Source organism: Schistocerca gregaria, chromosome 3 (genome assembly GCF_023897955.1).
Source record: "Schistocerca gregaria isolate iqSchGreg1 chromosome 3, iqSchGreg1.2, whole genome shotgun sequence".
NCBI classification, from domain to species: Eukaryota; Metazoa; Arthropoda; class Insecta; order Orthoptera; family Acrididae; genus Schistocerca; species Schistocerca gregaria.
This window is the reverse complement of record NC_064922.1, coordinates 593,847,445-593,919,533: the sequence shown is the minus strand read 5'-3', so window position 1 is coordinate 593,919,533 and position 72,089 is coordinate 593,847,445.

Below are 72,089 nucleotides of genomic sequence, written 5' to 3'. Positions count from 1 at the left end.
ACGTTCTTATCTGGGGTCAAACCTGTAAGACTTACAGATACAGCTGCAGTTTGAATGTAAAATATCGTATGACTACGAACAAGGTATGCAGATTAAGCTGTATAGATCTGAAAGTATATGTGGAACAATTAATAGCACTTTAAAAGTATGACTGAAATTTTATAAGACAGTATTATTGCAGTACATTTATATGGACATGATTTGCTGGTACAACATAAAACACAAGAAAAACAAATAAAAGTAATAGAAATGAGATTTCTTAGAATGGTGAACGGATGTAATAGGTAGATAAAACATCAAATGAAGGTATTCGAAAGAAGTCGAAAATTTGGTGCACGAAACAAAAACTGGATAAAAACAAACGGGAAAGGAGTGAACATCTATAAACGATAGCTCTAGAGGGAATATCACGTCACGTAAGAACTGTAAGCCAAAAGGGAAACAGAGATCCTGCCAGACCAAGGTCGTATTGACCAAATACGGTAAGAGCAGAAGAACGAAAAGAAAATTGTTGACCATAACCGATGCTGAACAAATTTCTTTTGGCCATAAACCAATCAAACAGGCGATATTTTTTCCGCCATAAATACACACACATAGGGGGTACGTGTGGATATAGGTGTGCTATAATGCATTAACTGATTAATTTACATTTTCTGAGACTGTAACGCGCTTGCAAGTCGCTACGTCCATTACTAATTTCCTACAACTCAGTTTCATAAGAAACTCACACCACATTTGCTCTTCGTAAAGATTGATCACAGTATTTTCATTTATAACCCAATTAGTAGTAAGAAAAAAAATGATCGCCTCCAATTTTTTTCAGAGAAATGTGGCGCATTAAGCATTTAATTACACATACTGCTAATCGAATACTGTTCCTACCAACTCGTTTATTGTTCGTTTGGTTTTCTAACTGTCTCATGATAGCGTGCCAGGGGCATTGTTACATAAAGGAAGTCACCGCTAATCTTACACTTGTTTTTTGTTAAATTTGTTGGAGTTTTCATGTCTCGTGTACTGGCTATTGATCTGACGAACAGAAAGGAAAAAAAAAAGACCTATACCCTCTGAGAACCTGTTCATGAGGAGTAATCTAAAATGAATTAGCAACTATCCAGCTGCCAGTGAAGTGTGCGTAATTTAAGTGAGATTAATTATACCTTGCGCTCTGTCACGTATCCCAGCGTCTTTCTCTTATTGCACCAGAGAATCAGATGGAAAATAGTCCCAGACAGCAAAGTACTCTCAATCTTTCGCAACTGCTGCATAGTAAATTTTAGAAAAAGTTCTATCTAAAGATGCCATGGTTTTCTCGGGTTTATAGTTATGTTTGGTTATCTTTGCAGGCGTTGTTTGTTGTTTATTCATTTCTGGTTTTACATTATCTATACCCACAAACTACTTCCGAGTGTGTGGTAATGGAATACTAGCTGCATTATTGTACGTCTCCTTCTGGTAACATTCACGGGTAAACCGTACGGCAAACAACTGGGTGCAAGCTTTCGCGTCCGCGCGAGTCTGGCTACTTTTGGTCCTGCGATAATTGTGTGTCAGACACTCAAAAAGTTGTGTGGCCTCAGGAAGTAGTGTGGCAAAAACGTTTTGTTTTATGCAGGCAGCCGTTCCAGAGAGGCTCATAGCTCCTCTCTTAAGTTAATTGGGCAGCCTTTGCCACACTTCTAGCGTCGCAAAATAACTTTGCCGAGAAATATGTAGTTCTCATTTCACCTAATATTTGAAATTTTTTGGGCCTCACGACTTGAAAATCTTTGATAAGGAAACGTAAAGAACGAAGCCATTACATTGGGAAAAGACTGAGAATAAAAAAATGGTTCAAATGTCTCTGAGCATTATGGGACTTAACTTCTGAGGTCATCAGTCCCCTAGAAGTTAGAACTACTTAAACCTAAAAACCTAAGGACATTACACACATCCATGCCCGAGGCAGGATTCGTTCCTGCGAGCTTAGCGGTCGCGCACTTCCATACTGTAGCGCCTAGAACTGCTCGGCCACCCCGACCGGCCTGAGAATAAAGTAAACAAACATACATCAAAATGTTCAAATGTGTGTGAAATTAAACTAACTTACACACACACCCATGTCCGAGGGAGGACTCGGACCGCCGGCGGGAGTGGCCGCCCGATTCGTGCGTGACACGGCGCCTCTAACCGCGCGGCCACTCCGCGCGGCAGACGTGCATCAGTAACATCAACAGACAGTGAGGAATTTATGGGTGCGCCTTGATGTAAACACTTTTTCGTCATAAAGCGTTTGCGTTAAGTCGGACCTGTATATCTCGTATTGTTTTTCTACATAAACAGATCCACAGGAGTTCAAGTGCACAATGATTAACGTCAATGGAAGTCAACTGGCTGTGATAAAAGTGGAATGTTGAGTAAAGCATAAGGCAAGATTTTAATTTATTACCACTTTCTGTTTAAGTGATATGTTGAGCAATTAAGATGGTTACAACAATTTTAAAGCAATAATGTAAGTCTGTGCAGAATGAGTACAGATGATTAGATTCGCATACCATATAGTCTTTTGGGCGAATGGAAAGGTCTCTTCGAGAAGCTGTTGAACATTGTAATCGTGCAAATTTCTACTGAATTTGAGTTTATGGTTAACAAAGCAAAGACGAACATAATGGAGAGCGTTAGGAAGGCGAATAATAATTAGGTAAACATTAAAAATTTGGAAAATATTGCACAAGAATCGACGGAGTTCTGCATTACTGCAAGAAAGTTTATACACCACGGAGATAGCACTGAGGGTATTAGAAGCGATACACTAAAATCACTCTTTGAAACAGAGAAAGCAGCAGGGATAAAACAGAGGAAGCAAAATGTTATTTACTATATGTACAGAAATCAGTCTGCAATTATAAGAGCCAAAGGACATGAAAGGGAGGCAGCAGTAGAGAAGGAAGTAAACAGGGTTGTAGCGTATCCCCGATATTATTTAATATATCAGTCGAGCAAGAGGTAAAAGAAAACGAGGAAAGATTTCGAAAGGGAATTAAAGCTCATGGAGCAGAAATAAAAGCCATAAGGTTTGCCGATGACACTGTAATTCTGTCACCCAGTGAAGGAGTTGGAAGAGCAACTGAATGGAAAGGATAGAGTCCTGTAAAAAGGATGCTGCAGCAAACAGATTTGGAAATGAAACACTAAAAGTGGAAGATGATATTTGCTGTTTGCGCAGCAAAATTACTGACAATGCCCTAAGTAGATAGCATATAAAATGGATATTGGCTGTAGCACGAAAAGCATTTCTGAAAAAGAATTCGTTAACGTCCGATATCAGTTTAAATGTCTGGAAGCCTTTTCTGAATGTTTCTGGAGTGTAGCCTTGTATGGAAGCGAAACTATAATGATAAGCATTTCAGACAAGTATAGAATAGCTTTTGAAATGTCATGCTACAGAAGACTACCGACGATTAGCTAAGTAGGTGGAGTAACTACTGAGGAGCTGCTGAATCGGATTGGGGAAAGCGAAACCTATGTCACACTTCATAAAAGGAAGAGATCGGTTGGTAGGACAAATCCTGGCCCTTGAAGGTATCGTCAATTTGACAATGAATTATGGGGAGTAAAAATTGTAGTGACGTAGCAAAGGATGAATACAGCTGGAAGATTCCAAAATATGTGGTAGCAGTAGTTATTCAGACATACAGTGGCTTAAACAGGATAGACTAGCGCGCAGAGCTGCATGAAACCGGTATTTTAAATGAAGACCGCAATATATTAGAATATCACGATAATGTCCTCAGACTCATTATGTGAAATATCATCTACGCTGAAGAGCCAAAGAAACGGGTACACCTGCCTAATATCGCGCAGGGCTTCCGCGAGCACCCAGAAGTGCCGCAGCACGACATGTCATGGACTCTATTAATGCCTGAAGTACTGCTGGAAAGAACTTGTAAGACGTGTATATTTCTATCGTCTATTGTCAAACCACGATTTATGAAAGATGTTTATATTTTATTAATAGTATTTCGTAGGAATAATTAATATTTGTCATTTTGGAAATAATTGTGTTAGCAGGAAATTTCTGCACCAAAGTATTGTTGGATATAATAAAATAATAAATGTATAATAATAAATGTACATTGATATAATTTTAAAAAGGGCGGGAGAGACCGCGTATGGATACATTTTAAGAAAAGAGCGGGAAAGACCGCGCATTGATACATTTTGTAATGGTAGCAGGGATTGTCTGCGCCAGAAAGCATTGTTGGCGGGAGAGAACGCACTTAGCGTTCGTAGGAAGTCAGTATTAAGCGAGATGTGAAGTGAGTCGGTAGCAGGTCTGAAGCGAAAGATTGAGAGGAGCGGTGTGCCTGCCAGCCACCAGCTATGATTTACAAGAGATTATAAGCGGATGTACAGAGATATCAGCTAACTATTATCATAAGAGGAACTAATATTATTCAAATTTTTTTTTTAATTTTTTTTTTTGAGAGACTCAAGACTACTGAAGGTATGTTTACGCAATGCTAGTTGTAAGATTATTGTAAAAGGTAAGTCCCATTTGAACGTTCGTAAAATTATTTCATTACCAACAGTAGATATCTGAAGAATCGTTTTCAGAATATAATTAATTTTTGTCAGCAATATTGCATTTCTGAAGGTATGTTTACGCAATGCTAGTTGTAAGATTATTGTAAAAAGTAAGTTCCATTTGAACGTTCGTAAAATCATTTCATTACCAACAGTAAATATCTGAAGAATCGTTTTCAGAATATAATTAATTTTTGCCAGCAATATTGCATTACTGATTATAATCTATCCCAAAAACCATCAAAGTAAAACTTTGCAAAATTTTATTGTTGTCAAGAAAAAGTTTGACTATGAATTACGTAACATCAGTCAAATTAGTTAAAGAATAACATCAGCTTTGCTAATAAAGAAGAACGTCAGCTTTTGGTAATAAATACAGCCACTATTTGTGACAGCCCACCGGAGGCTAATAGAGTATAGTAAAACAGAGTAGGTATATTCATGTCGCAGTTCGATGTAGCAGTCAGATGGCGATCCAGTAATAGTAAAAAAAAGGAGGAAAGTTTTGGGTTATTGCAGGTAACGACTGAGGGCCACGACGACGACACATTCTATGTTTCGTAGAAATAATCAGCAAATCACTTTTAACAAGCAGCATTTAAATTTGTTTGCGGAGATTGCACTTATTACTATTGAGAAAGAGAATGAATTTCAAAGGGAAGATTTCATTTGTTATTATTAAGCAAGAGACAGAAATCCTAAGGGAAGGCTTCATAGATTATTGTAGAAGGGAAGGTTGCGTAACAAAAGAGATATAGAAGAGACGGGAAGGTTTCAAATTGACACCATGGATCCTGTAGGGGTGTCCATAAATCCGTAAGAGTAAGGGGGGATGGGGATTTCTTCTGAATAGCACATTGCATGACGTCCCAGATATGCTCAATAATGTTCACGTCTGAGGAGTTTAGTAGCCAGAGGAAGTGTTTAAACTCAGAAGAGTGTTCCTGGAGCCACTCTGTAGCAATTTTGGACGTGTAGGATGTCGAATTGTCCTGCTGGAATTGCCCAAATCCGTCGGGATGCGCAATGGACATGAATGGGTGCAGGTGATCAGACAGCATGATTACATACGTGTCACCTGTGAGAGTCGTATTTAGACGTATCAGGGGTTCCACATCACTCCAAGTACACACCGCCACACCATTGCAGAGCCTAAACCAGCTTGAACAGTCCCCTGCTAACATGCAAGATCCACAGATTCATCAGCTCGATACAATTTGAAACGAGACTCGTGCGACCAGACAACATGTTTCCAGTCATCAACAGTCCAATGTTGGTGTTGACGGGCACAGGGGAGGCAAAAGCCTTGTGCCGTGCAGTCATCAAGGGTACACGAGTGGGTCTTCAGCTCGGAAAGCCCATATCGATGATGTTTCGTTGAATGGTTCACACGCTGACACTTATTGACGGCCCAGCATTGAAATATTCAGCAGTTTGCGGAAGAGTTGCACTTCTGTCACGTTGAACGTTTCTCTTCAGTCGTCGTTGGTCCCGTTCTTGCAGGACCTTTTTCCGGCCGTGGTGATGTCGGAGATTTTTTGTTTTAACGCCGGCCGCAGCGAACGAGCGGTTCTAGGCGCTTCAGTCTGGAACCGCGCGACCGCTATGGTCGCACGTTCGAATCCTGCCTCGGGCATGGATGTGTGTGATGTCCTTAAGTTAGTTAGGTTTAAGTGGTTCTAAGTTCTAGTCGAATGATGACTTCAGCTGTTAAGTCCCATAGTGCTCAGAGCTATCTGAACCATTTTTGATGTTTTATCGGATTCCTAATATTCACGGTACACTCGAGAAATGGTCGAAAGGGAAAATCCCTATTTCATTGCCATCTCGGAGGTTCTGTGTCTCTTCGTTCGTGCGCCGACTATAACAACATGTTCAGAATCACTTAAATCTTGTTAACCTGCCATTGTAGCAGCAGTAGTCGATCTAACAACTGCTCCAGACACTTGTATTCTTATACAGCCCTTGCCGATCGCAATGCCGTATTCTGTCCATTTATATATTACTGTATTTCAATATGCATGCCTATATCAGTTTCTTTGGCGCTTCAGTGTATAAGCCATTACCGGGTACTGGCATTTGATAGTTCAGGTTAAAGTTCTTTCGAAAACAAAGCAGATTGAATGGATGTGGCGCGAGAGTTCCCAACTTACATTGTGAGTCCATTTTGTTCATCTAACAGTTCCTCTTACACTTTGTTCTGTAGACTGTATAAAAGTATAAACATACATTTTAACATTTACATATTATTTTCCAGGTGCAAATAGTGTCTCAACGTGGAAACTGTGAAGAAATGGAAGCAAGTCAGCAAGTTTTTTTGTCATTTACGTAAATGGTCCAATTTACATTGTTAGTTCAAATTTTATTTATTATTCTACCTTGCCACCTGGTAACACATTTCTAGTGTACCAGATTATGATACTTGCATCACTGACGAAGAGTATTATTTCCTCTATAACAACTTGAGAAGTTGCAGAATATGCATGGGCCTACTGTTGACCCCTGTAACGCAGTGTTAGTGTTTTATCCCTGTCATAAAAGTATTAATGCGTAAAGTGACGGAAAGGCTGTGATCTGTCCTCGTTTTTTCGCCTCAGTCAATTGCAGTTCCAGGATACGGATGTTATGGTCAGTTTCGATGTAGTCTTCCTTTTCCCGAGTGTTGAACTTTGTAATTCCTCGGAACTCATGGCGGAAAACTTTGGCGAATGTTTCACAGAACTTCTTAGGCACATTGTGACATCGGCTTATTTCCTGTTGGGCGGAAAATGTTATGAGCAAACCGATAGAGTGGTGGCGGGTAGTCCTTTATCACCTGTGGCGAGCCTGTACATAGAACACTTTGAAGTAAAGGCACTAGAATCCACGAAGTTGAAATGCATGTGCTTCTATTTGTACTTGGACGACACGTTCGCGGTGAGGCCTCACGGCCCAGAAGAGTTTTAAGAGTTCCTGGAACATTTACTCTGTCTATCGTAATATAAAATACACGAGGGGACTTGCAAAGGAGGTCAAGTGCCTTTCCTCGGTGTGTAAGTTAAGAGAAGACTTGAGTGGCAGTATGTATAGAAAACCTACACACACTGTCTCTACTCCTAAAGCCATCACCGCCCTTCACAAAGAAATTCGGTGTTAACGACTGTGGTTGATGAAGACCGAATAGTTTCAAACATGGAAAGCTTCGCCGGATAATTACAACGCTAGTGTTTCGAGGGTACTCAAAACATCAAATTGAAGGGCGATGCAATCAAAATCAATAACACCTGAGAAAAAAGTTGAAGCTGAGACGGAGTAAGAGAAGCCAAAAATCGCTGATCTACCTTATGCTAGCGCAATATCCAGAAACAATGGTAGAATACTACAGAAACATGGTATCGAGTGTATTTCGCTTCTTACAACTAAAGGAAGAAACATGCTTTGTAATGTTAAAGACGATCTTGTTCTCCGAAAGCCAGATGTGCATCGAAATCCGTGCCAATGTTGCATGTCTTACGTTTGGCAATCCATCAGATCAGTCCAGGAGGGATGCAAGGAACAACCAAGAAAATCAGCTGTCACCAAGTACTGTCTCGAACATAATCATGAAATTAATTACGATGAGACCAGTATCGTGGTGCAACCTCCAAGTTTCTGGAACAGCGTAATTAAGGAGTCTGTCGCAATAAATATGTCAGAGAATCTAATAACCAGGGATAGTGGTTTCAATTTAAATAATGCATGAGGTCCGACACGCAATTTATTGAAATCTCGCCGAGCATCACATCCATTGGAGTTGGAATTTGTTCTTCACGGAATGCCAAGGCGTGGTCTGTAAAACAAAAGAGCATAAAAGGGACTGGAACTCTGCTATAAATAGCGGCGGGAGACCAACAATAGCTCAGTCCGGTTGGAGTCCAGGCAGCGAGTACACACAACAGAAAAATCTGCAGCACCTAAGGGCGATGGCTGAGTCGTTCGTCGAAATACAGTGCAGAAAGTGGAAACAACTACTGGGCTGGAAGCTCACTATTAATGGGAAGGCTAAGTGCTTGTCTGCTCACCTTTAGTTGAATATAAAATAAATCCATTACTAATAGTGCGTAAACTTTTGAAAATATTCGCTACAGGAATGGAAAATAAGGTGAGTGGGCTTCTGGCCTGAGTGCTAGCGCACTATCCTCTAGACTACCGCTGCCACCCAAAAGAATGTAACAACAACAACAGTTATAATAATAAATGGAATTAATAGTATTAGCAGTATTCCTTGTTACAGATTTTGGACATTTAGCTTTAACTTTTATACGTTGTATATTTTTTCTAAATGTATCTCAATGAGAAGGGTTGGATAGTTTCGAGGTAATTTATGAAATTACCCTTTACAGATAAAAATATGGATTCTTATACGTCTATAAAAAAGTGTACAGATGAGTTTTGTTGCTGACAAACAGTGATGAGTCGTCAGCATCCACAGTGGACTTTGTACGATCCAGGGACGTAACGAATCACAATTACTTTGCTGGCCACTGTCTGAGACAAGTGTATCAATGGATATCACTCGCTAACACGCAAACAGCGGCAACACAAACAGAGCTTCCGGCGGGCCCAACTCACACCCGGACTTTAGAAGCAAGCCGTCGGAAACGTACCGGCTCGGTGCTGGCCGACCAGAGGTGGCCACTCGTCAACAGCAGATGTTTGGGCCTCAGCTCGTGGAAAACTCCGGGCAGCAGCGGGCGCCAATTACCGTGGACGCAGGCTGCCTACACTTGCGGGTCACCCACGGCACGATATGATAGTGCCGCCTCGACTCACTGCGGGTAAGGCCTGCTACCTCATGCAAGGAACCTGCTGCTAGCAGAGCCCGCCACATGTCTGTATATCAGTTACGTTGTGCTAACAATAAATTACAGAACTACCTTTACTGGCGTCTTTCTCTATATTTCACCAAAATCATGAAAGACGAGAAGGAAGCATATTTCCTTCACCTAGCAGTTTGTGAACGTTTTAGTATCGCGTTGATCTGCTTCCCTATAGACCTGTACGCCATATGTGAAATTTTAGAAATTCCTGTCTCTGTGCTTGTCTCAAATTTAGTACTAATTTTCATGAAAGTTAGCTTTCTAACATTCTAGAGTATATTTCTGTTTGTATCTTCTTCGATTGTTACTTTGACAGTAGATTTCGTTGATTGTGTTTGCTGCTGAATCACCTTTAGTTCCAAATTTTGGTTGCTTATTCTTCTTCTCCCTGATACTTTTCTTGGTTTTTTTCCTTTTAGTTTTTCATTTTTGATAATTTAAGCTATATTTACTCATTTTACTATAAAGCAATTAATTCATTCTGTTTAAATTTTCTGCTCGACCACATAAGAAGCGCCAGTTCCGAATCTTTATACTGTTATCTGCTACCATACCAAAATAATCAAACATCTACAAGAATAATCTGCAAATCACACCTAAGTGCCTCGTAGAGGGTTCATGGAACCACTTTCACGATAATTTTCTATTGTTCCAGTCTCGAACAGCGCGTGGAAAAAACGAACACCTATATCTTTCCGTTGGAGCTTTGATTTCCCTAATTTCATTATGATGATCGTTTCTATGTAAATCGGCGTCAACAAAATATTTTCGCAACGAAAAAAAAGGAATATAGTTCTTTCACGCTTACTGATGATACTCAGATATATGGTAACCACAGTATAGGTGCTCGTACAGCCTCTGCAGAAGTGAAAATAAATTTGTATAGTCAACTGCTTCTTGACTTCATCCACTTGAGTTCATCTACTTCATCCACTGCTTCTAAAACATCATGTTTCATTGCCACTACTTTCTTGCTGACTTGCAGTTTAATTGTTCCTGGTTTTGAAATCCACTTTTAAATTTGCTCTTTCAAGTTTTCCCATTCCTTGTTGAAGTTTATATGAATTAGAATCAAACAGTACAATCCAACCAGTAGAAAAAAGGATATATATATATATATATATATATATATATATATATATATATATATATATATATATATATACTCCTGGAAATTGAAATAAGAACACCGTGAATTCATTGTCCCAGGAAGGGGAAACTTTATTGACACATTCCTGGGGTCAGATACATCACATGATCACACTGACAGGACCACAGGCACATAGACACAGGCAACAGAGCATGCACAACGTCGGCACTAGTACAGTGTATATCCACCTTTCGCAGCAATGCAGCCTGCTATTCTCCCATGGAGACGATCGTAGAGATGCTGGATGTAGTCCTGTGGAACGGCTTGCCATGCCATTTCCACCTGGCGCCTCAGTTGGACCAGCGTTCGTGCTGGACGTGCAGACCGCGTGAGACGTCGCTTCATCCAGTCCCAAACATGCTCAATGGGGGACAGATCCGGAGATCTTGCTGGCCAGGGTAGTTGACTTACACCTTCTAGAGCACGTTGGGTGGCACGGGATACATGCGGACGTGCATTGTCCTGTTGGAACAGCAAGTTCCCTTGCCGGTCTAGGAATGGTAGAACGATGGGTTCGATGACGGTTTGGATGTACCGTGCACTATTCAGTGTCCCCTCGACGATCAACAGAGGTGTACGGCCAGTGTAGGAGATCGCTCCCCACACCATGATGCCGGGTGTTGGCCCTGTGTGCCTCGGTCGTATGTAGTCCTGATTGTGGCGCTCACCTGCACGGCGCCAAACACGCATACGACCATCATTGGCACCAAGGCAGAAGCGACTCTCATCGCTGAAGACGACACGTCTCCATTCGTCCCTCCATTCACGCCTATCGCGACACCACTGGAGGCGGGCTGCACGATGTTGGGGCGTGAGCGGAAGACGGCCTAACGGTGTGCGGGACCGTAGCCCAGCTTCATGGAGACGGTTGCGAATGGTCCTCGCCGATACCCCAGGAGCAACAGTGTCCCTAATTTGCTGGGAAGTGGCGGTGCGGTCCCCTACGGCACTGCGTAGGATCCTACGGTCTTGGCGTGCATCCGTGCATCGGTGCGGTCCGGTCCCAGGTCGACGGGCACGTGCACCTTCCGCCGACCACTGGCGACAACATCGATGTACTGTGGAGACCTCACGCCCCACGTGTTGAGCAATTCGGCGGTACGTCCACCCGGCCTCCCGCATGCCCACTATACGCCCTCGCTCAAAGTCCGTCAACTGCACATACGGTTCACGTCCACGCTGTCTCGGCATGCTACCAGTGTTAAAGTCTGCGATGGAGCTCCGTATGCCACGGCAAACTGGCTGACACTGACGGCGGCGGTGCACAAATGCTGCGCAGCTAGCGCCATTCGACGGGCAACACCGCGGTTCCTGTTGTGTCCGCTGTGCCGTGCGTGTGATCATTGCTTGTACAGCCCTCTCACAGTGCCCGGAGCAAGTAAGGTAGGTCTGACACACCGGTGTCAATGTGTTCTTTTTTCCATTTCCAGGAGTGTATATATATTAATGCGCTTGCCAGTTTTAGTATCTGAAAACTGCTTCTAGCATTTATGAGAATAGTTCTGTGGGCATGGAACCTCGTTCCCCGGCTCCTTTTTCTGCCCTGAATTTCTCATTGTTCTTATGAAATGTAACGAAGCTGTAGCATTGCCTTATAGACTCTTCAGTATACCGACATAAGTTTAACTCCTTGTTTCTTGAGATATAGTGGTACAGATTTTGCTGAAACTGAATCAAAGGCTTTCTCAAAATGTATGAATCCCAGATCAGTTAGTATCTCACGTTCGTTCACGTCTTTGTTCGGATACGGAATCCGATCACACCTACACATTTTTAGTTGCAAGATATTGCACACAGCCGAGAAATGATTGGACTGTATATGTGAGGTGGGTCGTGCACTTAACTGAAAAGTAATTAACAAAGGGGGACACTAATTATTTCCGATCGTTCGTGTCCGAATGGTTCGCCGCCAACCTGGCCTACGTTTGGCTGCCGCGCCGCATTAGCCGAGCGGTCTGGGGCGCTGCAGTCATGGACTGTGCGGCTGGTCCCGGTGTTTGTCCTTAGGATAATCTAGGTTAAGTAGTGTGTAAGCTTAGGGATTGATGACCTTAGCACTCAAGTCCCATAAGATTTCACACACGTGCCTGTAACATATAGAGAAAACAGTATGAGTGATTAAAAGACAAGGTAATGGCTTTAATTAATAACTGACCGACAGGAGAGATAGATTTAAATAACCTTTGTCATACATAAATAGATATATCTACAACACTTACATCCGCTTAGCTAAAACTTCATCAACAATAAGGTGATAGTACAAGTGGAAGTAAAAGAACAGCGCTCTTTCCCTCTTTTTGTCGGTGGCTTTCATTAATCACTTTTACCCCAAACTATGGTTCACCTGAGAACAGGGAACTGCGAATATCATTTACAAACCTTACGCCGGTGCAGCAGTATTTTACTCATCCACCCTGATTTGTGCCGCAGCAGAAGACGGCGCGCTGTGGGCAAGGAGCGGTGTGCTGCCGCAGCTGTAGTGCCCTGACGCTTCGACGAAAATTTGCTAACTACCCAGTCTGGCGCTCCAGACAGGTTGTTTGCGGGCCCTCAACTGGCCTCCTTTTAACCACCACGCGGCTATCACTGGCTTTGAGACAGAAGCAGCTTTCATCAGAAGATACCATAGACCTCCACTCTGCCCTCCAATGCGCTCTCACTTGACACCACTGAAGAAGGAAGTGGCTGTGGTTTGAAGTCAGTGGAATACACACTACGGGACATGTGGTACGGTGCTGTCCTTGACGTAACGGATTTGTAACAGTTCGTTGTGTCAGCATGGTCGAAGCTGCTGCTGAAATTGCTGCCGCAGATGCAGTGCGATGCGCCAGAGCCCCGCGCTGAGTACGATGGTCGTCTTCTTCGGTAGTGTCACGTGGCCGCCTGGAGCCCGGTCTTCTTGCGACCACCGTTACCAGCAATCATGGACAATGTCTGCATTCCTGCAGTGTTGCATAAGGACCTTCCGGCTTCTCGTAGCCCTGTTACCCGACCTCGTTAAATCTCAATGAGATGAGGTGTTGATAATGGCGCCTTTGTACCCTTAAAGGCATTCTTGACTAGCATCAAGTCAGCACGTCCAGTCTCAAAGGCACCTAACGCTCACGACCGTTACAGCGTGTATTTAAAGCAAAGCTGATCTGCGTCCTCATAGTCTTGCTACTAGCGCCACTCTTATGCGACTGGCGCGAAATCTGAATAGACTTCATTTTCAGACGTAGAAACACGCCTCCCAACTTTCGTTGATGTCGTAAGCTCCTTCCTACTGCTGTGATTTTTTTCATCAGTATACTATTAAATAAAAGTATATAAGTAATTTTGTCCCTGCTACACAGACGAATGGATTTACTCGGTATTGATGTATAAGTATATCATGTTGCTCAGTTGTTGGGTGGAAGTCCTCCAATTGAGAGCCACGTTTGCGACTTGTTTTCCCTATTCAGTCCTTTTTATCCAACCAGGAAAGACAGCTAAAATTTTCTGGTGGCCTAACTCGTATGCTGTTCTACTACCACTCGGTTTCTAAACATCATTTATCATCTTTTCTCTTCTTTCTGTTTCTTCGTCGTTTTGTTTTAGCATGTGTATGCAAATGCCGCATGACATCTCTCGACTTCCATCCACGAGATCTTTCACACATTTTATTTATTTATTTATTTATTGTTTATATAGAGTGGTCAGTCCACAGGACCACAGCGGCAGGTGGTAATGATGTGAGCGTTAAAGGCGTCTTGCTGTGTTTAAGTTTCTCAGGCGATCACTGTGATCTTGAAGCCTAACGCCCATCATTGTTAGGACCCATTGAGATTTGCGCTACACTTACAGAATACCTCAAGCAAATGCAGCATATTAAGCTTAACAGAACCAAAGCGAAATTGAGATTGGTTAGGAGTGTCAGGAAGTATGCCGTTACTTTCCTGCAAGCTAAGTGCCTCTTTAACAGCGAGTACGTTCCATAACTTCAGTAGATACTTTAATGCTTCAGCTCTTTTCCCACTTCTCTTAAGCGGCCTCTGGACAGTCAGTATTACTGTTTAATTTTTTCGGTTGTGCAATAATACTAAAAGTTGTAAGCTACCATACCTTCTGCTTCATATTCGCAGTATATGCCAATATGTATCCTGAAATATGCACCCTTTTGTACGTATGGCCTAGACCCAAGGAATGATATTACAAGGCTGTCTGACTACAATTTTAAAAGGATAATTAGTAGTGGGCATCACCGTACATTTGAATGATTTGGTTTCAAGAATCTTTGACTTAATGTGTTAAGCTAACGTTTCCTATTTTAGAAATCCGAAATCCCTAGCCACATGGCAATCATGCCATTTAGATGCATCTCCAGATGTTGACTTATCTTCTCTACCTGGAAAACATACAAAGAAATACGAAGAAACGTATATACTGCTTATAATAGAGGCTCACTAAGACTTGTATTCCTGCTGAAGACAGAAACTCTGTAGTTACTTGTGGTAGCTCGATACAGACTTCAAAGTGGACACACTATCGCGAAAATAGTATAATCTATAAACAGTGACACGGGATTAAGAAGAAAATTTCATAAACTTCGAGTCAAGTGATTACTATTTAATCTATAGCGCAATCATTTATACAATAAAACATATATGCATGAATTATGTGGTATAACAGAGCACCACAAAGGAAAGAATGGAACATTAAGTATGAACATAGATAAATGCACATTAAAGATTGTGTCTGAGCAAGATGCACCAGCTTTTGGACGACTGTGCATATCGCATACTAAATAAGGACTCCACAGTCAAAGTTCAGCGAAAAACTCTGGAGCTCCTCAAGAACAGCACGATCTCCGATGTGGTTGCTAAGAGACTACGTACACAGGCGCCGGTACCTCATAGCCTATATGGATTGCCCAAAATTTACAAGGAAATGTGGAAATGTGCCACTGCGGCCTATTGTGAGTAATATTCTGGCACCAACGTATAATCTCGCGAAACATCTGGCAGCACAACTGAGCCCTTTAGTAGGAAAGTGTGAACATCACATCCGCAACTCACAAGACTTTATTCGTCGGCTCAAGAACTTACGACTCGCACCATCAGATATACTCGTAAGTTTTGAGATAGTGTCAGTAGTCACACATTTTACTCGAGTACCATTGCAGGAATCATTGTTGCTCATTAGCGAGAAGCTGGATGGGGAACTTTTAGACTCATTCCAACATGTGCTCACCTCGACGTACTTTTTATTCAATGGACAATACTTTGGAAGACTTCGAGGAGAGAGCACGCCAGTCGTCGGATTTGAAACCTACGTGTTTTTGGCAATATGTTCACGACACCTTTGTTATATGACCTCACGGCACTACATCGCTGAATGTATTTCTTGAGCATCTTAACTCGCTTCATCCCAACATCAAGTTTACTATGGAGATGGATAAAAAAGGCGAACTTCCATTCCTGGACGTGTTGGTACGGAGAAAAGAAGATGGCACATTAGGTCACGCAGTGTACAGTAAACCAACACACACGGACCTATACTTACAGGCCACCAACTGTCACCATCCTTCGCAACGAAGTGGCGTACTTAGGACGTTGGTTCACAGAGCACGAGCCATATCAGACTCAGACAGCTTATCCAATGAGCTACTCCATCTTCGTACCACTTTCCAACAAAATGGATATTCCGAACGGGAGATTCGCCGTGCCTTACACCAGAAGCGGGTTACCCAACGTGAGGAACTGGAAGAAGGCGAAGAACAAAGGGGAATGGTCATCTTGCAACACATCGGCGCTGTCTCTTCAAAAATAGGAAGATTTTTTGAAGAGGCATAAAGTTAAATGAGTCTTTCGTCCGCCGGCAAAGCTCAGAGCTCTCTTGGCTCATCTAAGGACAGCCTTGGCCTAAGAAGACACGGTGTTTACGAGATTCCTTGTAGCTGCGGCATGTCGTACATCGAACAAACTTGTCGCACTGTAGAAGAGAGATGTACTGAACACCTACGCTACACTCGTCTGGAGCAACCAGAGAAGTCTGCAGTGGCAGAGGATTGTCTCAGTACAGGCCATTCTATGAATTATCAACACACCAACATTCTCGCGTCGACGAGTTCGTACTGGGACAGTGTTATTAAGGAAGCAGTGGAAATACGTAGCTCGACGAATCTTGTAAACAGAGACGCGGGCTTTCAGCTCAGCACAGCTTGGGATCCAGCAGTGGCCATATTGAAGTCGCATCGAGCAGGGAGGAGTACTATTGGTCATACGACGGATGAAGATTCGCCAGCAACACAAATGTTCTGTTGACAACTGGAGGACGGTCACGCGCTTACGCGGACGCGCATTTTTGCCTGCGGCTTCCGACAGAGGTCGCTGGGGCGGCCGATGGCAGCGCAGAGCAACAGCGGCAGCCTCTGCGCGTGCGCCAAAGTCTTTGGTTCTTCGTCTTGCAGGGGGCGTTACTGTCCTTCTAGCTATCGGTTGATATCGTCGCTATTGGCCATCGAATTTGGCGCCTCCATGCATGCGCAATTTCTGCCTAAGACTGGCATAAAAAGGGGGCTCTAGTCATGTCTTAGCACTGTGTTCGTCGCACCTGAAGATGTCGGTCAGTTACGCTGATGAAATGTTGTGGAGTTTTTCCTATGACATCCGACGTCTCGCCCGAGAACCATATATACAACATGTCCGTCGGGAAAGCCTCAAGCAACACACTGTAAGTAGGCTGTATAGGTTTTTATGTTGGTAACGCTGCATAGCGCCCTGTATGAAAATCACTGACTGTGCTGTGTGCAGTCTGTGGCTGGTTTGCATTGTTGGAATATTTTTTCTATTGTAGTGGTGGGCAGTTGGATGTGATCAGTGCATAGCGTTGAGCAGTTGGAGGTGAACCGCCAGCAGTGGTGGATGTGGGGAGAGATATGGCAGAATTTTGAGAGGGGAGGATCTGGACGTGTGTCCATCAGAAAGTGTAAATTTGTAATAGTGGATGTCATGAACTGATATATATATATATATATATATATATATATATATATATATATATATATATATATATATATAATGACTATTGAACATTATTAAGGTAAATACACCTTTTGTTCTCTATCAAAATCTTTCATTTGCTAACTATGCCTATCAGTAGTTAGTGCCTTCAGTAGTCAGAATATTTTATTTAGCTGGCAGTATTGGCTCTCGCTGTGTTGCAGTAGTTCGAGTAACGAAGATTTTTGTGAGGTAAGTGATTCATGAAAGGTATAGGTTATTGTTAGTCAGGGGCATTCTTTTGTAGGGATTATTGAAAGTCAGATTGCGTTGCGCTAAATATATTGTGTCAGTTTAGTGTTGATCAGAGTAAGTAAAGAGAGAAATGTCTGAGTACGTTCAGTTTTGCTCGGCTGTTTCAAAATCAAATAACGTAGAGGTTTTCCAGCACAGTCATTTATAAAGTTTTTTCAACGGGGACGTTCAATATCTTAGCTCATGTGTAACTTTAGTCCGGTCATTGGTGATTATGTAATAATGGATGTAATTTGCTACAAAAATGGTCATTAATGTAAGTGTACATTAAGCTATGGATCGATACCTAAGAAGTTGAAATTATCCTTGTCTTACCATCATTTTTATCTTTGTATTATCATCTTTGGGAATCAGTAATCTACTTGAAAATGGGATTATAACCCGAAATCTAGGTTGTGAAATAACGTTAATAATAAATTGTGAAACAAGTCTAAAAGCAGTGTTCTTTAGTTAATTTACAGTGTTTCGCCAAGAACACACAGTTGATTCAATTAAAATGGTAACAGAGAGAAGGCCGAAATACTGAATTCGTTCTTCCGAAGCCGTTTCACGAACGTCGAAATGGCAGATATTGAGGTAACCGATCACGGAACTGAAAAGCCGCTACAATCGCTTAGTAGTGAAAAGGCGTCAGGACAAGATGAGATATCTGTAAGATTCTATAAAGATTATGGGAAGGAACGTGCTCCCTTCTAGCAGTAATTTATCATAGATGGCTTGAGCAACGAAAGAAGGCTAAAAACAGTGTTTGTTTAGTCAGTTTCTGCCTTTTATCTTCCGTTTCGGCGCCGATGTGTTCGCCGAGAGAATGAACAGATGATTTTGACCCACTACTAATTTTATGTAAGTCGAAAATCTCTTAGGGTTTTTACTCAGGTCGGTTGACAACGTCTTACTTTCAAAATCATTAAAGCTTTTCTCATTGCTCTTCTTTCGTTCATTTCGCTTCGTTCAGCATTTGTTTGTCAGCTAGGTTTTTACTTCTCTTGAATCAGAGATGAAGTGCTCTTTGTTTGCGTAGCGCTTTTCTAACACGGCTATTAAACCTTGGTGGATGTTCCCATCCATTGAAACCTTACTCGGAAAGTACTTGTCTAGAGCATTTTGAACAATGCCTTTGAATTTTTTCTATTTGTTCTCCACATCTTCGACCTCATCATCGAATATTTGATGCTGAGTGCTGAGATATTTTGAAATTTGTATCCTGTCACCATTTCTGAGGAAATATATCTTCTTATCCTTCTTAACATTCCTTGTAGGACCCGGCGTCATAGTTGTTGTCCCAGCCTTATGATCACTGATACCTTTTTCTATGTTAACTGTTAAGTTCAGGTCTGTTTGTTGCCAGGAGGTCTAAGGTGTTACCCTCACGAGCTGGTTCTCTAACTGTCTACTCAAGGTAATCCAGAACAATGCCACATCAATCCGTGTCTCTGGTACAAGTTTTGATGTCATAACACTCCAAATCTATTCCTGGCTGGTTGAAGTCATCCCCTATTACAACGGCAAGATCAGGAAAATTTTTGATGATATTCTGCAAGTTCTGTCTGAAGCGCTGTACAATTACAGATCCTGACACAGTTAGTCTATAAAAGCGTCCGATTACCATTTTTGACAGTTATTTGATAATCAGTTTCACCCAGATTAATTCACTTTCGGAACCCGTGAGAACCTCGATAGATTTGATCGAATTTTTCACTTCAGTTAACACGCCGCCACCATTGGCGACTAACCTATCCTTACGATAAACATTCCAATCTGAGACCTTTTCTGTTTATGATCTGCGAGGACCAAGATTCTCTGAGGTCGGTGTGGCTGATTTAACAGGCATATTGTCCTTGCTCCCGAGGGACGGGTCTTGTAACCTAAAAAAGCCCCATGTGCACGCCTCAATTTTTCAAAAGCACTGTTTCAAAGAATCATACAATGTTTGTGAATTTACAATATTTAAGTTTTGAATAATCAGTATTGCATGTCTCACTCTACCTTGAACTGCTTCGGACTAGTATGCAGACAAGAGTAAGTGACGAAACTCTATATATGACCCACAATTTCAACCCAACAGACTCATACAAATCTCAGTTCACCTTCCAAGTAACCCCAGAAAAATTCAATCTCACAACCAGTAGGTCAAGGAAGGGAAAGTGAGAAGTCAGATTGCTCTAACTAAGCACGAAGATGAATACTATTAGATGTAGTATGAAAATTTGAAATTTACATACCGACAAGAAATGTTTATAATGCAGGCATTCACTCTGAGTTGACAGCTTAATGATTAATTTGAGGGGTCTGTCTCCTCTCATAATGAGGTTCTGGTTCTGGTTCTGGTTCATCTTCATGACCTTAACCAAATTCGTGGCAAGATATTTGCATTTTACAATGTTTGCAACAAGCACGATGACGCTTATTGAGACATATATCGATATCATTTGATAGGACTAGGGACGTTTATAAGCAGAATGGGATTGATATCTTGGTACTAATGACAGAATTTCATTCACATATTGGATGATCAGATTTAATGTAGCTTGGCTGCGTAAAACTCAGTGGTAAGAATAAACACTCGTTTCACCGGCGCTGGACGGACAGCCTTGCGGCATCAGGAAGCTCCGCGGGGAATCAGATGGTGGCTTTCGGGGCAGAAGGCAACCCCAGGGGACTTGTGTGGACATCTAGAAGCCCAGCTTCCATTGTAAGCGAGCGGTCAGCGACCTGCAGACGCCGGAGTTCTCAAGGAAACGGCCGTAGCGAAATAAGAGGACGGAAGCCACACAACGAATGCTCGGTCGGTCGGCGCCAACTTAGCTAGACTGTGAATACTTCAGACAATGTAGTAGCCGCCTGAAATGCGTCGGGCAGCACAACGGGGCCAGGAGCCGTTAGCTCGTCTGCACGCACGCACACGGGATCCTGCGACTTTTAAAAGCGTAGGTTTCCGATTGGCGTATTCGTATGAAGTGATGGGAGAGCGAATTTGTTCCAGAAAGTACCACGACAGAAACCGAACTTGCGTTGGTGGTTGGCCGTAGCCTTTAGCGAGCAGAGTGGGTTATGATTCGGGAGAAATAATGGTTCGCCCACTCTTTCTTTCGGAAGAAGGAACATAAGTGAGCCGGAGAGCCAGCGCCCATGCTTGAGACTATTCTATTTGAGCCTCTGGGTTCGAAAGAACGTAAGTTTTAGGTGTTAGATAGCTCACTGGTCTTTGTCGTTGGCTTAAGACAAATCTGAGCTTCTCATTTTCCGAGTTCTTGACTTCGTGTCTGGAAAAACGGGTACCAGTGGAGCTCTTTCTCTGTTCTACACTCAAGCTGAAGACATTATGGTACTCGACTTTCGGCTGGAGGCTCACGTCCGATGTTAGTTGTTGACAATGGAACGTTAGACAGAGTTTATACTTACCAGTTTCGAGACAGTAGTCTGCTATCTAAGGGTTTAGATTTCAGCGCAATGCACAATACAGGGACGCAGCCTTGGTCGCAGTGGATGATACTACCAGAGTTGCCTCTGCACTCCATTAACACGCTGTTTGTGACGGTGAAATAGTCACCCACTCCATTATTCAGGGCAGATAACGTAAATTGCTGGAATCACTTATAAATGTTACTCCACTGAGGTTAACAAATACCCCAATCGAGTTTTGCAAACCTACCCCAATAGATTATTACAGATTTCGATATAGAACAGTCATCCTCTGTAGAGGTTTTCAAATCGTGTTACCCACAACTGGGTAGAATCAGGCACAAGACTGCCAATATTCGTTCGTTTTTCAGGCAATTTATTTTTATTGTTCGTCCTCTGGTCATTTTGTCAGTTGATATTTTTTTAGTTTGGCAGAATGGTTTGAGTTAAATATACTGTATACTCAAAACTGAGGATTTTATCCTTTCAGTAAAGCATAGTTTAAAATTCATCATTTGATTTTTTATGTGTTTTGGAATTATTATATAACGTCGGAGAACTCAGCTAATATACATCAACAAGGTCCAGATCTTGCAGAACAATTAATGTTATCATACAATTGTTCTCTAATATTAATATTAATTTTAATAGTCAACGGCTTCAGTTGCACCGTTTGGCTAGTTTTAGCTTGACAATGTCCACTATGGACAAATGGTAGTTACTGTTATTCTGAAGAAGGTTGCCTTATCCCGACTGAAACCTAGGTAAATTCTAGGCAAACGGTACAATTGAGGGTGTTGACTATTAAAATTAAACTTAATATTTATACAGTCGCTGAACGGGGCGGCGAAATGTTGAAGATATTTAAGTTCTCTAATATAACTCGCTTGGGGTTTTTGTCAGTCATTAGGATACCATTCAAGATCGTGTTTTTAATTAAATCAATTGTGCAGTTAACACTCTGATACATTCATTTAACTACATACCATGCAACTCTTAGCTGAGAGATATAAATTGTACGCACATGCAACGACTACTGGACAGTAGAGGGGCAAGGGCGGTGCGGCTCCACATTCCAATCTTGCCAGATGTATCCAAGATGGCGGCGATGACGTAATTCAAGATGGCGTCATGTAGACATGGCAACAGCGAATGACATCATCCAACAAGAGGTTATGCTGTCATTCAAGATGGTCAATTGGGCTACTTTCACTAACCTGACCCCCTCCCCCAGAAAATATGGCGGCAAGTTCAAATGCCAACTGGATAATGCATCACACCATGGTTATCTCTACTAAGCTAAGAAAATCGCGGGAAGGTAGGCCACTTGGGCTACCTCCACTAACCTAAGTGATGTGACCGCCACTTTCTCGTACGAACTGGCGTCCTCTCTGTCATGCCATTTTCTTAGCTTAGCAGCTAAACCCCAAGTGACCTTTGTTTACCGCCAAATTCAAGGAAGTGGCAGTCGAGTGACTCAGGTTAGTGGAGGTAGCCCAACTGGCCTATCTTCCCGCAATTTTCTTATCTTATTAGAGATAACTGTGGTGTGATGCATTATTCTGTTGCAATGTGAACTTGCCGCCATTTTTCTGGGGTAGAGAGTTAGGTTAGTGGAGGTAGACTAATTGACCTTCTTCCCACCAAAATTCAAATTTCCTGCCATCTTGAATGACGTCATGAACGCCATCTTGGATGATGTCATGTGCTGTTGCCAAGTCTACACGATGCCATCTTGGATGACTTCATCGCCACCATCTTGGATACATCTGACAACAATGGAATGTGGGGCCGGACCTCCCTTGGCCCCATTACTCTGGACAAACCTTTACCTATCTTCTCCTCAGTTTAGACACTCACTCTTGTAACTCCTGATAAAACTTTTCTCTTCTCCTATTGGATTCTGTTTGAGCTGCTTCAAGCCTTGCCACCATCCTAATCTGCTCCAAAGCTGCAATATTTACTGGCACTGTGCCATTTTAGATCTATCCAGTATTTGCAGTAAGATGGGCTACAGCAGCAGCAAGTTCAGCAACCTTTGCAGTAGCCTTTTGCACCTTGTCTCTGTTTTCTGATCCCATTTTCTGTAATTTTTTAAGTCTTCTACCCCCTGCTCATACACTCCTGGAAATGGAAAAAAGAACACATTGACCCCGGTGTGTCAAACCCACCATACTTGCTCCGGACACTGCGAGAGGGCTGTACAAGCAATGATCACACGCATGGCACAGCGGACACACCAGGAACCGCGGTGTTGGCCGTCAAATGGCGCTAGCTGCGCACCATTTGTGCACCGCCGCCGTCAGTGTCACCCAGTTTGCCGTGGCATACGGCGCTCCATCGCAGTCTTTAACACTGGTAGCATGCCACGACAGCGTGAACCGTATGTGCAGTTGACGGACTTTAAGCGAGGGCGTATAGTGGGCATGTGGGAGGCTGGGTGGACGTACCGCCGAATTTCTCAACACGGGGGGCGTGAGGTCTCCACAGTACATCGATGTTGTCGCCAGTGGTCAGCGGAAGGTGCACGTGCCCGTCGACCTCGGACCGGACCGCAGCGACGCACGGATGCACGCCAAGACCGTAGGATCCTACGCAGTGCCATAGGGGACCGCACCGCCACTTCCCAGCAAATTAGGGACACTGTTGCTCCTGGGGTATCGGCGAGGACCATTCGCAACCGTCTCCATGAAGCTGGGCTACAGTCCCGCACACCGTTAGGCCGTCTTCCGCTCACGCCCCAACATCGTGCAGCCTGCCTTCAGTGGTGACGCGACAGGCGTGAATGGAGGGACGAATGGAGACGTGTCGTCTTCAGCGATGAGAGTCGCTTCTGCCTTGGTGCCAATGATGGTCGTATGCGTGTTTGGCGCCGTGCAGGTGAGCGCCACAATCAGGACTGCATACGACCGAGGCACACAGGGCCAACACCCGGCATCATGGTGTGGGGAGCGATCTCCTACACTGGCCGTACACCTCTGGTGATCGTCAAGGGGACACTGAATAGTGCACGGTACATCCAAACCGTCATCGAACCCATCGTTCTACCATTCCTAGACCGGCAAGGGAACTTGCTGTTCCAACAGGACAATGCACGTCCGCATGTATCCTGTGCCACCCAACGTGCTCTAGAAGGTGTAAGTCAACTACCCTGGCCAGCAAGATCTCCGGATCTGTCCCCCATTGAGCATGTTTGGGACTGGATGAAGCGTCGTCTCACGCGGTCTGCACGTCCAGCACGAACGCTGGTCCAACTTAGGCACCAGGTGGAAATGGCATGGCAAGCCGTTCCACAGGACTACATCCAGCATCTCTACGATCGTCTCCATGGGAGAATAGCAGGCTGCATTGCTGCGAAAGGTGGATATACACTGTACTAGTGCCGACATTGTGCATGCTCTGTTGCCTGTGTCTATGTGCCTGTGGTTCTGTCGGTGTGATCATGTGATGTATCTGACCCCAGGAATGTGTCAATAAAGTTTCCCCTTCCTGGGACAATGAATTCACGGTGTTCTTATTCCAATTTCCAGGAGTGTACTTTTGCAACATTTTAGTATGGCTAGACACATACTCCCAAGTTTGACACACAGTATCCAATCTTCCTGAAAATTCTATATTTTATTTGTTCCACTCCCAAAGGAGATAAATACCCTTGCAACGGTTTATTCTGATTAAAAGTTTCCTTTGAATTAACTTGACTCTTTCCTATTGTAATGAGTCTGTTTTCCAGCAGAATCCCTCCCAATGTACTCTGAACATGAGTGGCCTATCATATGATTTGCGAATACATTAAATGTTTTTAGAATATTCTCTTCAGTGGATCCAAATTTGCTTTCCAAATTTTGGATTTTTGCTTTTAATACATTTAAAATAGCGTGCTGTTCCCTTGAATTAGCTTCCACTTTTTCACTTAATGTATCTGTACTAGCTTTTTGTTCCTGGATAAGGGCTCTTGTTCTGTGGCACTAGCCTCTATTCATTCTCCTAATTCCTAAGTTGGTTCTCTTGCATTAGATCTGTTTTCCTTATAGATAGATGCTACTAACATATTTATGAAGTCTGATAGAAACATGTTTCTTGCAGCTAATCCAACATCCTACTGTTCAGTTTGAACACAGCACACAATGGAAAATGGTTCAAATGGCTCTGAGCACTATGGGACTTAACATCTGAGGTCATCAGTCCCCTAGAACTTAGAACCACTTAAACCTAACCTACCTAAGGACATCACACACATCCATGCCAGAGGCAGGATTCGAACCTGCGACCATAGCGGTCGAGCTGTTCCCGACTGAGGGGCCTGGAACCGCTCGACTGCACACAATAGAAGTTACAGCATTATCTGATAACACTTCACAGCTAATTGCAGATTCAAATCGTGATATCACTTCCTACTGCAAGACAAATATAATCTTCTTATGTGGATGGAAAATCTCTGTATAGCACCACAAGAGCAACATAAAATAGCATTAATCAATATTCCTCCTCAAGAACCAGCATTATGCTTCAAAACCATGAATGAATACCAATGAGTCCCCCCTACCTTACAAAAGAAACACTCCTCCACCAACACATACTAAGGAACCGTTTAATCAGTCGCCATAGGATTCATTCTGAACACAAGCAGTGGGAATTAGCTTACCAGTAGCATGAACACTTCAAACTTCAAAAATCATTGCTCAACAGTACCACTCATCTGTTCGTTCTCCCAATAAAAATTTTCAGAGTCAAGTTTACATTTATCCTGAGTAAATAAATTCACTAAACTTACCAAATCAAGTAGAACAATGAATTTAACAGCCTAAGATATGTGACATTGGCTATACATTCCACTATACTTAAATCGCACATAAGATTAGCGTTTGGTGGTGTGGGAAAGAGGATGAAGAGGGGAGGAGGTACGCTCTCCAATCTACTAAGTTACAGCTTCTAACAACACATAAGTACAAGTATGGAAATGGCAATCAAAGTTACTCCTATTATTCCGGTTTTCCACATTCAAACCACCTGTTGCACCAAACAGTAATAGGATTCCCAGTAATGAATTTCATTCAAGATGCTGAAAACACGTATTTGCAACAGATAAGCTTTAAATCCACGTGAATACTCAGTGGCAAAGCACAATTCAAATCTGTCAGCAAAGAAACTTTTAAGCCAAGGTCCTATCTGCTAAGGTGCTCGTACATATAATTCAGGATAATATCTCATGAATGTAGTGGAATAAAGAAACTTTTGCACTCCGGACTTCAGTATTGATGTCCATATAGCACTCCCAAATAGTAAATTCACCTCTCGGTTTCAAAATAAAAACCCCAAATGCTGTTTCAATGCAAATGAAACTGGCGCTCATTCCACATTATCAGTATTACCTAGCAATGATGTTAACACATGAGTAACATTGCAAATCTTGACAAATTATTTAAACTATTCAATGTGTAAAAGTATCACTATTCTACTAATCATTCACAAGCATCTTAAATCTCGCCAAACTGACAAAGAAATTCAACATTAATCTCAGAATTTCCGATTCACATTTGAGCACCGGTGCAAGTTCATTTTACAGCAGAATATACGTAAATTTTCCAATCCCAATTAAATACAAAAGAAAGCATAATAATATTCCAGTACATTCTCAACACCTGGATACTGCTGTCCACAAACTGGCATAAAATTGCACCAACATATTAATATACGTATAAGTCCTCAAAAATACACACATCAACAAAAATTTGGAATGTCATAGATTGTACTACAATGATTTGTTACAGTACACCAACTGAGCTTTGCACAGTATCTTATTAACAAAACAAAGACAATTCCTTTCGGAAACAAGAACGATTTTGGTTAGCTTCAGAAAATCATTACAAAAAAAAGCAGTCTCTCCAAAGCATAAATCTTGAAAACAAAAACAGTAAAAATCTATATCTCGTGATGATGATTATCAGTCCTTAGTAGCAAGTATGTCCTTCCCACACACGAGTAAGTTCCTCCACTCTGCAAGGCTTGCTCTGGATGAGACCATCAAGTTTATCTAGCGGTACGAGATCCCACTCCTCAATGACAGCTTCACAGCTGAAGGTTGTCGAGTGAATTCAGGTGCTGTGCAATGGCGACCTTCAATAGGTCAGTCCCATCCATGCTCAGATGCATTCATGTCTGGGGACTGTGCTGGTCAATGTGTAAGGTGTCAGGCAAATCCAACACCTTCCATGAAAACCCTGACATGATAAGCAAATCCAGTAGTATGTCACATAGCTCCGGATAAATCGTGACATTAAATTAACGAAAGTAATACGAGTAACAAGTGAGCAAATGGAATACCACAGACTAACACAAGAATGCCTAAATGCGTGTCATACCTTCCCACCGTGAGACAGACGCAGTTCCGAGGGGAGAAACGACAACAGAAGCCAAGAGCAGAACCATGTTAAGCTAGAAGGCCCTACGATAAGGGACGGACTGGACACCCACGTCGCCAGCTAACCACTAGGACAACGCCAGCTGCAAGTTTTAGCGTGAGACTTTTTCGCGTCTCTGTTATGTTGCAAACATTGCCACACCACGAAATGTATAACGTTTCTCATTGGATAGACAGAATTTTTGTAGGCGGAGCTTAAGGTTAACATTGAGACCCTGATTCGTCAGATGAAAACACAGCCAGATAATTTTTTTTCAAACCAACTTCGGTAAATGGTAGTAAGGAGAAGTTAGTTCCGAGACGGCGAGCTGGATGGCTGCCGCGCCGGCCGCCGCCCCCTGACGAACACCAACATGGTAATGAACGCACGCGATGCCGCATAACAGCGCATAAAGCTTCACTCAGAACTGCAGATGTCTCATCTGTTACACCCCGTTTTTGCGTAATACTGGTGTCGATCGTCAATTAAAGCTCATGGTGTTCACATTTGCCACTTGAAGTAAAAATCTGAAACGCGATGATTTTTCTCTTATATACTTATTGAGGACCCACATCAGCCACTATAATTTACAAGTTAGATAAGTAATTAAAGATAATTGAGGGTCACTGTAGACCATTTTGATAGTTTTCTCTTTTGTGAACCTTAATTTAAACCTAGATTATAGATGTGATATGGCATAGGCCATCCTTCGATCCATTGTAGAACTAGGAATCCCATTCCGGGAATATTCGTTCACATTTTTGTTGAACGCAGTTGGTTCTTACCATCCTGTATTAAAACAATCCCTTTTATCATTAGTGCAATATATAAACAATGTTTTGTGAGTAGAATAAAATTTCCAGTGGTAAAGTTAACTGCTTTTTCGACGTTATTTTACCAGCTAACAAAAATAGGAAAGCCTTGAACCCCTTCCACTAAATTTAGTTAGTGTTAAGATTCTTTTACAGGGAGTGCAGTGGAGCTGATGCTGAAATAATTAAGTATTTCGTTATATCATCGCTAGTCTCACTGAACTCTTCTCAACTCTACATGTCATGTGTGGTCTGGCGTCTCCTTACCAGCAATAGGTCCCAGGTTCAAACTAGTCAATTCCCTAAAAACCACGCTCAAAGCGTCTTTGGGCGAAAGTGGTAGGGAGACACGATATAGAACAAACAGACACCACCCACAATGTTAGAAAATGGCGACCGTGCCAGGATGGAAAAATACCATGATTGAAGGTCAACCACATGCCTAACTAGGTCAGAAAAATATCTAAATATCTTGTTGAAAAATTTTTGCAAAAAAAAAAATTCCTCAAGTTATACATAGTCGAAAACAGTAGCTGCAGCGATTCATAGTAAGAAAGTATTCAATAAGTAGTGAGACAGTCTAGTAGAAACAATAGCATAATTAAGTTATGTATTTTAATATTGTTAGAATTAAGTTTTCTCTCCAATGCAAGCGCGCAGGTCTCGGATACATCGTTGACAAGTTGGTCCTGACCCAACAAGTAAGTGAATGGTTTGTCAAGTCGTGTGAACAAAAAGTTTATGATACGCGTGAGATCGTATGAGCGCATGTTGACGCGAAGTAGGGCAAGTGAATTGCTTTTAAAACAGAAAATAAGGGATTCGGAAAGATTAGCAATGGCAGTTCGAGACCTTGACAGAATTGAGGTAGAGACCCAACATGAAAATGGACAGAGAATAGAGGACAGTATAACAGACGATGCAGTATCGCGAGAAATAGGACAGATAACGCACCATAACAAGGATAATGTACGCCAAGTCACAGAAAACCTTGGTCAGCATACGACAGAGGAGCAGGAAAGTAGAAAGACAGTCCATGAGGATTCTAAATTGCGTCTTGAATACGTAGAACCCATAGTACAAGTAATCGGAGCTTCCTCACCACAGAGTACAAGGAATGCGAGCAGAAACGTGTCAGAGCACAGTTCAATGCAATCGGTTGCAAACCAACACTTGGGCGAAAACACAGAGCGTAGGACTCGGAAGAAAACGCAATAGGACCCACCAATCTTGCAGAATTATTACAATTAATGACGGAAACCATGACAAGACAAAATAAAGAAATTGCGAACCAAATTAAAATTCAGAATGCAGAAATGACGAAACAATTTGTAGAAACCACGAGACAAATGCGTGAGATTAAAGAACAAAACAAAAAAATTCAGTTACACTTAAGTCATATTGATGACGAGGGAAAAGAATCTCGAGAAGTGATAGGAAACTTAATAACGGGTCACAACCAATTGAGAACAGACATTGACAAGGTACAAGCAGACGTACAAACATTGCGTAATGACATTCAGGACGAGATCAAAACATTACGTAACACCACCCACGGAGAAGTCAAGAAAGTAGAGAAATAGATAAACGAAATTACTAGACAAGCAGCAGGTACAGCGCGTGAAATTGTTGAAAACAATGTGTTACACAAACGTATCACAAAAGCAGCGCTGAAAAGATATGATAACCGCATACTCAAAATAGAAGCGTAAACGAAGCGACAATTTCAGAAATTGCGAACAGAGTTTTTGCAAACCATTGAAGAGCGTGGTGAACAGCATCGAACAAACACAGAGTTTGCAACCACATCCGTATCTGTAACAGCACCGGAAAAACAAGCAATTAACGAAGATATTACGCATTTGCGATTCCAATCACAGGCGGAAAGTAACATACGTGAAATCAGACAGCCTGCACTCAACAAACAGGTTTGGAAATTCTTGATGAACAAACGTCATCACAAACACATGCGGAACCACAAATGTATGTTTCAAGACAGTTTGGATCGCGCAATGCAGCAGCAAGGTTAGCCAGATAAGATACCCAACCAATACGTGACAATGGAAAGCCAGGTCGCAAAGAGTACAGTGCAATGCATTCAGCTACAAGTTCACAACCGATGGAAGAAAATTATTGCGTACTACTCCAACGATACTACGCAAGGGAAGGCGAAAGTTACAGTGGACAATATCCAATGGATCTACCACAATCGGAAAAAACGACGGGAGAAATAATCGAAACAAAAGTGGTGAAGAATCGCGAATTTCATATGGAACTATGACGAAGTACGACAACGATCATTTCATCACAGTCAGATAATTTCAACACTTTCGAGAAGGAAACTCATTACATCCACGAACTTTTATTGATCAATTCCGAGTAGGATTACCAGAACACTGGACGCTAGCACACAAATTAGACTTTATATGTGCACACATGTCAGGAACAGTCGCAGAAACCATGCAGAATGTTGCAGCGTCATGCCGATCGTACGAAGATTTCAGAGAGAAGTTTGTCTCATGATATTGGTCCAGCGAAGCACAGAACAGAGTGAAGTACGAATTATTACAGAACCCATAGTTTGAAAATTCAGGAGAGAAGACTCCCGTGAAATTTTTCGAATTAATGGCAAAGAAAAATCAATGCTTAGATGTACCATACAGTGATGGAGAGTTGATTAAATTATGCGTGATGAAGCTACCATTGAAATACGAGCAATTATTAGTTGGTTGCGGAGTCAATGACGTCGAAGCATTCAAAGGTATTCTCAGGGAACTAGAGTTCATATTTTCGGAAGATGACGCAAGAAAAAGACGAAGCGCACGTGAAAACGAAAGCAAAAAGCAGTGAAATCCACAAGACACAGTACGAAGAAACAATAATTACGAACCACGTGATAACTTCGCACCAAGAAACGACATTAGATTTCAACAAAGAACCGGTTATGGATTTAGAATATAGAATATAGAAACTGTAATTCACCCAGGATCGGCAACAACTATTACAGAGGGAATAACGACAACAGGAACGGGTATTGGAGCGTTAATAGACCGACAAATTATCAACAAAGAAACCAATATCAACAAGCAGACCAAGAAAAGAGAATACAGATAGAAGAGGTGGAGGTAAGACCACCAAACCCCGAAAAACGTTCGAATTGACAGCTAAGCGCCCACGCCAAAGGGAATGACGCACCAACCCAGGACAATTGCAGCACCTTGAACAGAGAAGTACAAATCTTATCGCGGGAAGAGAAGAAGGAAGAAACAAATCTGCAGGGACCAGATGAAAACGAAGACAAGAAAATAACAATATTGTGTTGGGACGAAATTAATTGGGCGAATACTGACAAGGAAGATGAATTACCAGAGGCATGCACAACAAATGTAGGAGGAAAGGACGACGTAATGAGTATTGCAGAGCTATTTGAGATGGAAACCAGGGAAAGCGAATTCAATGAGGATAATGTGCAGTCGACAGAAGTTGAAAATAACCCAGCGTATATAATGAAGGAAGTTATGAAGCGATAATTAGAGCATTTAAATGCGATTATGTGGAAGTAGCGACGAAGAAGGAGAAGATGGACGAGGATGAGGAAAAAGTAGAAGATGTAGAAGAAAGTGTAAATGAAGGAAGAAATAGAGAAGAGGAAATAAAAGAGAGAGAAGTAGCAGTCGAAGCTTATCCTACAGAAAGTTCGAATTCACAAGGAAAATTCCTAAAAAGACTCATGTATGATTCAGTGGAGGATTCGTTGATGCAAGAAGAAAAAGATGAAGAAGAAGAAGAACAGAACAAACCCTTTCAAATTCAACCAATTTGGAAGGCCATGGTAAAGCATATCCCAGTCAATATTGGAACTGATAGCGGAAGTGAACTGACTGCGATCTCAGAAAATTTATTCATGCAGTGTAATGCCAATGAGGAATTGCCAGTTCTGAAAACATGTAAGATTGAAGTAAGAGGTCCTATTAGAAACAATGCTGCAGAAGTTACGAGACAAACAAGGTTAACTCTTTAGTGCCAATGTTAAGAGATCGAAGCCAACTTCGTGATTATACGTAAACTAACTGTAGATTTGATTATAGGTGCAGATTTTTTAAATGAGAGACGAGCGATAATATGTATGGGGAAAGGTAGCATAACATTCGGTAATGTCACACTTCTCTTTGAGTTATAAACAAATAATTAAGAATGATGTGAGATAAAGAGGGTGAAGAATTAGAATGGTATGCACAAAAGGGGGAATCGCCTCAACTCATGTTAGAAGTCCATAAAGAAATCGACGAAAAATTGCAAGAAGTTCAAGGTATTTCGGAACACAGTAAAAGAGAATTAGAGGATATTTTATGAGATAAAGCAGAGGTATTTTTACCTAATACTGGCAGTATTAAACACTTTCAGTACAAGTTTGAAGGTTAATTTTATTACTGGTAAATAATCAGCACAATATTTCAAGATTATGTTGCAGATAAGATTGTCAGGAGAAAGAAGAATGAAGAGAGAGGAAGGTGGGAAAATGAAAGTAGTTTCAATAATAACACCAATAGTACTATCGTAGATATTCTAACAGCATGAAATACTAAAATGCTATACACCACGACACTACACAAAAATAAAAAAAACGAATTTGAGGATTCTTGAGTAGATGTTAAGACTCCAAATATCTTAGAATTGTAACATGGAAAGGGCGCCGAAATTTGTAAAGCTTTTTAAGATGGCGTAAAACAAGTAGGTACTAGACATATGTTAGATGACTGTAAGTAACACTTTTTGTAAGAACCATTGCAAAAACTCCAGCAAGGACGAGATGCAACGATCCACAAAATTGCAATGCGAGAAGTATCAAGAAAGAAAAGGACATAATTAGAAAGGCACCATTCCTACAAGGCAGAAGCGTCCAGAGAAGGGAAAGGACAGTGAGACTAACAAAGGGCCCTTGTAAATCTACTGCTGAAGGGACGGGTGCAGGGGCTGACCAGGGGCGCCCCTGACTCAGTGGAGCGAGCAAAAAACGGCCCAACGAGAAGACCGCTTGGGCAAGCCACCACTGGCAAAAAGTATGTGTAAAAGTCACACTACTGCTATTAAACAGCATGCTGATGCACGAAACTGAAGAAGAACTTCCACGAAGTAAAAATGACACGCCCAAACAATTTATCAAACTGTTACTAGGAGGAGAACTTCAAAGCGACTAGTTGTCAATAAATATTTCCATATCCTGCCCAGAGAAGAACCAAGAACCAAGAAGCAAGTAAGAAGCAGAGAAAAAACAGGAAAAACAGAAGTTGGAGAATTGCAATATTAAGACCAAGAAAGAAGATGGGTGAAGAATAGACAACATACCTTCCCAAATCCCTATCCTATTGTAAACTAGTCGTCTGCGAAGTATTACGACATAAAACGACTGCTTTCAGCGACACATAACGATGACTTTCACGCATACAAAGCCAGTAAACCACGAGATTCTGCACTCACAGCTCCTTTCCATTATGGGACCTCCACAACAGCAACACACACTTGGAAAGCCAACAAGAAACTACGAACGAAGCTGTACATCAAATACTTGTCCACATCCATCTCACTCAAGTCCATCACCTTTGTGCAAAAACATTCGCCAACCTCATGCTTGAACGTTCATAGGATTGTGTGAATGTGTGAAATCAAATTATGTGATGTAGGAATTATGCAAAAGAAACATGTGAAAAACTAAATAAGTTAAGCACATCAGACAGCTAATAAACTACAAAATAACAGTAATTGACTATGGACTTAAGTAAAACGATAAAAACAAGTCATTAGTTCTGAAATGGACAGTATATAAAGAACAAATGTAAGGCATTATAAACACTAAAACAATATGCGACTTATTTTCTCCTCATAAAAATAAAAGAATAACTATATTTTACTTATTTTCTCCTTATAAAAACAAAGAATATAAAATTATCTTGTTGGATGTTTTCCCTTTTTTTAACATTTGTACCATTTGTTAGGATAATATCTCAATACTTGTGTATGTATATTTCTTTGTCAAAGCAATTCTTGGGAATAATTCTTATTTGTTAGCGTAACAATGTTGAAATGAGTGTCTAGAAACAAAAACATTTTACTTGTACATGATATTTAGAAAATGTGTTAGGAATAGATTTTACTTAATTACTACATTTATAAAAACAATATTTATAAGAAAATCGATGTGAAAGACTCCTCACTTTCGATAACACACTTCTTAAAAAACAAACTTCACACTTAATTAAAGAAAGAAAATAATGAAAATTAATAATAGCATAAAATATTCTTCTCTTGTCATTTTTAATTATAATGTGGAAGAATATAAAAATATAAATTAGTAATACAAACTAGCATAGAACAGAATAACGTGGCTGAACAGTAGGCAACAAAATTTAGACACCGGAATAATTTTTGACTGACTTAGACAACGATTCAGTCATTGCCTAACTTTAGTGCAAAAATTAACTTCTAAGGGTGCTGATATGTAAGGTGTCAGGCAAGTCCAACACCTTCCATGAAAACCCTGACAGGATTAGCAAATCCAGTAGTATGTCCCATAGCTCTGAATAAATCATGACATTAAATTAACCAAAGTAATACGAGTAACAAGTGAGCAAATGGAATACCAGAGACTAACACAAGATTGCCTAAATGCGTTTCATACCTTCCCACTGTGAGACAGACACAGTTCCGAGGGGAGAAACGAGAACAGAAGCCAATAGCAGAACCGTGTTAAGGTAGAAGGCCCTACGACAAGGGACGGACTGGACACCCACGTCGCCAGCTAACCACTAGGACAACGCCAGCTGCAAGTTTTAGCGTGAGACTTTTTCGCGTCTCTGTTATGTCAAGGACCACCCCCCCCATCCCACGTTAAAAGCTAGAGCCCTCCAGAAAAACAGTATAGATCTTACGATAACGCTAAAAGGACCACACCAGGTGCAAGTTATAGCGTGAGACTTTTACGCGTCTCTGGTACGTTGCAAACTTTAAAAACGTTGCCATTGTATAACGTTTCTCATTGGATAGACAGAATTTTTGTAGGCGGAGCTTAAGGTTAACATTGAGACCCTGATTAGTCAGATGAAAACACGCCAGATAGTTTTTTTCAAACCAACTTCGGTAAATGGTAGTAAGGAGAAGTTAGTTCCGAGACGGCGAGCTGGATGGCTGCCGCGCCGGCCGCCGCCCCCTGACGAACACCAACATGGTAATGAACGCACGCGATGCCCCATAACAGCGCATAAAGCTTCACTCAGAACTGCAGATGTCTCATCTGTTACACCCCCTTTTTGCGTAATACTGGTGTCGAACGTCAATTAAAACTCATGGTGTTCACATTTGCCACTTGAAGTAAAAATCTGAAACGCGATGATTTTTCTATTATATACTTACTGAGAACCCACATCAGCCACTATAATTTACAAGTTAGATAAGTAATTAAAGATAATTGAGGGTCACTGTAGACCATTTTGATAGTTTTCTCTTTTGTGAACCTTAATTTAAACCTAGATTATAGATGTGATATGGCATAGGCCATCCTTCGATCCATTGTAGAACTTGGAAACCCATTCCGGGAATATTCGTTCACATTTTTGTTGAACGCAGTTGGTTCTTACCATCCTGTATTAAAACAATCCCTTTTATCATTAGTGCAATATATAAACAATGTTATGTGAGTAGAATAAAATTTCCAATGGTAAACTTAACTGCTTTTTCGACGTTATTTTACCAGCTAACAAAAAATAGGAAAGCCTTGAACCCCTTCCACTAAATTTAGTTAGTGTTAAGATTCTTTTACAGGGAGTGCAGTGGAGCTGATGCTGAAATCATTAAGTATTTCGTTATATCATCGCTAGTCTCACTGAACTCTTCTGAATTCTACATGTCATGTGTGGTCTGGCGTCTCCTTACCAGCAACAGGTCCCAGGTTCAAACTAGTCAATTCTCTAAAAAACACGCTCAGTGCGTCGTTGCGCGAAAGTGGTAGGAAGACACGATATAGAACAAACAGACACCACCCAGAATGTTAGAAATGCATTCAGTTGATGTCGCATCTATGAAGATATCGAGACACTGCGCTGCCATTGACTAGGATGAAGTTGTTACCGACTTCACTTCTGCAGGACCTTACAATCGTTTGTATGTCCTCTTGGATGTATCGGAAACCAGTCAATTGACATAGGTGGGAATTTGAGGGATTTGCCGACCCATAATCATTGTCGCCAAGAAAATTACACTTCCCCGTGCAAACGGGTGGACTTCCTGAACGTATCGACGCTGCCAGTATCACCTAGCACTTCTCCAAACTAACATTTCTAATGTCTGGTCACAAGCCAATCCTGGTCTCGTCAGCAAACACGACATTACTCCATTCAGCAATGTTCTAGTGTTCGATTGCGTGGGGTCCTTTGAATCAGTGAAAAACTTCTCATTGGTCTTTTGGAATGAAGGCCAGCTTGATGCAATATTCTATGCAGTGTTTTTCCTGATATGCGAATCCCTGTTGTCCAGGAGAAGTCATTACCAGTATTTCTGCCAGTTGATATTGGACGCCTGCGAACCGACAGCTGCAGGAAACGATCCTACATTGGTGTTGTCATGCGGGTATGACCACTGCGAGGTCTATCGTTCACAGTCACTTGATGATGCTCCTGAATCCGTCATCTGCGCAAGAAATAGCAACACTCTGCAATGTACAAAAACACGCGGACTTGTACCACAACTGAAATAAATTCCTGCTTGCTTTCTCTAATGCGTCAGCATTGAGGTGCACTCTGTTGACAGCAGGATGAAGCTGGAGCTGCCACGCTATGCAAATAAATTGAAACGACTTGTGTGAGTGCGTACGTGAGGATAACTCCATTTTTTTGAAAAGTGGACCTGTACCACTATTGAAATAAGCCCTTCATTTAGAGTCAGTGGTCATTCATACCACCAACTGGAAATTTTGTCTAGGTCGTATCATCCTACAGTCACTCATCTTCGACACCTTCCCGTACGCCACAGCAACATCAGCAAACAACGGCGGACTGTTGTGTTGCCCACTCTCTCCGCCAGATCATTTATGTATATAGAAAATAATCTCTGTCACGTATCTAGGTCAACCAACACATACGGGGAAAAAATCACAACACCAAGAATGAGCTGTGCGATAAAACTAAAGTTGGTAGGCGTTGCTTTTATATTTTAAAGACCATGTCTATTAAAATTTCGCGCCAGTCGCATAACAATGCGCTTGTAGCGCCACTATTAGCGCTGTATCGTTCATGAGCGCTTGTTAACTTTGAGATTGGATGTGGTGAGTTGATATTAGTCAAGAATGCCTCTAAGGCGACAAAGACGCCATTATCAACAGCTCACTCAACTTCAATGTGGCCATGGATCAAGGCTATAAGAAGCAGGTCGTTCGTTCTGCGGAATTTCAGAAAGACTTGTCAGGAATGTACCCACTGTGCGTGATTGCTGGCAACGTGCGGCCGCAAGAACACCGGACTCTGGCCGGCCATGTGACCTACCGTAAAGGAAGACCATCATGTTCGGCGTATGGCTCTTGCGCATCGTATGACATCTGCAGCAGTAATCTGAGCAGCAGTTCGCACCATACTGGTACAACGAAATTATAAAAGGTTTGCTTCAAGGACGAAATTTGGAAATTCGTGGTAAGGTGTTATGGGACCAAACTGGTGAGGTCAAGGTCCCTAAGCTTGCCCACTACTTCATCTGAATTAAACTAACTTACGCTAGGAACAACACACACAGCCATGCCCGAGGGAGGGAGGACTCGAATGTCCTCCGTGGGGAGCCGAGCGCACCGTGACAAGGCGCCCCCGATCGCTCGGCTACCCCGCGCGGCTACTTTAAGGACAATCCCGAGTAATATGCTCTGTAGCATGGAGTCCACTAACCCGAAACCATCTCCACTTGGGACTTCTGTGGTATCAAACGAGACCTCATTGGAGGGCAGGGTGGAAGCCTGTACTGTTTTCTGATGAAACCTGGCTCTACCTCAGCGCGAGCTATGACCATGCGTCGGTCAGGAGAAGGCCAGTTCAGGGCCTGCAAACAATACGTCTGCGTCCTAGACACAATTTACGTACACTAAGTTTATAGTCTGGGGTGTGATTTTGTATAACAGGAGTACTATCGTGGTTATCCCATGCACTCAGTCTGCAAATCTGTGCGTCAACGTGGTGGTTTGACCTGTTACATTGCCATTCAGGAACAGCATTCTACGGGGTGTTTTCCAACAGAATAACGCTCCCCAAAAACTTCTGTTGAAACGCAACATGCTCTACAGAGTGTCGACATCTTGCCTTGGCCTGGTCGATCACCTCATCTATCTCCAATCACGCACGTATGGAATATCATCGGACGACAACGCAGAGTCATCCACAACCGGCAGTAACCGTCCCTGTATTGACCCATCATCTGCAACATTCATGTAACTTCATCTCGCACCGAGCGACGAAGCACAGTGGTTTGCACACTGGACTAGCATTCGGGAGGACTACGGTTCAAAGCCTTCCTGATTTAGGTTATCTGTGGTTTTTCTAAATCTCTTCAGGCAAATGCCGGAATGGTTCCTTTGAAGGCGCACGGCCGACTTCCTCCCTAATCTTTTCCTAATCCGATGGGACCGATGACATCACTGTTTGGTCCCCTCCCCCAAATCAACCAACTAACCAATCCATCCCACCAATTGACGTCCATAATCTGTATAACACAACACATGTACGTTCGCATACTTGCATTCAACGGTCTGGATGTTGCACTAGGTATTAACGTGCTAACACCTCACATTTTCGATGGCTTATCTCGCGTGACATTACCCTGTGATATGATAATGTTACTCACTTAAACATATTACCTATACAAATATATTCCCGAAATTTCATTACTCTACATTAATTGTTTTCTGGTGTTGCAACTTTTTCCGTCAGTGTATCTAACTGTGCTGATACCTTACAAGGAATTATCACACACACACACACACACACACACACACACACACACACGCACACACATACATACACACACACCACACACACACACACGCAAGCACTTGTTCATTGACACGGAGTGTTGAAGTGTCCCATGATCGCTTGGTACCAGTTCTACCCCATCAACTATACTCCCACGTGACCAATGTGCTCAAAAAGGGGTTGAATAATACGAATTTTATCCAGCAAACATAAATTAGAGCCTCGGCACTTACGTTCTTGCCCGACCTACGGGTCAAAAGCCGCCACTCGGTGACACATTGCAGTGAGTCCCAGGACCTCACTCAGGACGTTGATGCACATTTGTTGATCAGAAAATTTATTTCAACTTCTCATTCTTTCTCTGTGAAAATAATGATTATGAAAATGTCTTCCATCATTAAAATAATAGCCGACTACATTTCGGTTCAGCTCTATAACGGTAATGACTCGCTGAAGACAGTTGAACGTAGGCGTACTTCGGCCATGTTGGACTGCTGTTATGCAATGTCGACAGTTTATGATTGAAAGGAGACACAGAAACAATTATCTGCGTCAGACACTTTTTATTTTCTTGCATGGCACGTTTAGGAGAATTACACCATCATTATGAAGCAGATACAATGGCTTTTATGAGTATTTCTTCTCTTGGATCCAGCCAGTCCACTGACTTGACTTTCCACTTCGCTACAAATTTGATGTAACGTTTGACTTGTTATCGTAAACTGAAACTGGAGTCGTTCATCATAAACGATAACAAAGCTACTTAGAAAGTGTTCCAGCAAGAAATATACATGCTTTGTACACACACATTTATTTATACCACTGCATACTGAACGTGAACGCTAAACAATCGACCTTAGCAGCCCGTTTCTAGGCTGCTTGGCACAATAGCAGCGTGGTCGCAGGCACGCACGCAAGCAGTGCCACACATCACAGACGCTTCTGTTGAAAACCGCGTGCACTTGGTGTTGTAGATCAAGGTTTTAACTTAATTATGAATTTTATCAAAATGTCTCATGTATCAACACGAAGAGATCTATCCAAATTACATCTTACTTTTAAACTACTCCAGCGAAAACGGATGGATTTTCTGCTCTGAAATTTAATAGTCTGCTCTGAAATTTAATAGTCATAGCCAACAGCTGCGTTAATAGTGTGTAATTTTGCACTTGACTACGTCGCTCATAAAGTACAGCATCATGAGGGATGGGACTGTTGATAAATATAAATAAAGCAATTCAGTACATAGTTATTTTTAGTTATCCACCACGCCTTACAGTGGCTCACACTATCATCTTCAGGTGGAGGATTGTGCAGTAACATTTCTGGTGTCAGTGAAGAGTACAGATGCATTTTTAAAGCTGTAGGACAAGCGCAAGGGACGTTATGTTCCGTTTTTTACAGATGAAAAAATTGGTTTTCTGGAAAAGACACTAGTACACAGTGCTGTCGTAGGATTTCCTGAGAGTGGAACGATCGGGCAAAATAAGGACTGAACATCATTCGTATCAAGATTTTTTAACACCCCTCAGGAAAAGTGACTTTACCAGTTATGTCAACAGTACCTTGACATATTAAGTCAAAACCATCCAATTATATAAAAAATTAAAGAACAATATTGATAATCAATAAAACAATCTCTTTAAGCACAAAAATCAAGAATGCTTCAAATATCACCGTTTTATAATAAGTGTAATATGACAGAAAATCAGTCTTCAAAACAGGCAGGTAATAAAGATCTTCAGAATGTGATTGACTAAAATACAACAGATAATTCAGGCTTATCTTAGAGTTCATTAAAAGGAAGGAAATACAAGTAAAGCTGCTTGATATGAAATCACCATGCATCGAGAAATGTCGTCCGAACTTAGGGCAGGCCTGATACACTACTCACCATACCTTTCATTTTCTAAGCAACTAGTGGGTACGCATCATATGGTACAAACGTACAAAGATAGCCTGATGATCAGAGAAGTAACTTTTAAGTAAAACGTATAGAAACTTGAGTCATCAGAGTACACTCTGGCAGCGTAGGGAAAACAGCTGTAATAAGACGTTACTTAGACCTGATGGTAAATCAGTTTAGCATCCAACCGAGATTCAGCTTCAAACCACGTCTCGAGGTAGAAAATGTAACTAGCCTACTGGACATTAAAATTGCTACACCACGAAGATGACGTGCTACAGACGCGAAATTTAACCGACAGGAAGAAGATGCTGTGATATGCAAATGATTAGCTTTTCAGAGCATTCACACAAGGTTGGCGCCGGTGGCGACACCTACAACGTGCTGACATGAGGAAAGTTTTCAACCGATTTCTCATAGACCAACAGCAGTTGAAACGTTGTTGTGATGACTCGTGTAAGAGAGGAGAAATGCGTACCACCACCTTTCCGACTTTGAGAAACGTCGTATTGTAGCCTATCGCGATTGCGGTTTGCCGTATCGCGACATTGCTGCTCGCGTTGGTCGAGATCCAATGACTGTTAGCACAATATGGAATCGGTGGTTTCAGGAGGGTAATACGGAAGGCCGTGCTAGATCCCAACGGCCTCGTATCACTAGCAGTCAAGATGACAGACATCTTATCAGCATGGCTGTAACGAATCGTACAGCCAGGTCTCGATCCCTGAGTCAACAGACGGGGACGTTTGCAAGACAACAACCACCTGCACGAATAGTTCGACGACGTTTGCAGCAGCATGGACCATCAATCAGCTCGGAGACCATGGCTGCGGTTACCCTTGACGCTGCATCACAGACAGGAGCGCCTGTGATGGTGTACTCAACGACGAACCTGGGTGCAAGAATGGCGAAACTTCATTTTTTCGGATGAATCCAGGTTCTGTTTACACCATCATGACGGTCACATCCGTGTTTGGAGACATTGCGATGAGCGCACATTAGAAGCGTGTATTGGTCATCGCCATGCTTTCGTATCAGCCGGCGTGATGGTACGGGGTGCCATTGGTTACACGTCTCAGTCACCTCTTGTTCGCATTGACGGCATTTTGAACAGTGGACTTGACATTTCAGATGTGTTACGACCCGTGGCTCTACCCTTCATTCGACCCCTACGAAACCCTACATTTCAGCAGGATGATACACGACCGCATGTTGCAGGTCCTGTACGGGTCTTTCTGGATACAGAAAATGTTCGACTGCTGCCCTGGCCAGAACATTCTCCAGATCTTTCACCAACTGAAAGAGGTGGTTGTTCTGGGTACTGATTTCTCAGGATCTATGCACCCAGATTGAGTGAAAGTGTAATCATATGTCAGTTCTAGTATAATATGTTTGTCCAATGAATACCCGTTTATCATCTGCATTTCTTCTTGGTGTAGCAGTTTTAATGGCCAGTAGTGTACTTAACCGTCGCGTGGGACGGAAAACATAGACGGATGGATGACACGAACAGTTGGCTGATGAATCTTACCTACGTTAAACACAAGCTTGGCTTAGAAATATAGCCCACCAGAATATATGCAACAAGATTTTGCCTCTCTAAGAGGCATCAGTTTGCTGGCTGCAAATAATTAAAGAAAGCTACATGGAAATTTCGTGCAAAACGTACCAGGCAGAAAAAAAGAAAGAAACTAGAATATCGCGAATAATGATAAACTGAACATTTCGAAAAATTTACAGAACCCCAAAAATTTAAAACACATTAAATCACAACACTACAAGTACCAAACTGCAGCTGATATGTTGTCATATGAGCGACTCGCTCCTCAAATCGTCTGGACAGACACAGGTACAGATAACAACAACGAGAGGCTGAATGAATCCGATACAGAAGCAGCACGACACAAACACGCACAGAAACCGAACCAGTCACAATTATCGTGCTCACACCAGGGAGCAGGACCAGTCTTTACGAATTCCTCGTGGTTTCGGCGCCAAGCATCGAATTATAGGTAGCTCTCTGAGCATCCAAAGCCACTGTGTGGTGACAGACAGTGGAAAAGACGACACCCCCTCCCCCTTCAAAATCTGGTCAATAGAGGAGTAACATATCTACTCCCGTTTTCGATGCACGTCCTTCGTATCCAGAAGATGCTGAGCCAGACAAACTTGCCCTTTCATTGCCTCTCCCAGTAAAACGGGCTCAACGCCACTCCTGGCAAAAGTGTCATGCCCGTGCACACTAAAGATCGTGTTCTATGAAACTTATTGCTAGCTATCGATCGCGCAGTTGTTCAGACACTGGTAAGGTTAGAAATACGAATTTGTAAGTGTAAAGTGTACTTTCAAAGTGATTAGTATCGAAAAAGTGCTGCACGCTGCCATTTGTAACATGTGTACTCAAATCTACATTTTTGTATACGTTCACGACAAAAAAGTTTTCCATCTCAAAGATATTTTTGCTTAAACTGAATACAACGGCAACTGAAAGATACCATTTCTGGAGCTTTGCTATTCATCCACTGTACGTCAAAATTCAATTATTAGATTAAATGGTTTTATATACATAAATAGGTTTTTCTTTTATTTTGAAAGTATCGATGGGCTGCAAGAGAATACATCTGCGTAAGTATGAGAGAAAGTCATCAACGGTATCAGCAAAATTAATTTAATTTAGTGGGTTATTGCTGAATTTAGACTTCTTGCTAATTATAAATATATCATGGATTTAATAAACAAAAACCTTAACAATTAAGAATATAATGTTTCAAGAGCAAGACTTTCTAGTTTACATTGTAGTAACAATTTTTTCTCATATTTTACAATTTCTTAACTTCCTTATTGTGTTAGAAGGTTGATAAGAACAGATCATACATACATCCCGTAGGTGGAAGGTGGTAAATATGTCTTTCCAGTTTACGGGAAGCCAACAACCACTGACATAAACATACATGCTTTCTTCTGCCACCGCAACATGCAAAAACTAGCAGCATTCCACTCAGTGACTCATAGAGATCCAAAAGTCCCATTGAGTGATGAGACTATCCAGAACACAATGAGAATCATGAAACAAATAACTGCAGCTAATGGGTGTAAAGCCAACTAATAGACAGACTGGCTATAAAAGGCAAAAAATGGTCAAAATAACCATCAAGGATCGGGGAATACAATAACAAAATTAATTTCCTTCATCGGTAATATCTAGCAGAAAATTTCCAGTATCTTCCAAGGATATAAAATAAGAACTGCATTTCAAACAAACAATAAAATTTACAGCAGAGTACAACATAAGTTAAAAAGCAGCTAAGGTAAGTTTTCATTTTCGTGCATATGTTTACATGTAGTAAATACCCAGCTGAGTACATAAAGTCAACAGTCTGTAAAATCTACACCAGATTCGAAGACTACATCAATGCCTTCTGGAAAAACGCACAACACCACTCAGCAGCAGCCTCCCGTAAAAGGTAAAAGACATCCATCTGGCAGTCTGGCAGTGTGCAAAGCAACCTTAAGATACTGCACACAAGATGTCTCTGTGTGTAGAACTAGGAATCTGTATCAACAGAAAGTAACTTGGGGAAAATCTGTTCAATGGCAGTAATGAAACAAACTCAAACAAAGTACTCTGACAAAGTACTTAAAGCGTTTTCATAATTTATGATAAATATCTGTGCGCATCAGTTTGTTTAACAGCTTCTATTCGTATTCCAATAATTTACATCTACAGTATATGAGTATGAAGTTTTGATCTATTTGGAGTATGTATGTATATCAGTTTTAATGAATCTTCTAACACAAGAAAGAACTAAAGAAACATAAACATGTAAACTATAGGTAAAATTTTGTTAATACAGCAATATAAACAACCAAAATCCGGCATCTGCAATACCAGATTGATAGTCGGTTTGCATTTTGTTCTTTAAATCCATTATATATTTATAATTAGTAAGAGATCTACATTCAATAACGAACGACTACATTAATTTAATTTTTTCCTTACTGCTGATGACTTTCTCTCATGGTTATGCACGTGTTCACATCTGTTACAGCCCATATATACTCCAGTAAAGAGTACGTTCAACAGGTGTCAGCATGCATCCTATTTTCGGGCGTACTTAACCTTGTAAGTACTGTCCCTCTTAAAAAGTTTTGCTTACTTAAAAAAGAAAAGAAAAACTTTAACAATACATTACCGAAAAACCAATTTTATCACCACCAAAAGATACAAAAAAACTTCCCTTGTACTTGGCCTGCTGCTGTGAAAAAGCGTTTGTACTCTTCACTGACGCCAGTAGTGTAACTACATAATTCCCTGCATGAAAGTGTAAATCACCGAAACGCATATTGTGAAAATGAATGAATGATTGACGCAGTAAATTTGCTATGCTGATCGTTTCGTGTTGATTAATTATCTCATCCGATAATAGTCGTCGGCGGTATGATGAGTTTGCGGTATTTTGCATTAGAAAGAACAGCTGTGACAGCAGAAAGCGGTGCGCAACCTGTGTCAGCTGCATCACAAAGAAGCGGCATGGCAGTCGATCGCCAGCCGAGCGAGGACAATGGAAGTCCACTTCCCCTGTCCCGGCACGCAGCGCAGACAAAGAACCGGCCAGCCAGCGGCAATTTCTTGAGTGTGGGGCATCCGTGTCTGTCGTTTGTGAGGCCTGTGATTCCTTCGTCTCTTTCCGGACTCTGCGAGTGCGCAAACGCGCTTGGCGGTGAGAGTTTGACGTTGCGAGAGTGGCCTCAGGCGTGGCCGCCAACGCGGTTGCAGAGGCAGGCTAAGCAGAGGGGCCGTTCCACGAGCCGATGCTACTCTTGCCTAGGCACACATGCCGGGAAAAGCAACTTATAAAAAGGCGAGAGCAGGGCTGGAAACGTCGAACCGGGCAAAATATTTCAGGTAACCACTAGTCGGAAATAATCTTCTGGAGATACTCTCATTTAACGACATGCGCTGGGAACTCAACACCAGTGATGAGTTTCTCGGAAGAGTTTTGAAGCCACGATAATCTTCCACAACATGCCAGGAATCCTTCGACGGGGTATGGAAATCATTTCGTCTGCGACGTCAACGTTGTAACGAGGTTGGAGACAGGAATTCTGAGCATTCTTTAAAAAAAAAGTGATTTGAGAAAATAAGAGTGTTTAAAATTCAATTATATACTCTTTTTCAGCACAGGTTTAGTTCACATTTACTTGTGTTCCATACTTTTAGAATAAAAATTAATTCGTGCTCTTTGTACATAAACAGCTATTGAAACTCGTTGATCAGAGATTTCATTACTGCATAATTATCAACTCACAGTGTCAACCGCCCACAATCTTAGCACTGTGCTGTTTCTGTAAATGTGAAAATTCCGCGATCTTGCCCTAAATGAGCCAATCGGGTGCGACCGATCGCCATGTCAGTCTCTGTAACGGTGTCACCGGATATGGTTCGCAGTACCGGACCGAGTATGAGTGTGATGTTCGGGTTGCGTACTTCACAATTCAAGATGCTGTTACATCAGTGCTAACGGGCTTCCTTCTTTTCCGCTGTAGTTGCGCGAGTGTGACCAGTCTGATAAGTGTGGTGCTGCAGCCGCTTTCTACTCGTCGATCGTTCTCTCTTAGTGAAGCGTGCAGCTGTGGAAGGTTAGTCGTAACTTACTGTTCACACGAAAGATGGGCATACGATCTTGCTGCTGTAATGTAGCATTGACAAGGCGAAATGACCGATTGTCGAGAACAGATGGCTTTTAATGAAGCTATGTTTTATGGATTGTGGACGGTGTGAGAAAAGACAACAGCAAATGTGTTCCATTGCAGGAAGAGTGAGATCTGAAATACGTTTCACTCTATAATCCACGCTTCAGACGAAAAACATACAAATCTCGTCCAGTGCAAACACAATGGTTGTATTCATGTTTGTTCCACGCCAACCATGAGAAATTGTATGTGCTGTGTCAAACAAAAGTGGGCACAGAGGAATCTCACTGTTATATCCCATAGACAAAAAAGGACGCTATTTCTATATTCTTTTAGTAATGGCAACTTACGTTTATGGGCCAATATCGAGTTATGTGGCTTATCATTTATTTCTGCTGCTTATTCTAATAATCACCATTTAGAGACTGCACTTCATCATCATATCATGTTTTCTTGTACTGTCATTACAGACTCCGTAACGCCTCGGAAGAGTGTATATGTCAACGTAAGTGTTAGACATTCTCGGAAAGATATTAAATATGAAAATAATTTTACAGATGTCTCCGAAGAACTTTTATCTATGTGAATGTATGTACAAACAGAACAATAGTCACTGTTAATCGATCAGCCGTTATATTGGTATACAACTTGTTTCTCTTATTTAGGCAGGTCGAACATTTTGTGACATATCACCTTGCATTTAAGAGTGGTTATAAAGCCGAAATCATGATTGTGAGTAATAAATGAGCAGTAATTTGTGGAAATTTGGTGGAAATTTCTTTCTAGCCCGTTGCGTATGTAGTGGGAATGTCGCGAGGCAGCGGTTATTGTCGCGGAAGCGCGTACTCGATCTCGTTCCGAGTGAGTGGAGTCCACATGCGCCCGGCAACGGACTCCGGTGACGACTGGGCTCCGGCGGAGTCTCTCGGGCCGAGTCTACGGCACACGGAGACGACGCGAAGGGACTCGCTGTCGACTTTAAAGCGAGTCTACTGAGCTGATTTCTGATCTCTAGTACGGGGGGGGGGGGGGGGGCAGGGTGGGGGGGGGGGGCGTATGGTCATTACACCGCTCTCCCGGTCCTTGTTGGGTTTATTGACCTTCGAACCGGTACTAATCGGTCGAGTAGCTCCCGAGTTGGCATCACGAGGCTGAGTGCACCGCGCAGCATTCCTCCCAACAAGGAAACATCCTTGGCAGTACCGGGAATCGAATTCGTGTCCCTCACATAGCAGGCAGCCCAGCTGATCACTCAGCTACGGAAGCGGAGACTGTTTCCGTAGCGCAACTTATTATCTTAATAAATCATCGACATTACGGTACTTTAAGCTCAGCTGGTTTGATGTAAAACAGTTCTGCATTAGTAACTTTTTGAGCTCCGAAATGAAAACATGCGAGTACTACCCACATGTCACCACAAAAACAGCTCGCACGTTATGCGACATTCAACTAATAATCTGGTTACTGCGCACAACGGAAACCAGTCACACTGAAACAGCACCTTAGTGTATTTCTGACTGCATTTGTTAAATAAAGGTCGTACTAGTAGTGTGGGACATTGATAGACATTGTTATGAAGACTGAAGCAGGAACAAATAAGAGTTCCTCATCGGCACAACTCGCATTTTCAAATTAACAGCGGCAATAACATGATGAACTCTACACCCAGGCAGCACAAACAAGCAGACAAACGCGGTCTCCTGAGAGTACGGACTCTGATATATGAACATAACGCCTCATGCAACAGCAGAAAGCGACACTTAGATCTTCAAACTGCACAGCCAGCACTGGACGGTAGCCGGGAACCGAATGACAGTCTGCATGGCAGACTCCCAGGGAACGAATGAACCCATTGGGTGGGTGGCAGCAAGCTTATAGCCAGTGTACCGAAAATAAATGTGCCTCGAAGAGTGGAAGTACTCTAGAGTCGAACGCCGCAAAAGTTTCCCTGACATGGAATACAAATACATAGAAACAGATCAGTAGGTTGGTTAACAAAGCATACAGAGTGTCTAGAAGAGAAGATAATACACAGAATTGGCCAAACGGAAAGTACTGTTTAGAAGGTCCTATATTTCTCACTTTTCATGGGAATGGAAAGGCAGGATTCTTAATGACATTCATACTGAAAAAGTACCTGCTACATACACAGTGACGAGAGAAAATTCATTGGATCCCTTTAATATCGTGTCGGTTCTCCATTCGCCCGGCGTAGTGGAGCAACTCGACGTGACATTGACTCAACAAGTAGTTGGAAGTCCCCAGAAGAAATATTAATACATGCTGCCTCTGTAGCCGTCCTGAATTACTAAAGTGTTGCCAGTCTAGAATTTTGTTTAAGAACTGACCTCTAGATTATGCCACATAAATGTTCGATGGGGTTCATGTCAGATGACATGGGTGGCCAAGTGATTTTCTCGAACTGTCCAGATTGTTGTCCAAACCAATGGCATGGCACATAGTCATCCACAAAAACTCCATCGTTGTTTGGAAACATTTTTTATTTTTATTTAATCGTATGGCTCACATATAGTTTAAAATTACAGGTATATAACATTAGTAATACTATATACAACAGTAATATGAGAATACAGAACTACATATAAAGGTAACTAAATGTCAATACCTAGGTTCCTAATCCATGTAAGAGCCGTATCATCAGCTTTCATGAGCTCACTCCAGCTACCCTGGTAGGGACGCAAGGGGTATTCATGTCTAATGTGCTTGATCGTCTGTTTCGGAGCCTCACAGTCACAAACCGGGGACTCTATAGCACTCCATTTGTAAAGAGAGTCTGCGCATCGTCCATGTCCGGTGCCAGGTTTGTTCAATTTGATCCACAGTTTCCTGCCTAGTTCTGTGCCAGCAGTACCACAATTATGCTTTCGGAACCACTCACATCTAGCTCTTTTGCTTGCCGTGGTGGTGGGCTTCTTGAACGGAGTTTATTTCGTCGTAAACTTGGTATGTCTTCATGTCTAGGTAATTTCAAGTTCTCCTGTATCTTCCCTAAGCAAGGCCTCGCTTCTGAAGATTCCGGGTGGGTGGACGTTACTCAGCAGAGGAAGCCAATAAGTCGGTTTTGGTCGGATTGCCCCAGTTATTAAACGCATAGTGTCGTTCAACTGGACGTCGATCAAGTTGGTGTGGCAGCACACCGGGGCACAATACTCGGCTGCTAAGAAGACCGGCGCAATGGATGATGTGCGCAAGGTTTCTACTGAAGCTCCTCACGCCATTCCACACAATTTTTGACTAATAGTGTTACGAGTTTTTATCTTGGCAGCAGTATTTTCAAGATTTTTTCTGTATGAAAGGGTCCGATAAAGGGTGACACCGAGATACTTGGGGTAATAGTTATGGCAGAGAGTGTTTCCGTCAAGTTTCACTTTGAGCTCCGTATTCGCTTGTTTGTTTGTGAGGTGGAATGTACATACCCCAGTTTTGCTTGTACTGGGCTTAAGTCCCCACTCACTTAACTAGACTCTCATAATAGGTAGATCTTCTGTGAGAACTGTGTCTGCTCGTCCTAGATCCTTGGTTTTACAAGCAAGAGCGATGTCGTCCACGTAGCAGAATTTTGTTGACTTCGTATTATGGAGATCGGAGATATACAGGTTGAATAGTAGGTAGGCTAAGACGGAGCCCTGTGGTAGACTATTACTTAACTTCCTGTCCTTGCTCACATTTTCTCCCAAGAAAACAAGGAAATATCCATTGTTTATCATGGTGTTGACGAGAGTTACACTTTTTCGGTATCTGATTGTTTTTACTAATTTGTGTACCACCCCTTCTCTCCAGACTGTGCCGTATGCCGCAGTTAGGTCGACGAACACGACGGGTGTATCCACGTTTTCTAGGAAACCTACTGCTATGATAGTTGTTAAGGCCAGTACCTGGTCGCAGCAACTTCTCTGTGGCCTGAAACTGGTTATCTCGGCTGGAATATGTTCCAGAATGAAGCCACTAATTCTGTTATAGATTAGCCTCTCCAATAGTTTATAAGTACAGCTCAAAAGCTTGGTCTGAAGCTTAGCAGGTGGTCAGCTGCTTTACCTGGTTTCAAAATTGCCACTATTTTTGTTCTCTTTAGCTCGTTGGGCAGTGATCCACTACCTAGCATGTTGGAGAAGAAGCGGATCAGCCACTTCATTCCACCATTACCCATGTTTATTAGATATCCGTGGTGTATATTATCCAGACCAGGCGCTTTACCATGTTTGGAAACATGAAGTCCTTAACTGACTCAAAAGGTTTCCAAATAGCCGAACACAATCATTTCCAATCGATGATCGATTCAACTGGACAAGTGGACTCAGCTCACGTAAACACAGCCCACGCCATTATGGAGCCACCACCAGCTTGCTTAGCACCTTCCCGACAACTTGAGTCGATGACTTCGTGGAGACTGCGCCACACTCGAACACTGCCATCAGATATTACCAACTGAAATCGGGACTCATGTAACCAGGCCGCGGTTCTCCAGTTGTGTAAGGTCCAACCAATATGGTCACGAGCGCAGCAGAAGCACTGCAGGCTATGTCGTAATATTAGCAAAGGCAGTCGTCCGCTGCCATAGCCTATTAACGCCAATTTCGCTGCTCTGTTCTAACGATAGTCGTATGTTCCACATTGATTTCTGCAGTTATTCCACGCAATGTTGTTTGTCTGTTATCACTGACAACTCTACACTCGCTGCTCTCGATCGTTAAATGAAGGCTGTCGGCCACAGCGTTGTCCGCGGTGAGAGGTAATGCCTAAAATTTACTTGGCACGCTGTTAACTCTGTGGATCTCAAAACATTTAATTCGCTAACGACTTCCGAAATGGAATGTTTCATGCATCTAGCTCCAACTACCATTCAGCTTTCAAAGTTTGTTAATTTCCATCATGCGGCCACAATCCCCTCGGAAAGATATTCACATGAATCATCTGTGAAAATGACAGCTTCGACAATGCATCGCCCTTTTATACCTTGTGTTGGCAATACTACTACATCCTATACATGTGCACATCAATATCGGATGACTTTTGTCACATCAGGATAAAGAGGGCATTTGGGAGTTAGGACACCGTTGTTTCCGCTCATCTGTGATTCATTCCCTAAAACCGCAACTTCGGAGTACACTGAGCAGGTCCTGAAAAACACCCCAGGACGTCATTTAGCTCTTGAGCAAAGCTTTCTGTGCTATACTTGCGTGAGAATCTTCCAGCTGTCACCCAACAGTCATTAAAGACCACTTGAAGGAATAAATGTAATTGAACTGATACAGAATCGGGAAGCAAACTGGACTTCATCTTACAGATAGTCAAGCTGTACCCTGTAAACGTCACAAAAACTTAACGTTTAGTGGAACGAGCCACGGATAAATTTGATTACTCAGCCGAAACATAAAGCTGCGCTATTTAGCACAGCAGGTATTAGCTGTGGCAAATTAGTTTCAATGTGTACACTTCCATACAGACGTCGCCCATTGTCTGTGGTTTTATAATCGTGATTCCACGTCGGAGCATTTATGACCTGTGTTTATCTGGAAAAATGTTCTCGATCCCTTGTGACCCACCTTCTCTGACTTTATTATCTTTTTTTTCTTACACACTGTATAAGGGGTGAGGCACCTGACTTTTCCACAAATAATTTTCGACTTGTTGAAGAGTAACATACGTTGAAATGTAATTAATCGCTAGTTTCTTAACAGAACTACTTCACTTTTAGCTGCAGAATATCCCGTTTGAATGTGACAATTTTACTAACATCGCTCTGACAAGAAATTATGGATTAAAACTAGAGAGAACTGCTGCTGTTGTAGTAGTTTAAATAGACGCCGCCTGGAAGTTTAGACCACTATCCATGAAACTAGCGAAGCACAGGCAAGTAATGTTTGATGTTAACGTTACTCTCGAGAGACTCCTAACTCGTCGATAAGCAGATTCCTTACACTAGCAGCAACAAATACGACAGAAAAATGTACAAATGTTATGGTGGTATTAGCAGAAAACCAGTTCTGTTGAGTTGATGAAGTTTTCTGCATCGATTCTGAACACAAATTAAAATTTTCCTAATGATGTCTAGAAGTAAAGGCTCCACATCTGAAGCTGTAGTGTTGCAATTCTGACTACTGTTATGGTCTTCAGACCCGAAGACTGGTTTGATGCTGCTCACCGCGCTCCCCTCTTCACAACTGTACAGCTCTGCAGCCTACATCCATTCTAACCTTCTTATCTTACTGAATTCGATCCTTGAACTGCCTCTACAAAATGGCTTTGAGCACTATGGGACTTAACATCTATGGTCATCAGTCGAACTGCCTCTACAATTTTCACTTCCCATTCTACCCTCCATTACGAAACTTACCATTCCTTAATGGCTCACGATGTAAGGCTTTGATAATATCACCTTTTGTTAAGCAACATAACTCATGGCGTTGCTCTTAGATATTTATACAAAGTAAACGAAATTTCAACTTCATGTTATTTCAGCTAGAATAAATTACACTCTTAAGCTACTAAAACTTGCGTGTAACTTACTTGTTTACAGTCATATCGGTAAAACTATGGGTAAAACGAATCTTTTATTTTGCGATACTGTTTCTCTATATGTATTTCTCTGAATTGATGGTTTCTTCTTGTTTTCATTTGGTGCTAAATGTGGAAAAAAATAAAAACAAAATTGATAGCACTCTATGTGGCATCAGTTTCCTTTCGCCATTAAAGACTTCAGTGGCAAAACATTCAGCTGAAAAATATTTGCTACATAGCTTTGTTGACGATGGACCTTGTCGCAATGGGTTGGCTTGTGAGCTTCAAGATACAGATAGCCGGGGATGGAACAACATCAGAGGGGTATCTAAGGAGATCCCACATAGACCTATGGTTCGTGCAGAAAAGCGGCAGGATTGTCAATATTTGGATGGGCGACTGTCTGGACGATTAAATGGTCTGGTCATCTAACATTAGGTAACATATCCTTCCAATGTCAACACTGCAAACGGCTGAAAACAAGGGGAAAGTAAACTTAGTATACTTCGCAACACGTTGCGAGTTAACAAACGTTGTACGTGGAATGATAATCGGTGCTAGGCGCACTGGTCGTAGCATATCGGAGATTCCACGAAAATTCTGGTTTCCGAGATCAGCAGAGTCTAGAATGATCTTCAGTGCCAAAGAGGCAATATCTGCGCCCGCCTGGACTGCCACACAGGACGAGCACAAGTGTTTGGCGAACGAACGACACATCGCCTTCGCGGAACCATAAGGGGCGATCGAAGGTCTGCTATGACTTATCTACATCTACATCTACATGACTACTCTGCAATTCACATTTAAGTGCTTGGCAGAGGGTTCATCGAACCACAATCATACTATCTCTCGACTATTCCACTCCCTAACAGCGAGCGGGAAAAACGAACACCTAAACCTTTCTGTTCGAGCTCTGATTTCTCTTATTTTATTTTGATGATCATTCCTTCCTATGTAGGTTGGGCTCAACAAAATATTTTCGCATTCGGAAGAGAAAGTTGGTGACTGAAATTTCGTAAAAAGATCTCGCCGCGACGAAAAACGTCTTTCCTGTAATGACTTCCATCCCAATTCGCGTATCATATCTGCCACACTCTCTCCCCTATAACGTGATAATACAAAACGAGCTGCCCTTTTTTGCACCCTTTCGATGTCCTCCGTCAATCCCACCTGGTAAGGATCCCACACCGCGCAGCAGTATTCTAACAGAGGACGAACGAGTGTAGTGTAAGCTGTCTCTTTAGTGGACTTGTTGCATCTTCTAAGTGTCCTGCCAATGAAACGCAACCTTTGGCTCGCCTTCCCGACAATATTATCTATGTGGTCCTTCCAACTGTAGTTGTTCGTAATTTTAACACCCAGGTACTTAGTTGAATTGACAGCCTTGAGAATTGTACTATTTATCGAGTAATCGAATTCCAACGGATTTCTTTTGGAACTCATGTGGATCATCTCACACTTTTCGTTATTTAGCGCCAACTGCCACCTGACACACCATACAGCAATCTTTTCTAAATCGCTTTGCAACTGATACTGGTCTTCGGATGACCTTACTAGACGGTAAATTACAGCATCATCTGCGAACAACCTAAGAGAACTGCTCAGATTGTCACCCAGGTCATTTATATAGATCAGGAACAGTAGAGGTCCCAGGACGCTTCCCTGGGGAACACCTGATATCACTTCAGTTTTACTCGATGATTTGCCGTCTATTACTACGATCTGCGACCTTCCTGACAGGAAATCACGAATCCAGTCGCACAACTGAGACGATACCCCATAGCTCCGCAGCTTGATTAGAAGTCGCTTGAGAGGAACGGTGTCAAAAGCTTTCCGGAAATCTAGAAATACGGAATCAACTTGAGATCCCCTGTCGATAGCGGCCATTACTTCGTGCGAATAAAGAGCTAGCTGCGTTGCACAAGAGCGATGTTTTCTGAAGCCATACTGATTACGTGTCAATAGATCGTTCTCTTCGAGGTGATTCATAATGTTTGAATACAGTATATGCTCCAAAACCCTACTGCAAACCGACCTCAATGATATAGGTCTGTAGTTAAATGGATTACTCCTACTACCCTTCTTGAACACTGGTGCGACCTGCGCAATTTTCCAATCTGTAGGTACAGATCTATCGGTGAGCGAGCGGTTGTATATGAGTGCTAAGTAGGGAGCTATTGTATCAGCGTAATCTGAAAGGAACCTAATCGGTATACAATCTGGACCTGAAGACTTGCCCGTATCAAGCGATTTGAGTTGCTTCGCAACCCCTAAGGTATCTACTTCTAAGAGACTTATGCTAGCAGATGTTCGTGTTTCAAATTCTGGAATATTCCATTCGTCTTCCCTGGTGAAGGAATTTCAGAAAACTGCGTTGAATAACTCCGCTTTAGCGGCACAGTCGTCGATAACAGTACCATCGGCACTGCGCAGCGAAGGTATTGACTGCGTCTTGCCGCTTGTGTACTTTACATACGACCAGAATTTCTTCGGATTTTCTACCAAATTTCGAGACAATGTTTCGTTGTGGAACCTATTAAAGGCATCTCGCCTCGAAGTACGTGCCAAATTTCGCGCGTCTGTAAATTTTAGCCCATCTTCGGGATTTCGCGTTCTTCTGAACTTCGCATGCTTTTTCCGTTGCCTCTGCAACAGCGTTCGGACCTTTTTTGTGTACCACGGGGGATCCGTTCCATCTCTTACCAATTTATGAGGTATGAATATCTCAATTGCTGTTGCTACTATATCTTTGAATATGAGCCACATCTCGTCTACATTCGCATAGTCAGTTCGGAAGGAATGGAAATTGTCTTTTAGGAAGGCTTCTAGTGGCACTTTATCCGCTTTTTTAAATAAAATTATTTTGAGTTTGCTTCTGATGGATTTGGAAGAAATGGTATTGAGCCTAGCTACAATGACCTTGTGATCACTAATCCCTGTATCAGTCATGATGCTCTCTATCAGCTCTGGATTGTTTGTGGCTAAGAGGTTATACAGCCACCGATTTGAATATAGGGCGTCAGGAACCCATGTCTACCATGACTGTACAGACAAAGGTACACTGTGACAGAACCGGCAACCGGGGACCGTAACTTCGTCACCCAGTGCATGTATAAGTGGCAATCAAATGAAAGCGACGCAGGTTGAAAAAAGTAAGTAAATATTATTATTTCAAAAGTAATAGCCATAACTGCTTAAACATTTATCCCACTGTGAAGCAAGACGAACAGTGTCTTCATGGGAAGATATCTGGGGTTGCCTACGGAACCATGATTACACATAGACGTAAACTTCTTCATCTGAAGTAGATCGACGGTGACGATTGGATTTCTTCAGGGTTCCAAAAATGTGGAAATCACACGGAGTAAGATTGGACCGTATGGAGGGTCTGTAGTAACTTCCCAGTGAAACATCTGCAGCGTAGTCGAAACAACCATGACAGCATGTGGGGGTGCGTTATCCTGCAAGAGAGTGACGCCGTGCGTCACCATTTCTGGGCGTCTGGAGTCGATGGCGAGCTTCAATTGCAAAATATCCACATACTGCCGTGAGCTAACTGTGTCGAATTGTTTCAAAAATTAAATGAACATTTGGCTCTCGCAGACAAAGAAAAATGTCATAATCACTCTCGTGGTGCTGACGCGCCTGTTGTTTCGACTGCACTACAGGAGTTTCGCTGGGAAGCTCTTACACATCCTCTGTACAGTCCTGGTCTCTCCCCACGCGATTTTCGTATCTTTGGAGCGTTAAAGAAACCCATTTGTGGGGGTTGTTTTAATTCGGCCGAAGATGTGCACAACTGGGTACAGTCAAGGATCCACAGAAAACAGCAAACATAAAGACACTGAGCGACTTGTTTCACAGTGGAATGAACGTATTAACAGTTATCGTTATTACATTCGAAATAATGTACAACACACTTCCTTTTTATGCAAATGTCCCGTTTGCTTTCGATTGCGCCCTATATATGATTAAACTGATATACTAACAATTGGGGAAAAAGATGTAATGACACTTACAAACGATTATGAAATGCTGTGACAGATAAAACAATACCGTTACTTTTCTTAAATCAACTATACGCACACATTAAACAAACTTTCAGGCTTCAGAAAGTCATCATAAAAATTATAGCAATTATTTTCAGTTACTGTATTCTGATACTGCGCTACTTTTCACGTTTGTCACACATCAGCAAAGACACCCTGTGTGGGCGTTAGCGACTGTAGAAAAAATGACTGGGGTTAGGAATGGACCCTTATTGTAGGACAGAGCACAAAAGTGTTTAGCTGTGTACAATTTGTTTAAATTTAGAATTATTGTCAAAGACATACACGAATTTACATAGATTGTGACATGACAATGTCAGGACAGTTATCAGGATAACGCATTGCGTCCTGTTTAGCAGAAGTAACCCTAAACACGACAATATCAAATTTAAATAGAAGGTTCACTACCAGATTATTCTTACGCCGTGAAGTTGGCCAATATTAGTACAAATCAGCCGATTCCAGTTCCAAGTTCGATAGTATTTAGGATGACATCATGTCTACGGAGGATGGTTAGTTTTTATGACAAGACGAGCAAAAGATTACTCAAGGTTGCTCGAGTTCACAGTGGCGCAAGCTGGCGAACCAACAAAAATACGCGTCAGCCAGCGGCAATTACCTTTTAGCTGCGATGTGCTGTCGGCTACATGGCTGCTCTCACGCTCTGAAAACCCTATAAAAAGCTAATCAAAATCTTTAATGGTTTTATCAGCTGAAACTGCCCTATGTTTCTCCTTAGGTGCGAAAACATGTACTCATCCCTAGTCTGGAAAATATGGCGATATTCACGTGCATAGATGTGCAGCGTGTATACCGCAATGCACTCTCCGTTCTTGCAAGAACAATCAACTACGTGGCTTTTTCGTTTCTCCACTGTCGGAGCTCAACGACTCTTCAGTTAATTTTTAGCTGAATATCAGCCAAAGTGAACTCAGTGTTCACACAACATTCCTTTTTGACATCGTACAGAGCATGATGCATCCTGTTCTACACTCGACACTCCTACAGAGGAGAGTCCCCGAAGTTTTCGGTCTTGTGTCTTTCGTAGCAAACTGGCCCCACCTGTGTCCTTTTGTGCTTCACGTCACAGCTTTTTCAGACCAATGGCAGCATTCCTTTTATCTTGTGGAAACTACCTCTGCCAATCGCAAGGGGCCTACCTTTTTAACTGCATCGAAATATCGACCCATTCTACTCCTCCAGAGTTCATTTCAGCCAATCGGACATTTTGTGTCCACTCCTGATGCCTAAAAGTTACATGCGTACATCACGAGTGTACCACAAGCGTTTCATGTGATCAACTGCATGGCTGGTCTGTTTGTATCCGTATGGAAATTCCCCGACACAGTATTATAAAGAATTTCTCCGTCGCAAGCACAGCTGGCCCACTACCTGCTTTCCTTGATGTATCACCTTTCGCTGCAGGTCACCAACACCTTTTTAGAAGTGTTCCGTTTTACTTGGGCTATGACGGCGCAACTCACGTCTGCGCTCGTCTTTCGTGTTCAATTTTGCGCTGGATCAATCAATAGTTGAGATACTGATTGAAGTCAGTGCAAAATGGTTCTCAGTTGCTGATTGTAGCAATTACTATACATTTATAATGTGCATAATCAAACAGTTGTTCTTTCAGCCTCTTTTTTGTTATTTCTCCACCGAAATTGATTTTCGATATACTGCTGATATGAGCACTAAAGTAATGTTTTTCCAAAAATAAACATGTTTCACTAATTTTCTGTTTTAATACAATTATTTAAATAATATGAAGCCTTTTCTTTCCATTTTATGGTTGTTTATATTTTAATTTAAATTTAAACAAATTTGAGATTCTCTATAAATTTCTACCAATCATAATTTTTAAATTTGAGTCTGATTATTTTTGTGACATCAAGGCTTATGTTAAATGATGATGGAGATGTATTGAAGTCGAGGAAACCTTCAGTTAAAATTATCCTCCCCTTTTTCAATACTTATGTTTTATTCTCAACCTTAGCTTAGCTTTTATGGCAATTATAATTCATGAAAGTTTCATCTCTTACAATAATTTTTTTGTTTAACTTTCACTTAACAGCACCTTTCTCATTACTTTACAAGCACAATCCCATTCACAAACATGTTTATATCCCTCCAAAAATCTTAAACTTATGCATTATAACTTTACAGAAGAATTAAATTATTAATTGACTTTTACAACAATATTAAATTCCTAATCCTACTAATTACCTTGTAAATACTAAATAAAAATCGTAAAATTCAAAAACCCTTTTTTGTTCTTATCCTATATTTACAGAGACACATTACATACTAGGATCTTAGCCTCCAAAGAAAATATCAACATTAGGTTTTCTTAACTTAGATGTGTTGTAAAAAATGTAAAATACAAGAAAATGATTATTGATCTGTCAAGATAAAAAAAAATTAAAAGTACTGTTAACAAAAATTTATTTCTTGCACAAATCTATTCAAAAATTAAATATTTTTAAACAATACACGTTTGTAAAAAAATATTTCAGGTTAATCAGATACTAGTTGAGCCGTGGCTGGCTCATGTTATGCGTTGGATTAAACCTTGATTGCTATTTTGTGTTTAGTCTCCAGCGGTTATCTCGAGTATGCTGTTATCCTCTCTCTCCACGAGTGGCAGCAGAGGTGTGTATCGACATTCGCACCTTCACTATCTTTGGACTGGCGCTATTAGTCCCCGGCTGTGCTGTGTGGGAGCAGTTGGTCGGTTGGCGTGGAGCAGCGAGGAAATCTCCACGGCGTGTAGTTTGGCCGAGGCCCCTGGCGACGTCTACGTGCTGTTGGAGTGTGTTGTGCTGTTACCATTGCTATGAGGTCCGTGGCTCACCGAACCTGGACACAAAAGTTGAGTTTGACTTAATCTACCAGCAAGTCACGACTGTTCACATTGTGTTGTTTGGATTTCGTTGTCGGCTGTTAAGACATTTCTGGGACCAACAACGTGTGTTTTCAAGTTGGCAAATTTTAGTCACCCTCCGGTGGAGTTTAACTGCACTTGGTTATTTTGAACTGAAGTGCACCAGCGGAATCCTCTGCCTAGTGGCCGTTAACATTCCGCTTACCTGCCCTGGCTGTTGACGTAAATTCAGGCACTGTATTTTCCTCAAGGTGTTGTCGCTGTCCAGCATGGTGTGTAGTTTGACAGCCCAGTGTATAATTGGTTGTGGACGCCAATACCTTCTACATTGCTCCATTGAACTGCCTGTTGTGTGCTGGTCGGGTGGAGCGGAAGTTATCTTGTCAGGAGGTCCGTTGATGGTTGGGTTGCCGTCGGATCGAGAATGATTGGGCCGACTGCCTGTCTCACCTAAGCGAGCGTTTGTGTTTGAATTCCAGGCCGACCCTCGGCAACTTCTGAGCGCAGTTGGGTGTACTGCCTTTTCTTATTTGTTATGGTTGTTTGTATTCGTATGGCTTCTAGCTGATTTTTAAATTAAAGTTGTTTTGCTCTTAAGGTATCAGATTGTTTGGGCCTACAGCCTAATTAAAGAACTGTTTTAAGATAAGGCCTTTTGCTTTTAAAAATTTAATTTTTGTTTGAGTCTTAAGTTATAGGCTTTCTGCCGATTTTAAATTAAAGTTGTCTTACCCTTAAAACATGAGATTGTATAGCACATTCAGTCAGTAATTAAGTGCCAAAAGTTAATGCTGTGTTTTTTAAAGATTTTCTTGGCTCTTGTAACGTTTGGTCAAACAAATACAGCTGTATGTTCGAGTGTAACTGACAGCCGCTTATTTTAGCCCCTTTCCATAATTTAAACTACCTGTCCTTTCCTGTGGTTTTAGCAGGGCGTCTCACTAGTTTGTCACAGATAGTCTTTATATATATCTTCAACGTGGTTCATTGAAGTCGTCATCCTCAATTTCATGTGCCTCGATGTGTGTTGTCTGAGCGTGGAATGTCGGTCGACAGAGAGAAAGATTGCAGATGGTTTGGGTGTGTTGTGAATGGTTGGTTGCCTTTGTTCCAATCCGCATGCACCCATGGCGAAATTATGTTAGAAATATATTATTAGCAGCATTAAACTGCTATTCTTTGTCAGTTCTCGAATCTTTATGCCTATCCATCGTTGGTTAATTCGTCTCCTGTTTTCTATACCAATAGTCATCTCTCTTCTGTCAGTGTGACATTGGAAGTGTTGTAATTTGCCATAAGGAGTATTTTAAATTTGTATTGCTCAGACAGTTAAAACTGGATTCTTTGTTGGTAGGTAGGTAGATACAATAATGGTCTTTTATGGGAATGGATTTAGAAAGGTTTCTTGATTTCTTCTGTCCCAGGTCTTCTTTCTTCCTAACCTTTTGCGTTAAATCTTTTCTTGCTGCATCTTGCCGGCCGCTGTGGCTGAGCGGTTGTAGGGGCTTCACTCCGGAACCGCGCTGCTGCTAGGGTCGCAGGTTCGAATCCTGCCTCGGACATGTATGTCTATGGGACTGGTAAAATGGTTCAAATGGCACTGAGCACTATGGGACTTAACTGCTGTGGTCATCAGTCGCCTAGAACTTAGAACTACTTACACCTAACTAACCTAAGGACATTACACATATCCATGCCCGAGACAGGATTCGAACCTGTGACTGTAGCGGTCTCGCGGTTCCAGACTTTAGCGCCTAGAACCCCTCGGCCACTCCGTCCAGCGGGGCTGATGACATCAGGTGTTAAGTCCCATAGTGCTTAGAGCCATTTGAACCATTTGTTGCAACTTGCTGTCTTCTGACTTGTGCTTTCGTTCTTCTCTGGACTGGGAATTGGGATTTAAGACCTGCTTAATCTCGTTATTGTATAATCCGTTCTTATGGTATTTTCTTTCAAATCGTTGTTTCCTTTATTGTATCACGTTGTTTATCAGGATTGATTGGTTAGCCTTTCATCATTCGCTTGCTTACTCCCATGAGTGTTCAGGGAATATTTTGCAGGTGCTGGGTTCCGTATTGTATGACGACAGATTTAGCCGTTCTTTATCTTAGGTTACAGAAATGCGCCTCTTCTTCCAGTTAATTCAAACATTCAGTGTCCTTGCTGTAATATGTCCACCTCCATTCCGGTTTGGCGGACATCCCTCATATCTGCTTATACTGCTCTAAACATTTTGCAACAGAAGTGTCAAGGATCTAGCACTTTAGCAAATCTGGTGTTCTGAAAATCGCATGTGACTTTCACATGAATAAAGATCGCATCATTATACATGTTTACTATATCCAGGATTTGTTCATAGACCCCCTTACTTTTCCCCAGAGGTGTTATCCTCTTGTATTGTTGCTCCCACCAAGGCATCTCTAAAGCTGACATACCAGGCACCCACACTCAGCGTTCCTTCCTCTGATGCCTAACCGCTCTACTCAGTTCTGCTGTTGATCTACCCACAATGCAGAGTACTTGATGACGTCATGTATAATACAACATTGTGTACACTTTTGTCCATATTACATCCCCCAAATTTCTCTCACTTACATGGTATTACTACCTATCTTATCACAGCCCTTTCTCCCTTAAGATATTTTACAAGCTATACAAACACTAAACTACTAAGAGACTTTATAAAATTCCGTATTTAAGCTGTACAGAAGATTCTCTTTCTTATACTCTTCATAACTTTACATCTTTTATCCCCATTCTATATGCACTTTTCCTTTCCCCCTTTTTTTCTCAACATTAGTATAAAGCTAATGGTTTCCTGATCTTCATCACGGTGGATAGTAGGAGGAAAATTGATGGTGATGAAGGTTAGTGTGTTAGTATGTCGTTTTTTTTTTCCCTTCTAACTACAAGTACATCATATTATCGTGAAAACTTCGCACCTTGACTCAGACTCCAGTGTCTTTTGTCTACAATCTCTTCTTTTTGGCATAAGCTGTAACAGAACTACAAAACACAGTATCTATGTTTTGTGTCCTTTTAAGACGGTCTCCAATTTCATACTTTTAGAGCTTGTAATTTTCATAGTTGCAGTTATCCCTATCTCCTTCTTCTAAACAATAAACTTTTATATACCTTCTCCCCCTACCATACTTCTCTTATTGAAATCATCCCTGTGTTAAAGTGACATCCCTCTGTCTACATCCTTCCACGAAATAACATGTTTCTCTCTTTCCTTAGTAATTAAATTCTCTCTTTTAATTCTTATCTCCTGACAACCTTTTATATCTTTTCCCTCACATCTCCTTTTAATATGAACTAGTGGTAACTTCCACAAATCATAAATGCTTCTCATTTTCCCCCACAATATCTCCTCAACTAAATGTTCACTGTCCGTGACGGAACAAACCACAAACGATTATCTCCTTCTTACCTAATTCTTTACTTCCTTCCTAATCCTTGGCTTCCATTCGTCCACAAAAATCAACTTCTTTCGAGTTTACACTACATTTTGAGAGAATCTACTACTATTTCGTCAAACTATCCACGTGCTGATCTTTCTCCTTGCTTTCTTCTTTCCCAATAACACATTTCGTTTGCAGAACGGTTACTTTAGTTCCTACTTTATTGTTCTTCTTCACAAGTAATCTTTTGATTTACTAAGAAAGTTATTCTATTTTACTTTATTGAGATAGGTACAAATTTTTAAAAAAAATTGTATGCATTTTCTTAGCTTCCCAATTCTTCGACTTCTAGATTTTGCTCTTACTGGAATCTAGATATTTGATACTTTTTCTTGTGGAGTTGATATTTACTGTTTTACCCTTTATACAATTTCAAGTGACTCACAAGATGCAACGCAATAGTTTTCCTGTTTTTGGATTAGTCAATTCGACTGCATTGTCATGAACCACTTTACTTACTTCCATAAGGCCTTTATAAATCCAAAAGAATTTGTTGCTTTGATGTTTTTTTTTCTTGCTAGAGAGATGGTGGATTTTTACAAGTACTTTTTGTCCTAGTGAAAATACTTGTGAGATTGCCGTTTTGTCCGCCCAGTTTTTTTCTATCTGACGCCACGGTCTTCAAATTTGTCAGTGCAAATTTTACTAGATGTTGTTGCTGTACTCTGGGTACTGTTGGGAACTTAATTGTTTTCCAGATAACTCCCTGTCCTATTTCTATTATACCATTGGGTATCAATGGTGCATTATCATTTTGGCATACAACTTCTCTCTCGATTTCGTATAAGTGAATCATATCGCGAATTGTAGCTACCACCGTAATTTATGGAACCAAAGGGGCTCACCAAAGCCATATTTGTCTGACCTCTGTGAGTTGCTAAAACAATAGCTATCATTATCCCATGGGCGATTACTATTCTTCCCAAAACGATTTCCTTTTTCAACATTACTATTGCCTTTGTAAACATTATTAAAGGCCAATCTGTTGCTAGTATTCCCCCAACCTTTGGTTTCTCTCACTACACGTTGTTTCTGGCGTCATCACTGAAGATGAATTCAAGTTCTCTTAACATCCCTATAAATGCCTGTATATTATCCCCAGCTCTGCCAACCAACGATTTCTGATAACGCAAGGGTAACTTGATTGTGCACATACGTATCAGTTCCTCATCACTGTATGGCTTGTCTAAACACTGATTCTTTTCGTCATTTTTTCAAAGAATCTAACTGGCTTCTTTCCTCCCAAATTTTCAAATGAGTCCTTCATATTTAATCCTATTTTGGGTTTCCGCGGATCAGTATCGCTCCAAGAATGCAGACTTAAATTGTTTGTACGACTGACAGTTTGCGGCGACTCTTTGCATGGTTTCCGCCATTGCGGCTTCGATACGACCACAAATGAAATAAAGTTAATGGCTAAATGGCCAATGTTCTGGTAAACCGAACTGGAATTGATGTATAAACGTGTGGGGGTTTAAACCGTTACCGTTTTCTTTGTGATGTTGGAATTTTCTGTCAAAAAAAGGTCGTTGTCAAATTTTTCTATCGTACCACATGCCGTTTGCGTTTTCGCAACTTTTTCCGTTCCCTCCAGTTGCGTCATGTTTTCCTTTATTCGTTCTACCTCATTTGGATCCTGTGACGACATATTTGAGTCCCATTTAGCATCGCATCTACTCAGTGGTATACAATTATCTAAAGCGTACCGTTCCTCGTGTATCGGAGTGGAAGATACGTTTGAATTTCCCGTTACTGGATCAGCGTTTTGTCTTTGTATTTACTTCATATTGACTTGCGGTATATGGTCTATTGTACTGTAACTCGTAAATTGAGAATTTGGCACGTGTGACGCAGTTAACTGCTCTGTCATCCCGTCATTCGCGTATATTTGGAGGGTCAGCTGCCGCTCGGCAGGTATGCGCGGGGTTACCGCTTCTCGCACCATTTTCTTCGGTGAACGCACATTACTTGCTTCGCTCACCTGTCTCAACTGTGCTCCTACCATTTGCTTCTGTTTCGCATCGGATAATACTGACGCAACCTCTTGTGGACCTACAAGTGGAATCTCATGACTTTTTTGTGTTGCCTCAACGGACTTGGAAGATTGGATTTTTTTTTCCGTCACTGTGTCAGATGATACTACCGATTCCGTTGTCTCACTACTGCTTTCTGTAGGGTTCTGAATACACTGCTTCAGTTCTGTACGAAGCTGTCTATACTGCTGCTGATTCCTCGAGACGATGTTTACAATGCGTCTACCTAATCTTTTTAACGTGGATCCCGTGACACGCTTTCTGACACTGAGTTCTTCTAGTATTTGTTGCGCCTTACCAGACGCCTTACGTGCTAAATTATCAACTCTTTGGTTGGTATTAGACACTGCATCCTGCACCTGGTCAATGTCAGTACGAATCTTTTTCTGATCGTCCATAAGCGATTGAATTATTCGCGCGAGTCTCTCGACTCTTACAGAATTTCAATAAACATTTCATTAACTTCCGTTTGCATCTTTTGCTGATCTTTGCGGAATTTTTCGAACCCAGCATTGGTTCAATGTCAGTACGAATCTTTTTCTGATCGTCCATAAGCGATTGAATTATTCGCGCGAGTCTCTCGACTCTTACAGAATTTCAATAAACATTTCATTAACTTCCGTTTGCATCTTTTGCTGATCTTTGCGGAATTTTTCGAACCCAGCATTGGTTTCAAATTTGAGCCCATTCAAAGCCACATTTGTTTCTGCCTTTAAATTCACCGTTTCGGTTTTTAAGTCTACTGATCTTGCTCTCATGGTTTCACTTGTTTGCTTGACAACAATAGTGAGTTGCTTCAACATTGCGAACACACTATCCGAGGCTTCGCCATCGTCATTTGTCACCATTTGGTGTACATTTTGCCCGCATCTTGTGGACGTGCGGTAGCGTTCTCGCTTCCCGCGCCCGGGTTCCCGGGTTCGATTCCCGGCGGGGTCAGGGATTTTCTCTGCCTCGTGATGGCTGGGTGTTGTGTGTTGTACTTAGGTTAGTTAGGTTTAAGTAGTTCTAAGTTCTAGGGGACTGATGACCATAGATGTTAAGCCCCATAGTGCTCAGAGCCATTTTTGTGTAAATTTTACCTTTCGCGTGTTTCACGTGACGTCTCACTGACTTCCGTGCATACTGCTGACGCACTTACACACATTCGTTCCGTAGAAAACTGTCCCGTTTGATTCAGAATTACATTTCGTTCTATGTACCGAAGTTCCACTTCCTTTGATTCCGCTTCTGAACCACTAGATCCGTCATCCGTTCGGTATTGTGCGGTCTTAGTCTGAGATATCGATGGCGAAACTGCCACCATTCCCTCTGCATATTCACTTCGTTCGGTTTCGTGACTTGCATTCGATACATTTTGTTGTACGTCAATTTCTAGTCTATCAAGCTCTTCAGTTTGCCCTATATGCGATGATCTACGTCCTTCCGCCACCTCAGACCGTCTAACTGACCTATGTCTTTAACGATTTGCGCGAGCCTGAGCTCTAATCATGAAATTATATGACCTGACACGCCTATGGAATATCATAGGTCTCTTATGCCTTTAACACATCATTAGCAACGCCGTTAATTGTTAGTGGGTATTCAAACCAACTCAACAATGCCCTGAACAACTTCGCATGCGCTAGCAATGTCAAGCACAAGCTACTTTTACACAAAACACAATAATTTTCCTTTACTCATTAATACAAGCTTTTCTACTCTGTGGATCACACATATACAGTAATCTGACCACTATGCCGACACATACATAGAATAACCTTCTTATTTTTTGTTTTCAACAATTATTTTCTTGATACCAAATTTTAATTACTCTTTTTAATTTGACTAATTGCCATCCTGGCAGACCAATCGCCGTCCTGGCACGGTCGCCTTTATCTAACACGCCACTCCTTTTCAGGTTTGTCAGACATCGGCAAAAACACCCTGTGAGGGCGTTAGCGTGTATAGAATAAATGACTGGGGTTAGGAGTTGACCCCTATTCTATGACAGAGCCCATTAGTGTTTAGCTATTCGTAATTTGTTTAATTTTAGAATTATTGTCAAAGTCATACACGAATTCACATAGATTGTGACATGACAATGTCAGGACAGTCGTCAGAATAACGCATTGCGCCCTGTTTAGCAGAAATAACCCTGAACACAACAATATCAAATTTAAATAGAAGGTTCACTACCAGATTATTCTTACACTGTGAAGTTGGCCAATATTAGGACAAATCAGCCGATTCCAGTTCCAAGTTCGGTAGTACTTAGGATGACATAGTCTACGGAAGACGGTTAGTTTTTGTGACAAGATGAGCAAAAGATTACCCAAGGTTGCTAGAGTTCACAGTGGCGCAAGCTGGCGAACCAACAAAAATACGCGTCAGCCAGCGGCAATTACCTTTTAGCTGCGATGTGCTGTCAGCTGCATGGCTGATCTTACCCTCTGAAAATCCTATATAAATCTAATCGAAATCTTTAATAGTTTTATCAGCTGAAACTGCCCTATGTTTCTCAAAAATGGTTGAAATGGCTCTGAGCACTATGGGATTTAACTGCTGTGGTCATCAGTCCCCTAGAACTTAGAACTACTTAAACCTAACCAACCTAAGGACATCACACACATCCATGCCCAAGGCAGGATTCGAACCAGCAACCGTAGCGGTCGCGCGGTTCCAGACTGTAGCGCCTAGAACCGCTCGGCCACTTCGGCCGGACTGTTTCTCGTTTGGTGAGAAAACATGCACTCATCCCTAGTCGGGAAAATATGGCGATATTCACGTCCATAGATGTGCGGCATGTATACTTTAATGCCCTCTCCGTTCTTGCAAGAACAATTAAGTACGTGGCTGTTTCGTTTCTCCACTATCTGGCTCAATGACTCTTCAGCTAACTTTTAGCTGAATGTCAGCAAAAGTGAACAGTCTTCACACAAGATTCCTTTTTGGCATCGTATAGAGCTTGAGCCATCCTGTTCTACAATCGACACTGTTTCAGAGGAGAGTCCCCGAAGTTTTCGGTCTTGTGTCTTTCGTAGCAAACTGTCCCCCACCTGTGTCCTTCTGCGCTTCACGTCACTGCTTTTACAGACTAATGGGAGCATTCCTTACATCTTGTGGAAACTACCTGTCAGTTGCATAGATGCTACCTTTAAACTGTGTCGAAATAGCAACCCATTCTACTACTCCCGAGTTTATTTCAGCCAATCGGTCATTTGTGCCCTCTCGTGATGCCGAAAAGTTGCATACCACGAGCATTTCAAGTGATCAACTGTGTTGCTGGTCTGTTTGTATTCGTCTGGAAATTCCCCAATGCGGTTTTCTAAAGAATTGGTAGCCTGCTACCTGTTCTCCTCAATGTGTCACCTGGCGCGTTCGTTGTCCCTCGTGCCGCAGGTCACCAACTCCTTTTTAAAATCATTCCGTTGTACTCGGTGCGTGACGGTGCAATCACATCTGCCCCTAAACAAAAACGTTTCCTCCAGCAGATTTTCTCACCTTTAGCTCATTGACATGCAGGATTTGTGTTCGGTGCGTTAACACCGCCCAATTGAGTACCACCCCTTTGCATTACATACTGTACATTTTGATAGGCATATCTGCTCATTATCACCGAAGTATGTCAGGTGACCTATTTGTCTACTTGTTATGGCTTATACTATCTCTCATGTAAGGTGCGAAATTGATACTGATTCAGTCTGCCATGTTACAGTATAAATAAAAATTCGAGCAATATACATCAGTGCCTGGGGTATTCTCAGATAATAAATTGTAATTTAAACCCCAGTGTTCAATGACGAACTTAGCTCTTCGTGCCAGTTAGTTGAAAAGATTACATGCTGGAGCCTGACTATAATCGAGCAGCCATACGAGGGTCCATTCTTATAAACTTGTTCCAGTTATGGCTCTGTGTGTCTTGAGACAGGAACTGAATCTGGGAAACATGGATGTCTGGAGACCGGTTGGCAGCCAGTGTAGCCGAGCGGTTGTAGGCGATTCAGTCTGGAACCGCGTGATTGCTACAGTCACAGGTTCGAATCCTACCTCGGGCATGGATGTGTGTGATGTCCTTAGGTTGGCTAGGTTTAAGTAGTTCTGAGTTTTAGGGGACTGATGACCTAAGATGTTAAGTCCCATAGTGCTCAGAGCCATTTGAACCGTTTGAAGACCAGTTGCCGTGCAAAATGTTCCATATGCTTGCTGAGCAGGATCGTCCGATCATTTTATATACCACTGTCGAAACGCTTTTTCTTTAAATATTTTCTTATCCATGCAATAATATGGCATTAAATTGGCAGTAATTCCTTTCCCATAAAGCTCAGATTGCCAAATGTTACCTTGTTCATTACAAATTTTCTGCCACTCGAACTCAGTGTTACATTGGTAGACGCTGTTGTCGACATCTCACATACACTTGTAGTTTCATCTTTGTTCATTCCCCTGTTATGTTATTCAGATGAATGAAAAATACTGTTTCCCAGACTTACGTTTGTGATCCTCGCCTGCTCATCATTAGGGCCCACTGAACACCCATCTTTCTCTTTTTGCAGCCTCCGTTCAACACACCCACACACAAATGCGCAAGTGGCAGACAGCGCTTCTGTAGAAGCAGCTTCCAACGACATGTTATTTAGTTCTGAGATGCTGATTCCATTCTGAAGTACGCTGAGTCCAATTTCGCGGAGAACCTATGATTTGATGAGACTCCAAAGACAATGCTTTACTTTCTGAACCATCTGCTCCCAGTTGAAGGACCCTCTAAATGCTTCAACCCACTGCTGGTATATATTATCGGAATAAAAGTATCCGGATACCCCTACGTAATGCGCAATTGATCACTAGACATCACGAGCATCAAACTCACCAGTATAAAAGGAGGCGGGAGTATCCTGTCGTCAGTAGAGAAGCAGTAATAGCAGAATCGGTCGGCTGGGAGAGACCTGTGACTTCAAATATGATCTGTTTGCTAGATCCAATGGAACACGCCTTCACTAGCTTCGACTCTTGGGGGCACCTCACTGAAAGTATTTCCAACAGAGCTGAAGCAGTCATGGAGGTGAGGGGTGGATAAACCCCATATTAATGAGTAACAGTAGGTGTCCATATACTTTTGTTCAGATAGTGTAGGTCTACATGTTGAGCATACCCTACAAAACGTCTGTCTGTTAACTTCATCCTATTTGAGGCTTTTATCTATGCTGACACTGAAAGTGAACACTAGACTCTGGACGTGGACCTGGACGAGATCTGTGAAATCATAGCATGGGATTGCATCTTTCAGATCATTTATATGCCGGAGAAATATAATAAACACAGCCGCATTTTTGCAGTTTTTTTATGTATCATGAAACGATGCAATGCTCGTTTTCTATGGTAAATATGAAATAGTTGTGAATATAGCCTTCTGAAACCAAATTGTCCTATTTTATGTTTTTTTGCATTAGAACTTACATATTGCGAAAATCTGCTGCTTTAAGACATTGACACATTAGGGACAGTCTTCATCAGAAAAGTCGTCGATGTATGTATGCGTTGCAATATCAACCTTTTCGGATATTTTACTCAAGTAGTATTTGTATGCATTTCTAGTGCTCATGTAGAAGTCAAAATTTTGTTGCAGATGATCTTGGAAGGGATTAAGTTAGAAATAAAATCATGACGTTCATGTGTCACGCATAAACAGCGTATATTGCAGTAAACCGTAATTGAATATGTGTGCCTATGGTCTACTAACGGGTAAACAGTTATACCTGCATAGAAATATTCAAAACGATATTTCCTTAGGAGGAAATGGAATTTTTTTAGTTTCCTTTTTAAACATGTTAAGCAAGTTTGAAATCATTTTTTTTTTTTGCCGGCCGCGGTGGTCTCGCGGTTCTAGGCGCGCAGTCCGGAGCCGTGCGACTGCTACGGTCGCAGGTTCGAATCCTGCCTCGGGCATGGATGTGTGTGATGTCCTTAGGTTAGTTAGGTTTAAGTAGTTCTAAGTTCTAGGGGACTAATGACCACAGCAGTTGAGTCCCATAGTGCTCAGAGCCATTTGAACCATTTTTTGAAATCATTTTTGCTTTCACATTGTTTTTTTGTGATTTTCTCCATCCATCTCCAATAAAGA